The sequence below is a fragment of the Pinus tabuliformis genome, chromosome 9 (assembly GCF_031772625.1).
Source record: "Pinus tabuliformis cultivar Carrire ecotype Pingquan chromosome 9, CPIR1, whole genome shotgun sequence".
In the NCBI taxonomy this organism is placed as follows: domain Eukaryota; kingdom Viridiplantae; phylum Streptophyta; class Pinopsida; order Pinales; family Pinaceae; genus Pinus; species Pinus tabuliformis.
In genome coordinates this window covers 828,368,207-828,440,295 of record NC_142307.1, presented here as the reverse complement: position 1 = coordinate 828,440,295, position 72,089 = coordinate 828,368,207, and the positions used below count along the sequence as shown (strand labels likewise).

The window sequence follows — 72,089 nt, the reverse complement described above, 5'->3', positions numbered from 1 at the left end:
ATAAATACATCATTAATCATATAACAAAAATTATTAATACACAATGTACCTTTCACTGAGGAGTGGAGTTTCGGTTCTTAGATTGGCTGCTGTTTGCGCTCCCTTGCCATCATCCACGTATATGTGTTAATGTTGATGTGTTATGACCAAATGTTAATGACTCATCAGTTTACCTCCTAGCCTAATCCTTGGGCACTCTTCTTCCTCGTGGACCCCAGAGATGCAATGGGGCTATAAGATAGTGGAGAAGTTATAGCCAGTGGAGGAGAGCAATCTTTGCACAAGAGTCCCCCTCTCAAAAGAAATCCTCCACTATATCAAACTGACTATAATCATAATCACTGTCAACATATATATAAAATGACAGAGAAGGTTTAATAATAGAATAGATGGGATTGATAAAATGATACCATGCTTGGCATATACAACATGTATTGGAAATGGAGAAAGTATCATTTTATCGACCTCATAATTAATCCTCCTTCATTATTAATCCTCCTCTCATTTTGTGTGTAACTGAAAAATCAAATGTCTCTCGCCTTCTCCCTCTCCTTCCATCGATTCGGCTCGGGGTTGATTTAGAGAGTCCTCCTTTCAATTCTCCATGGTGCTGCCAATAAGCTCTCTACATATATTTAGCCTTTTATGATTCCTACTTTATTGCTGCTGCAAACAATCGTTTATGTGTAAACCCTCGTTTACGTGGATTACTGTAGTTGTTTAACCTTTCATGAGTGGCTCGATGGGTTTCACACTTTCTTATTAATTTGGTTTCACACTTTCTTATTAATTTGGTTTCAGTCGCTATTAGAGATCGCCATGTTTTAAAATAAGTAATGTTTTAAAAGATGAGACGATGTATTTATTTAACATAACTTTTGTTACAATTATCATTTACTTAATTTATTTTTTAACGTGCTTAAATTGTTTTGGTTAGATTATTTATTTTTGCATAGATTCTCAACTTTGTTTTTAATCTCGATTTTCAAATAAATTTCTCATATATATATATATAATTTTTTTAATGTTAGTAATTATTTTATTTTATTTATAAAAAAATTAAAGGTTTAGTTGGTTTTTTTTTTTTTTTTTAATTATAATTTATTGTTATTTTAATTTAATATGTATCTGATATTGTAAGTGTTTTATTATTAATTTAAATAAATTGATTTTAATTGACAACCAATTAAATGTTTATATATATATATATTTGAATAACCATGAATGGTAGTTTTTAATATATGTCTATATTTATATTGTTTCTCTTATATCTGTGTTTGTTTTATTGATAAAAATAAAATTTAACATGTAAAGGGAGGGGGTAAGGATAGAGAAGGAGAGAGGGGGGAGAGTGGGAAGGAGACGAGAGAGAGAGCGAGGGTGTAGAGAGGCATATAAAGGAGGGATGGGATAAAAAGAGATAGATAGGGAGATAAAGGGAGGGAGTAGGGAGCGGGAGAGAGGGAGAGGGAAGAATGGTGGGTGGGACAGAGGGAGGAGGAGGGAGAGACAAAGAGATAGGAGAAGAGAGAAAAAGAGGAAGGGAGGGAGAGGTGGTGGCTAGAGAGAGAGAGGTGGAGGAGGGAGGGAGAGAGATAGTATAGGGAGGGGAGAGAGAGGGTCGGAGGGAGAGAGATAGAGAGAGTGTGGAAAAGAGGGAGGGAGGCGGAGAGAGAGTAGTGGGAGGTAGGAGGAAGGGTAGGAGGGAGAGAGATAGAGAGAGTGTGGAAAAGAGGGAGGGAGTGGAAGAGAGAGTGAGAGAAAGAGGGAGAGGGAGGGAGAGCGGAAGAGAGGGTGGGAAAGGGAGAAAGGAGGAGAGGGAGGGAGAGAGAGAAAGTTAAGTGGGGGAGAGAGAGAGAGAGATAGAGTTAAGTGGAGAGAGAGAGAGATAGAGTTAAGTGGAGAGAGAGAGAGAACAAGAGAGAGAGAGAGGGAGAGGGAAAGTGTAAGGGAGAGAAAGGTGGGGGGTGAGAGAAAAAGAGAGAGGGAGAGGGGAAGAGGGCAAAGAGTGAGAGGGGGAGAGAGAGGGAGGGTGAGAGTGAGAAGGGGAGAGAGAAAGTGAGTATAAGGTTTGTGGGAGAGAGATAGAGAATACGAGGGAAAGAGAGATAAGGATAGCGAGAGGGAGATAAGTTGGGGGAGAGAGAGTGAGAGAGAGTGAGAGAGAGGGAGGGCGTGAGAGAGAGAGGATATGGGGGGCTGAGATCGAGAGAGTGAGGGAGGGAGGGCACGTGAGAGAGAGACAAGATAAGGGGGGTTGAGAGTGAGAGAGAGAGGGAGGGAGAGGGTGAGAGTTAGAGTGGAGAGAGAGAAAAGAGGAGAGGGAGAGAGAGAAAGAGAGGGAGGGAGAGAGGTAGGGAGGTTAAGGGAGGAAGGGAGATAGGGAGGGTGAGGGAGGGAGGAAGGCAAACAATGAGAGAGAGAGAGAGAGAGGCAGGGGTAGAAAGAGAGGGGGGAAATAAGGAAGGTTTGAGGGAGAGCGCAAGGGAGGGAGGGAGAGAATGGGGGGAGAGAGAGGGAGCATGACGGTGGAGAGAAAAGAAGGGAGCATGAGAGAGATAGGGAGGGGAGAGAGAGATGAGGGAAGAGCATGATAGTGTGTGAGACAGAGATGGACATGGAGAAGTGGGAGAGAGGGAGAGGGAAAGAGAGAGAGGGAGTGGAGAGAAAAGAAGGGAGCATGAGAGAGATAGGGAGGGGAGAGAGAGATGAGGGAAGAGCATGATAGTATGTGAGACAGAGATGGACATGGAGAAGTGGGAGAGAGGGAGAGGGAAAGAGAGAGAGGGAGTGATGGGAAAATAGGGAGGGCTTGAGAGAGAGGGAGAGAGATATATGGGAGAAATAGGGATGGTTTGAGAGAGAGGGCATGGGAGATAGAGAGAGATAATAAGAAGGGAAGCTGAGAGAAAGGGTGTGGAGAGAAAGATATCAAGAACATGTAGAAGAGAGGGATGGAAGGATTGAGAGAAAAGGATAGAGTGAGGGAGGGAGGAGAGAGAGGTATGGGAGATAGAGAGAGATAATAAGAAGGGGAAGCTGAGAGAAAGGGTGTGGAGAGAAAGGTATCAAGAACATGTAGAAGAGAGGGGGGAGAGAGGGATGGAAGGATTGAGAGAAAAGGATAGAGTGAGGGAGGGAGGAGAGAGAGGTATAGGTGGGGTGATAAAGAGAGAAGGAGAGGGAGCAGATGGGGAGATAAATTGAAGGGGAAGTATCGTGAGATAGAGATGAGTTGGAAGAGAGTGGGGAGGGAAGGTGAGAGAGAGATCATGCAAGAGAGAGAGAGAGAGAGAGAGAGAGAGAGAGATGGATGGTAAAAACATATTTTCAACAATTCATAATAAAAATCAAAACAATTACTTCATATGCATCTCATGTTCCTAGAAGTAAAAAATAATAAAAACTAAACAAATTATCATTATTTTAAGTATTATTATTATTTATAGAAATAATTAATATATAAGTTAAACATACATATATTTAAAAAAAACATGGAACAAGATTCTTAATCATGGAGATTTACCTCCACTTTACATTGGAGAATCTCCATCTATAAATAGGATTTCTTACAATCCCATTGGACAATACCATTCCTTATCGATACCACATGTCCCAAAAATCACAACTCACTTCATATGACATTTTTTTAATTAATCAATTTAATTAAAATGGTTAAAAGAGCATAACTACTTTTGAGATAAATCTCAACCATTGATTTGTGTATACTATTATCAACATTCTAGAATATTCCATGGAAGTTAAGTCCCTACTATTGATCTTACTAACAAAAACAAATAATACATGATATTTAAATGATGGGTAAAAATAAAAATCAAAAGCCATGTGAAGGACACTTTTAAAAGGAAACCCATGATCAAGAATTTACTTGACAGGTGGGAGTGCCCATCAAATTTACACCCTAGTAATTGATGCATTCAAAAACATATTTTAAATAACAAAAACTTACCAAAAATTATTTCCTCAAATTCAAACCAAAAACTCCAAACATAAAATAATTAAACAATGCTGAAAAAGATACAAAAATAAAATAAAATACATTAATAAAAATATATTAATAAAATATAATATATAGATGAAAATATATTAATAAAATATAGTATATAGATAAAAATATATTAATAAAATATATGAATCAAAGTATATTACATTGAAAATTGAAATGATCATGAAAGTTTTGCAAATTACACTTAGTAAGTCCATGGAATAAGATTTTAATATTATGATTTATTTATAAATGTTACATTCTAGGAAAAAAAATTGTTAATATAACAAAATTTACAATAAAATATATTAAAAAATTACCACTCATTTATTTTTTTCATATAAAATATTTATATTTTAAATGATAAATTAAAAAGTTGAAATAAACTAAAATAAATATTTTAAATAATAAAATTGTATATATTATAAGTGTTATAATTGTTAATGGATAAATAAACTAAGAAAAAAACTAATGTTGAATAAAAAAGTGATATATCTCTTCACTTCAGTTAACTTGCTTCGAAAATACAAATCCTCTCATATATATTAAGGAATGACTTACACTTTTTGAAGAGATAATCCCTGTCTTTGATACTCAGACGAAGTTGAGAGAAATATTCTTGATTTTAGGAACCTATCATAAATTTTTCCTTAATAAAATAGATTTTCTCGATTACATATTTTTTTAACATAATCTAGAAATTCTAGAGACTTCCTAGAGTTAGAAAATTACATTTTGAAGATAACAATGAGTTGCTCTTGCATCAAACTACCTAGGTACAAAAATCTTATGGAATCCTATCCATGGGCCTTTTTCCTTGTCACACTTTACTTGGATCCCATATTTTGTGTTGCCATTGTCCACATGCTTTTCTTACATAAGCCCTTTCAACCAACTATATTTATTGTTGATTGTCGTCTTTACCTCATTGTACCTCTACCAAAGGAGCTTTATCATAATATTCCATAACTCATCCAACTCATTATCAAGTTTTGTTTTTTGTTGTCTCATACTTCTATCCTACAATTTTTGCTTCATTCCTATATAAAAACACATCATGGTTGTTTCCATGGATTCATCCTTTGCATCCTTTGTCAATTGCTTCATTCTATCATCATATTCATCTACTACATGTGCCCTTGTGGTTAAATTATCATCCATCTTGTGTATTTTATCCAATACCCCACAATGCTTTAATTCCTCATCATAATCAATTGGCAGTCATCTGAGTGTTGTCCTTCAGCTTCAACATCTTCATTCTCCTTCACAAAGTTGCTACCTTTCATCCCATATGCTAATATTTTCTTGTCTCTATCCTTTTCACTTTTTCCTAATTGAGACAATTCTACATTTTTATCTTCCTTTATGATAGCCTTTAGTGGTTGTCCATATTCCTAACCTACATATACACACAAAGCCTTAGTTTCAAAATCATGACACCTTGGTTTTTGTTGATGTCTCTAGTATCTCTTCCTTGTGTTGGTCTAAATCCTCCCAACACTCGGTAAGATATTCATCAAGTCTCTCATCTTCTTCATCATATTTTCTAAACATTATTCCTTGCACTAGCTCACACATTAAAACTCCTTGACTTTACATAAATATTTGCCTCTATGTTGGACATTCAACCTATGTACAATTTTCTTGCATACAATTTTACAATAAGCCACCTAACTCTTTTTCTAAGCTCCAGGCTCTCTTCTAGCAATTCCATCAAAATACTCAATAAGACATTTCACTTTTTTTCTAAGCTTCTAACCATAATTCAAACTCTCTCCTAACAATTCTATTAAAATATTGAATCTTTTTTTTAACTCTATTATCTCTTTCTCATTATTCCTATTATTTAATTTGATTGAGCTCTTAATTTTTCTATCCATTTCTTTCATAATATTTTTGTGCCTTCTACAATGTGCTCACCATGCCTCCATTGCACTTCTCAGGTACCAAAATGACACAAGGATATCCATCTCTTAACGTTATATCAAAATATTTTCACCATATAAATCAACTGCTCATCCTATTTTCATAGATAAACCCTAACTTCAAATTATAGCATCCATCGCTTCGATAAATATATTATAATTAGTTGAGATTCTTTTCATAACCCTTTTTTAATAATTATTAACTAAAATTATTTTTAAACTCGATGACATTCAAAATCATATTTTATTTGTTTGAAGTTAAAAGCTTGAATCTATTAGCTCAACATACCACTAATGAATTAATTTCAAACCCTCCTTTCTGTCATATATAATTTTCTCAATGAAAACTTTTAATATTATTTTTACCTCCATCCATGCATATCAGAAAGACGTACTCTTTTATAGACATTAACCCTTTTATTCCTTATGTGTTTAAAAGTGAACTTCGCATATCCAGGAAAGATTTCTTGCACAGAGTTCCACTTCCGCTTAGATTCATATAGTTCTGCGATCTCAGCTAGCTTCTAGCGGCTAAGATCTCACTCAGGTTTGTGTTTTAATGTTTATTTCCAATTCTCTTCCCCACACATGACTCTTTCACATGCACCACGCCTTCAACAGTATTTGCGATGGCTTGTAATTATTCTACAAAGCATGAGTGGGATTTCCACTTGAGCTCTGAGTACCAAAGCAATTTAACTAATATGATAATGACGTTCTGTACCACAAAGCGATCTCCAGTTTGCAGTGATTGTTACCACTACGTTTCACCTATTCTCCACAAGAATCTCCACACACTGCACTCCACTTTAGCTAATGTTACTCAATACTTTATAGAAGTTGTTGGTTTCCATGCTGAAAAAAAGAGAGCAATCTGATGACGTACTGATATGCAATCTTCCCCACTAGCATACCACAACTCGGACTTACTCCATGCACAGGCTGTTACACAAAAGATATGGATTACTCCACGCACAGATACAATTCACACACACATTCATTGGTCATTCTAGCATCGACACATAATGTCTCAATGCAGGATCCAATCTATACTCTTCTTAAACTCCAATGCATTAATACAATGACTTTGAACATTCAATGCAAAAACTATTTGTATATCTCGCGGCAAGAGAATGGTTTTTTTCATGAAGAAAAAACAAGAGTCTTTTATTATGTAAAACAAAATAGGTTACATGGTCTAAGATCTATAGACCAGCCTACCAAGGAAACGATCTGCACAATAGATTACATCATTCATAGGTCCAACAAGTCTTGCGTTTAGCAGCATACACAAGAAAATCGGACAACATATATTACAACTAGTTAAAAAAAGGGATAAAAAATGACAGGCATGTTTAGTAGCATCAATCGCTAGAACAATAAAGGAAATCACTAGCCTAATAAGTAGCATGATCCTACTACATATAAACAAGTTAGAAACAAAAAAATGAAAAAGCACCGACACCTATAATGCAAAGGCACGAGTCTCACAAATAGAGCCATCAACAATATCTGAAAAGTTCATCACCCTTGGAAAAATAGTACTACCTATTTTTGACAAAGAATCAGGTAGAAAATTTTGTTCACGATAAAAGTGAGAGAAAGAGATGTGCTGGAAGGACCCTAACAATGCTTGAATTGGTCCCATCCAATGGGAAAAGGAAGGGACCCCACCCTATGCCCAATCAACGATAGATATGGAGTCACCTACGATCATAATTTCCTCAATATCTAACTAGGACACACATTTCATAACCCCCACAACACAATCATCTCAACTCTATTGTTAGTACCAAGGCCCGTATTTTAGTAGAAACAACACTCTATGTATAAATTCATCGCAATGGAATTCCCACCTATGTAAACACGCTCTAGAGAGGCACCATCAAACAAGTTGATAAAGGAAACCCATGTAATCTCCTTATAAACATACAACCTACAAAGCGATTTTCATTGTCATAGACCTGTTTCTTGGAAATAACCACCACTTTTCATGCATGTCTCACGCACTACTGGCTCAGAATGATTAAAGATAGAGGAATCCTTGTATCTCTAGATACCATAAAATATATATGGTGAGTGTTCTATAGTGTTTACTTACTACTATCCAGCTAGAATTGCATGAGCCGATGTAGGATCTGTCGATGACTAGACTTAGCTGAAAGGTTTCAAACACATCAACCCAAATGGAGATGAAAAAGGAGCATTCAAGGAAAATGTACCCAATATCTTCGCTCGATTGTCCACATAGAGTGAAAATGCTCGGCCCGTGGAATGCCCTTTTAATGAGGTTCTCCCATGTCAATAACTTATTGTGGTAGACAAGCCATGTGAAGCATATTAATTTGAGAGGACCATTCCACTTCCAAATATTTTCTAGTCATTCATCATTGGATTCTATTTTGGAGATCTAAGAGATGTAAGTATATGTATCATTCACTGAGATGTTTCCCTAGGGAATGTGTTTTTCCCAAACTAAATTATCTTCCTTTGTTGTCAGAACTATCCCCATAGAACAAAGTTGGTTCCAGTATCGCAAGAAGAGAATGATTAAGGAAGGCTTCCACACACAATTATTCAAACATTGAAGATGTCACCCATTAATGAAATTGCATGATCCAAATTTATGCTAGGTCCCTATAATACTAGTGATTCCCCCATTACTATTCTCATTATATCCCTTATTGTTATTATTGTGCCCCATAGAATCCCACTATTGTTATTTTTGTGCCTTTATATTATTATTGTTAGGTCGGCTTGGTTATATGGTGACCCCTTAGACTCCTATATATAGAAATGAGGTTTTGTCATTTGTATCATCCAAGAATTGTTCATTTGTGTAATGTAAAGGAGATTTCCCTCTCAAAGAGGCTGAAATTTAAGGCATTGATCTATCTTTTCTATCTTTTTGTGAGTTGGTTTCGTAACATTTGGTATCAGAGCTTTGGATTCTAGGGTTTCACTGCTCCAAATAGGTCATCATGGAATGTTTGCTATATTTTTTTTTTGCGACATTTTAGAAAAAAAAAAGAAAAAAAAGAAAAAAAGAAAAAAAGAAAAGCCATTTGAGACGAAATCTTGCTGAACCTTGGGTCTAAATTTCATATCTTGTATCACTATATTTTCGGAGATATGATCTGAGGAAGTTAGGGTTTTTGCAAGCTCCAAAATTTCATCTAAAATAGGTCATCGTGGAATGTTCGCTTTAACGCTTTCTCTACGAAGTTTCAGAAGCTAAAAAAACACCATTTGAGAAGAAATCGATGGCTTCAAATTTCAGATCCTGTCCTGCTATATTTTCACAGATATAATCTGAGGAAGTTAGGGTTTTTGCAAACCCTCGAATTACATTCCAAACAGGTCAACTTGGGAAAATCGTCATAACTTTCCCTCTAAGCATCATATTGAACTTTCGTAAGAAGTTGCAGAAAGAGGATTGTAGTTTTGTAGGTACCATTTTCAGAACCTAAGGTTGAAATAGTGACCAGCAGTGTGTCGTACAAGTTCGTTTTACTGAACAAGTCTATACTCAGGTCATCGTGGGAGATTTGGAATAACTCTTCATTGGAGAATTCAATCTTGATCAGACTTGTGGAGTTAGAAATATTACTCAGAGGGTTACCGCAGGAAGAAATTTCAAACCTTGGAGATCCAAAATTATAGAAACACATCAGATTTAATATCAAGCTCCTACAAAGTGAAAAAAAAAATGTGTAGTTTTTTTTTTAAATTTTTGCATAAGCTTGGTTTGAAAAATTAGTTTGAAGGAATTCAAAGGGCATAGTGAAGCATTATTATTGGTAATTGATACTTCAAAGAAATAAAATGGAAACACCTAGTAAGCAAACTGAAAGCTCTAGCATGACTCATGAAGAAGAGAAAGAAATGCAACATGATATATCAAAATTATGAGACCAAGTGCAACAAGTGTCACTCACACAAAAAGTAACAGAATCTAAGATGGATGGTTTAAAGAAAGATGTAGAAGCTAAGATGGAGGGTTTAAAGAAAGGCATGGAAGCTAAGATGGATGGTTTAAAGAAAGGCGTAGAAGCTAAGATGAATGATGTGGAAGCTAATATGGATGGCATGGAAGCTAAGATGGATGATGTGGAAGCTAAGATGGATGATTTGAAGACAGATTTGAAGACAGGCATGGAAGATTTGAAGATAGATTTGAAGACAGATTTGACAAATTTTCTACAAGAAATGCTTACTAATGGCAAAAGGACAGTAAAGGAAACTCATGATGAGAACAAAATAAATGTTAATCATGATTTCATAGACTCTAATGTTGGATCAAAGAATCACCATGTTCCAAAGATCAATATGAGGAAGTTTTATGGCAAGCATCCCAGAACATTGATACTGCAGATGGAGTAATTTTTTGATCTCCATAATGTGCAAAACACACAAAAGGTATGCATTTCAACTTTATATTTGGAACCAAATCAGTTTGTATGGTATCGATGGATTTTCTCTCGTAAACAAATTGTTACTCGGGCTATTTTTACAGATGAAATGATAGCACATTATGAGAATACAAAAAGCAACATTTTTTTTAGCCAATTGATAAATTTCAAACAAAAAGGTTCAATGAGGGAGCACATTGAGGACTTCCAAAAATTGAATATAAGGGTAAAAGATATTCCAGAGGAGCATAGGATTGATGTGCTCATAGGGACTTTAAAAGATAACATCCAACATGAGGTTCACCTTTGGGAACCATATTCATTGGAGAAGGAATTCAGGTTGGCAAGAAAAATGGAAAGCAAAATTATGGCAACAAGGAAGCCTACCACTCATAATCATAAAGATGGAAGTGTTGCTACCCCTAGCCATCCACAACCTACAAGTTTGACACCACAACAATTGGAAGAAAAAAGAGCGAAAGAGCTTTGTTATATTTGTGATATCAAATACACTAAAGGACATAAGTGTGCCGAGAAGAAATTATTTTACATAGATTGTGAAGAGGAGGAAGAAAAGGAATAAGAAACGTCAAAATAAGAGGATATACACAAGGAACAAACTCTAGAAAAAGAAGAAATGAATCTGGCCATATCTTGTAATGCATTGGCTAGAATTACCACTCCTCAAACTATCAAGATAGAATGGCATATAAAGAAGAAAAAGGTAATAGTGTTGATTGATTCGGGAAGTACCCATAATTTTATTCATTGTAAGATAACCAAGGAATTGAATTGCTTCCTATATCCAACACTAGAGTGTCAAGTGATGGTTGCAAGTGGAGGAACCATAAATTGCTCAGGAAAGTGCCATAATATCCAGCTATCCATGGGAGAATATGTATTGAATAGCACAATGCTTTCCATTCCAATGGGTGGTGTTGATGTTGTACTAGGAGTCCAATGGCTACAATCCTTGGGTACAATAGCTTTTAATTTTCAAGAACTTTTCATGAAATCCTTTGCAAAAGAAAAGGAAGTTGAATTAAGGGGTATCGCAGGGAAATTGGGAATGATAATCAGCTCTAACAGAATGAAAAAGCTTCTAAAGAAAGAACAATGAGGCATAATTACACAATTATGTTTACTAGAGGTTCCCACATCGAAATCATCCATTTCTTCAGATCTCCAAAAAGTCTTGGACAATCATTCCAAGGTATTTGAGACTCCTAAAGGCCTCCCACCTATTCGTGATCATGATCATGCTGTCAATTTGATTCCAGGAAGTATTCCTCCAAACATCAGGCCTTACAGATATCCCTATGTCCAAAACAGTGAAATTGAACGTATGGTTGCAGAAATGCTAGAGGTTGGTATAATTCAACCTAGTTAAAGTTCTTTCTCTACTCCAATAGTATTGGTTCACAAGAAGGATGGATCATGGTGGATGTGTCCAGATTATAGGGAACTCAACAAGCTCACTATTAAAGATAAATTTCCCATTCCTGTCATTAAGGAATTATTGGATGAATTGCATGGATCAATTTACTTCACCAAGTTGGATCTTTGTTCAGGATATCATCAAATTAGAATGAAAACTGAAGACATTCCAAAAACAACATTTAGAACTCATGAGGGTCATTATGAATTTTTGGTCATGCCTTTTGGCCTTATTAATGCACCTTCTACATTTCAAGGTTTGATGAATTCCATTTTCAAACCCTTCCTTAGAAAATTTGTGTTAGTATTTTTTGATGATATATAATCTACAAGTAGTCTTGGAAGGATCATGTCCAACATGTTGACATGGTGCTCAAACTATTGGAGGAGAAACAATTATATGCAAAAATCTCCAAATGTTTCTTTGGAGTACAAGAGGTGGAATATCTGGGTCATATTCTATCTCATGAAGGTGTTAAGGTATACCCTAGAAAAATTAAAACCATTAATGAATGGAAAATCCCCACATCCATAAAGCATCTACGAGGATTTGTTGGGTTAATGGGATATTATCGCAAGTTTGTTAAGAATTATGGGAGAATAGCAGCACCACTAACAACATTATTGAAGAAAGATGCATTCTCATGGACTCCAGAAGCAACAAAGGCCTTTGAACATCTTAAAGAGGCAATGTGCCAAGCACCAGTCTTAGGATGTATTGGTGCCACATTTGTGTCAAACAAACATTTCATGTCAATACTTTTTCACCCATAAACAGAATCATTGCATAAATTTCAAAAGCCAAGAAATTTTTTTTGGTACTTTAATCGATCCTTTTACCTGTGGCCCCCACTAAGTGTCAGGTGGAAATATCAGTTCTGGATCCCTTGTATAATCCATGATTGCATAATAATAATCATCAATCATCAGGATCTGGCCACTGAGCCACTCAAAGAAGTGTCTAATTGCCCCCCCCTCTAGTACGAGGTGCTAGGGAAGCCCATCGCTCCTGTCTCGGCTCCATGGGATAGGCTATGCCTAGACTCATGCATGGCCTCATCATGGGTGCTCTCTCAAGAAGAGAGGGAACGATCAAGGTATCATATCCAAACTCCCTTTGGGCCTAAGTCTTACAATTTGTTAGCTCTACTTTCACCTGACGGAGGATTCCCTCAGACTAGTTGAATACATGTGGCTGTAAGAAGCCTATTGCTAGTAGAAATTGGGCCTTTTTAGCTACATGCTAGCTCTTGGAACCCACCAAGTAGATGATCATCGATAAAATGGCCCTAATTATCCTAGTTATGATCTGCTCAATGGGAACCTTGTTTCTCACTAGCCCACTGCCTAGTCTATAGTGTGTCTGAACCAATTCCATGGTGGTTCTTGGATCTGCTCTCCCTCTTGTCACATTTAGTCATGCACATTAGCATGATAAACCAGTGAGGCAGTAAATGTTGTCTCTTTCGATCGATAGCTCATGATGCCCGATCCGGAACACACCTTTCCATTCATCCCATTATTTGATAATCAAGCTAAGTAGATCCTCCTGGCCCTTCATCAGTTCTAGTCTGGCATATTTCAATAGCCCACACCTTTTCAAAGTTGTTAAGAAAGTTGGATCATTTAGCATTTGTAGTTTCTCATTATCATGGGTTCTTTCCCTCCATATAATCATTTTGCACGCTTAATTCCTACACAAAACACCCTTGACTTAGTCTTTTGCTGGCTAAAAGCCCTGGGAATGAAATAAACATTGTTTTACCTTATGCTTGGCCAGCTAACGTGGCTCTCTAGAGCCCATAGGGCATGCTAATTCCCCTTCCTTTCACGGGCAGGGCATTTAATGTGACCCCTAACCTCAACGACCGCATTAGTTGGCCAAGCCACCTAGGGCTTGCCCAAACCTTAAAAATTATCTCGGAAATTAGCTGAAATAGGTATTAAAATGCAATCTAAGGATTAGGAAATATACCTGGAACTAATGGCGCGTCGAATGTTAGCCTAGATTTCTCATAATCACTTTGGAAAGTTTTACTTCTTTTTCTCTCTAGGGCGCTCTCACAGAACTCAAAACAGTGAAAATGAGGGCCTCTAACCCTTCTTATGGTCACTCTGGAGGAATGACTCACTCTAGCTAGTCATCGAAATCGATTTTTTCATTCCTATATTTTAAACATGTGCCATATTGATATGCTATCAAAATTACTTATGCTCTGATGATATTTTAGTTTCTCTGTGTAGAATTGACCAAGTTTCACTCTGGATGAGCACTTTCTCTTTTGGGACCTTTTATCACTCTTGAAACTAAAAATCCCCAACTAAACTTCTTCGGGCTCGTAAAACTCCTATGAAGAAGATATGAGTATTTTATTTTTTGGGACATTTTCTTGCTCTTGAATTGAAAAAATCCTTGAGATATCTTCTTCAAGCTCATAAAACTCCTATGAAAAATATTTGAGTAGTTCTTTTATCTCTTTTTCCTCGCTCTTTAAACTAAAAAAGACATATCGAGTTTTCTTCATCTGTCTCGTTAAATTTTTATGAAAATCTATTGATTTTTTCTTTGTTTGACTCATTAAAATTCCACAAAGAATATCAAGTTTACTCTATCCCCTCGTACTTGTAACAAAATGAGGCAGATGTCTATTGAGCATAGTTTTATCACTTTATCTGGACTTGGTAGACTAACTTACAAAAAATGAACTATGACAAGTATACTATTAAACCTTTGTCACATCTGGTTATCAACCATGACAAAGGGACCCCCTGGAGTTTCTCTTTAAGATCTTTTTAGACTCTCTAAATATGAAAAGACCACCAAGTTTACCCTTTTGGACTCGTTAAACTTAATCAAATGGGGAAAAATTGGACAAACCAATGACTCAATATATATATTCGAAAGGATTTTTTGGCAGCAATCTATCCCTTGAACATGGCACTCCCTTAGTAAACCCCTTTTTGTCAGCCTCTCACTAAACCTTACCATCATATGAGTTTAGCCTTCATACTTTGATGTTCCTACATCCTTGTATCGTAACACTCTTTGGTGTTCATGAGTATAAATCTACTTGGTAAACCTTTGTTTCATGCCTTATATTGTTCAAGGGACCCATTTATCATCTTCTTCCTGTATCGACCATTCATCATATACTTCAAAAATTCCCTCCATATTTTTGACCCATGGATCAAAATTTATCTCCAAAACAAATCATTCTTGTCCCGTATCATGTCAACTTATGTAGGATACCTTACTACCTACCTTTTGACAGATCTCTTCATATCAACTTCAACACTCTATCTAGGAAGTAGATCTAGAAACATATCAGTATCCTGGAAGTTGCAGTCATCAATTGTAGGTTACCTTGTGTGTGATTGGGGGTTTTCATCATTGGCCCCCATTCGAATGATTCAACAACTGTTCGTCGACAACATTCGTCTCACACTCTCTAGATTGTATTGGGAATCTTGGAGACCATCATCCTTATCGGTGGCCATCCTTGCATTTGTTAACATTTTCCATAATTGACTCGTAATCAGAGGATTTCTCATATGTTCAACTTCAACTCCTTTATTCACATGTGCAAAAATATGTTGTTTAGATAAACAACAACGAAGACCTTGGGTAGAGGCTTACATCACTTACCTTTGTTTCCTCTTCCAAGTTGCATATACTGTTTTCGGAGACAACTTGTCAAGTTGATCATATTATGACATAGTTTCACATTGTTCTTGTCGGTGGACATGATCGTAAGATCTCTTTTTGGGAAATCACTCAAACACAATTACTTAGCATGGGAATTCCTGACTCAAGACCGAATCTTATATTTTTTGACATATTTAGTTTGTTTAAGGTCTCTTACAGTCCCAAAGATCCGATCCTCTCTCTCTTTCCTACATTATTTATAAAATAGTTCATTCATCATCTTCATCTTTGACCTCACACTTTAGGGGGCATCCATTATACATGAAAATGACCTCCTTTTCAGCTCATAGGAGAAAGACACATTGGCTGAAGACTAGACCAAAATCACAGGCCTATTTTCCAAGGTAACACACCCCAAAATATACAAGAAGACTTATAGTTCTCTCCATCTATCAGCCATGGGCGTTAGTCCCTAGGTTAACATTCTTTTTTTCCTAAAGGGCATCGTTAGTGAATATTTGTGAGATTCTGGAGGTCAAAGTGTGAGTTGACTGACTGGCACTCTGCTTTTCACTCAAATGTCAACTTGAAAAGAAGGAAACATTTACCCCTGACCTAATTAAGGACATTGTTATTTCTAACAAAGTCTCATTAAAAGGGAAAGAGAAATAAAGTGAGGAAACATCCTACATTTTTCCTCAATGGAACTCACGAAATAGTTAGCAAGGATAAGCCTCTCATCATCTATATATTGGAGGCTTGGTAATTGTGAAAGGGGTCCAATGGTTGTTGAAACTTTGCTAGATATTTAGTATTGTTATACTTCCAAGAAGTTGAGAGGGACAGAGAGAAGATTTTCAGGACTAGAGGAGGCTTGATCTAGCCAAGATGGTTGTAATCATTCTTCTTCTATCTAATAATATATATATGTTTCTATGTTTTCTACTTGATGGTGTCGATGTCGTGCTTATTTACATGTTGATTAGATTCCATCATTAATAAGTAGCTTAGATGCATGGTTGCTTATATATTCATTTATATTAATGTTTTGATTATAAAGGTTTATATGTTGTAGGATTACACTTTGTCTTGTATATGTGCAGATTTTGATCTAGATATGAGATGATATTTCATCCACAACCACCCCTTCATTAATACCTATAGAAACATTTGCCCAAAACTTTCTACATCCTTTAGAATCCATCAAAGACATGAAGATTTTGATAAATAAAAATAAGCCTTAAGACTAGGCCTGAGCATCCCCAAGCGGGACTAACATCCTGTCAAACACTTGGCAACAATGCAACCTAAAGGTCTAGGATACAATAAAGAGAATAAATGAATGAAAGGACTTATGAAACATAACTAGAAGTATCACCTCCTTCTCCATTGAACTATCATACCATCAATTAGGTCTTTCATCTATCCATTTAACAATTACAAGTAGATACATGAAATAACCATGACATGAACTAGGCACATAACCATGCCTATAACAAACATTAAACCATATAAATATCAAATATATGACAGCCATTAAATCCACATATAAACAAGTAAAAAATTAAGAGAACTTAGCTTTTATTAATCATGGGAAAATTTGACCAAGTTCGAGAGTTCCATGTACCACCCAACCATAAACATGGATGAACCAAATCTCTCTTTCAGCCAGTCACCCCCGTGCCATATTCAAATCATGAATATGGGATCTCATAGAAAAACTAATCCAAGAACAGCTAAGGAAATCTAGAGGTTAGAGCACCTCCACCCATACCAAACCATGATCACACCAAAACCAGTGCTCCGATCACAACCAAACCAAACTTGGAATGCCATCTTGAATCCATCACTATCCTTGAGGAATTTTCCATCTCCTTGTCTCTTTGGCTTTACCGCTATCCAATCTTAGATCACTAGGCCCTAAATCGAGACTACTCTCTTAGACTTTAGTGCAATCCAAAGCTAGATCACTAGGCCCTAAACCATGACTTCTTCCTCAGTCTTTACCATGTATCCCACCAAAACCAGTCAAGGGATTCCTAAGCCTTTGTGAATAAACCTTGAGACCACCTCCACCCTAGATTTCAAAATCCATCTGGCAACCAAAGCTCAAAACCAAGATAAACATCCTAACATACCATGGCATCTGTAAAAAGGCAAGGCTAGGTTAAAAACCACTGTCATAACCTGGCAAAACCATGCCACCAATAGAAAGAGAACCATACACAAACATGAAAGGACATGCATGTCCAAACCATCTAGGAAATTACACATGAAAAAGGTTACCTACAAGTATTCCTGCTGAAGTTGCTTGATCCTACTCTTCTTCCTCCGTCCTTTCTTTCCTTTCCTTTCCTTTCCTTACTTTTCCTTCCTTGACCCAAAGCTAGATTTGTCCAAGAAAACTCTAAGTGACCAAGAGTGTGAGAGATAGAGAGAGAGAGAAGAATGAGAGAGCTCCAAACTTGAACTAACAAAAGGTTAGAAAAATATTTCCCACTGATCCTAAGTATATTTTTATTAATGAGGCCTCTAATTTCTTCATTTTTCATTATTTTCCTTCATTTTCCTCCTCACATGCAACCTGTGACCTTTCACCTTCATTTTCTCCTATTTTCCTTTATTTTCATTAATAAATCTACCAAAATGCCTTTTTCTTTTCAATTCCTTTACCTTAGCCTTTGCCAATTATCCTTGAAAAAGCACACATCTAGTGATGCCTATTAGGATATCTTTTCCCAACATTTAGCTTGGAATAAATGTCCCTTAAACGTGGTCTTATTTTTCCTTTATTAACTTTTATTACATGAAATTTTCACTACTCGGTGTTATTTTTACATTTAATTAGATGTTTTCACAATCTTTAGATGATATGTTTCATTTCATTTCATTGAAGTTAAAAGTTTAAAGAAAAGAGATTCAGAAAGTGCTCCCTATTCGAAAAACATACATGAATAAAACAATAAGGAATCAAATAGTTAAAAAAGGTATTGATGTTATTAGTGCAGGAAAAATAGACCACACAACATGAAATTATAAAGTTCCAACTCAATTATGTTTTAAAAAGAAAGGTTAAAAGATAATAGAATATAACTCTGGCAATAGAAAAGTTTACAATTGAAGAATCATTCAACACTCATTATGAAGTTGAAAGTGAGTGGTGATAATGAAATAAAGTACAATTACATGTTTTTGGTGGTTTAATATTTGATATAGAAGGGAATTATCGAAGGCTTAACTCATAATTAATATTTTGGAAGATCACCTCCACAAGAATAGAGTGAAAAGTAAGCTCATAATTAAATTTTAGAATTCAAAATCACTTACATAATTTCAAAAAAAACTTTTAATAACACAAATAATCATAGTTTTCTATTTATAAAATACAAATAACTAAATAAATTTAATTAATTACATTCAACACGATGATGACAAACAAATATTCATTTTTACTAAAACTTTACATGCACACAAATTTTGTAATAAAAAATACTCTAAATCTTACACCCTGTTTAATTTTAAATATAGAATTTTAAAATAATAATTAATATTTTCACATTTTTACATGCTAACATGACACCCTATTTAATTTTACATGGTGTGAAGGCATACTACAACTTTTGTTTGAAACGAATGTGCTCGTCACATAAAGTCCTTAAGATATGCATATATACACCATTAGTGTTATATTTCAAGCATTGGAAAAACCACTTCCATCTCTGCCATTACATTATGGAAAAACATTTACAATAGGTAAGCATTTCCATCACATTTCCGTTTTGAGAAATTGTGTTTGTGATTGGTCAATGATATATTTATTATTATAATTCTTTTTTTGTTTGTGAAATATGCGTGTGAGTGACATCTTTCTTTCCCCTAGTGTAGAGTCCCTTAATTTTTTTTCTATTAACATCTAGTCATCTGTTAGTAGATGTTCATGTCTCATTTGGGAACGTAGGATTGATAGAAGTGATCATGAATCATCTCAATTGTTGCCATGTCCTTCCTTGGGACCAAATATAGTGAGCCCAATTTCTCAAATATCCATATAATGATTTTTAACACTCTTAGCACAACCAAAGCCTTGAGATTTAGAGATCGTTTCTTTAATTGTAATACATCATGTAGATGACAACCACAATTGGGTGTTGGCCAATAAGGCATGACCGTGATATTCTTATCAATATACCTAAATAAACAAAGATGACATTACATCAATTTTAGCAATTACAACATCTAGATGAGTAAAGCTTTTGGTGTAGAGAATGTGTTGTGACCACCCTTTGTCTTTAGACTAAATTTGGAAAAATCTAATAATTCTCACATTTCACTCCAATAAAACCACTATCAAAAAAATTATATTCAAAGGGTCAAAACATTGGAGAGACTTGTTCACCCATACATGTCCCATGACCATAGGGGCTTCACTTTGGGAGCAATACCATAGCATGTGGGTTCATATTGGGGGATATTTATTGAGGAAAAAATGACATAATATATTGGGGGATATATAGGGGGAGAGGGCTTTTATATTATTAGGTGTAGAAAATGGAGTCCAAAGTTAATGAAAAAATATAAAGGGGTATAAAAAATGTTAATGAAAAAATGGATACCTACAATATCTAGTGAAAGTAGGGGTTTTTAAATTGTGAAGGTGTATTGAGTTTGTATTGGTAGGGGGTTAAATAATGTTATTTTTAGAGGTATTTTCCAATATGCAGTCAAATTAAGGGTATTGTTTAATATGCCATGAACACACGTGATATGTCAGAGGTTCATTGAGTGAAGCCCTTGTGGCCATGACATTGGTCTTATTTTGCCTTTACTAACTTTATTATATGGATTTTTGACCTGGGTTGTTACATTGGGAGACTACTTATAAATTATGTGGTATTTTAGCTATTTACCTACATAGTTTTCCATTAGTCATCTTCCTCTGGGCATAACCACATGTTGCAATGACAACTTTCTATCAGCAAGTAAGCAAACACTGAAGTAGAAGGTGGCTCTTCGTAATAGAGTTTTCTCATATTTTTCAAATAATCTTTATCTAATATTTATTCTATTAGAAATAAGAAATTTTATATTTAGTGATTTAGTTTTTCAACATGATCTTCCTACATCTACTATTCCTTCGGTGTAGCTTTGCATCTTTAGGGGCAATTTCTAGTTAGTATTACTTAAAGTATGAATTGAAATTTCATCGTATTTTCAAGAAATTTAATTATATTTGTTTCCTTATAAATTTGATTTAAAGACATTTTAATATAGGATTATATTATAGTGCTTAAGTGTGTATATGATCTCATTATATTTCAACATAGGATTTCAATATCGTCATTGTATTTTCTATAATATAATGTGCGTTTTTTATTTAATTATATTTTAATATTAAATTATACTAGCATTTGCACCAGATGTTGCAAAGGAAACGCCGTAAGGCATAAATTGAAGAACGCAAATACAACAAAAAAATACTTTCATGAAGAATAAAAATACTTATAATGAATTTATTATTAGATATTCATATATATTGCACTATATATTAGCCCCACTAATTTTTTCCCTTTATTAATGTAACCTTTCACCACTATGGTCACTATAATATCAAATACAATGTGTCTTAACCAAAAACCATTATGAAAGTCAAAATACTTGTATGTCCCATATCCCATATAAACCATAATATACTTTGATCACTCTTGGAGAATTGCAAACCCTTCCAAAATGCAACTTCTAACCACTATTACCATTAAGAAAAAATGGCATTTATTACCTTATAATCCTTAAGGGAATAACTCTATTATTAAGTAAACCATAGTGCAATATGATTTTTAACACAACGAATTCTAAAAATTATGACTCCTAGTACACTCTCATCATAAACACATTGTAACTCCTAAAATGTTACAAGACATAAACTTTAATACCTAACACATTAACTATAACATTAAAACTATAACCTATATGTACTTAAATTATCTTAACATAGTGAAGGTAGAGAAGAATCAAGTGTGGCTCTTCAAATTCAATCCCATGAGAAGCGGATATAAAAAATGTTGATTATTATGTAGATGATATTTTCACTATTGACATTGACCCCAAAACCATTTTATGGGAGAAACCTATGGTAATGATGTTGATGGGTACTCATTATTCTCCCATTAAATGGTATAATGGTGGCCTACATTTTGTAAATAATTTAAGGTCTTAATGTTTGTATGCCTCTGGCTCTTTCGAGGCCATGTTGGATTGAAAGTCTGAGTTCAGGATTTGGGTAATTGCTAAAGATGGTGTCAACTGGACTTGCTGAATCAGAGAGGTGAACAAGAGCATGGAAGCCATTGACAGAGTTTTCTTACCCACATCCTTGAGAATGTTGTTTTTGTGCTGTGCATATATCAACTGAGAAATACCTAGGTTTTTGAAGGTGATCTAAAAGGGGTTGAAGTTGTGGGTTATTGAATCGGGTGTACATTGACTGACAGAGTATGAATGTTTTATGCGATTGAAGGTGGGCTTGTAATTGAAAATGGAGAGGAAAGAGAATGAATTAAAAGAGCTAACGCAGCAAGAACTGAGTGGAATTTTAACTGGGGTGGAGAAAGACTCAGAATGCTCTTGATGGTTGCTTGCTGAGGCTTGAGCTTGAGTTGCCATGAGATACTGGAGATGGGTCTAATCACAAAACCGCTTAGATAGCCTAAAATTCTAATCTTTTCACATTTAAACCTACTCTCAACCATAAAAAAACCACTAGTCTAGCCTAAATTACAACACAAAATACCACCGACCTATCTACTATTAGGCAACTAATTGGCCAAGTGAATGCATTTAGTGCTCAAACAGTAGAACCAACCCAACGTTACAGAAGTATCGATTCAAAACAGAACATGCAGAAACCCATTACACAACATTAATGACAAGTATGGCAGTCACAGAACAGACCCGATGATACAGAGACTTGACATAAAAACCCAACCCCCTTATGCAGGGGACCATTACAAAATAGTTGAACCAAAAAAAAGTGTCTATGTGACATCAGAAACCAAAACTATTTCGTGAAACGTGTCATTTTTAAAAACACTTACGGAAGAAACCATAACGATGAGATAGTAAAACCGTATAGTGCATATTCAAATTGCAATTAAAGAGATCAACAGAGAGCTAATCGAGAGCAACAGAGATCCAAATCAAAAAGCAGACTAGTTTACAGAACATCGAATACCAAGCCCAAAAAGCAGACTAGTTTACAGAACATCAAATACCAAGCCCAGGGACAGTTACCAGCATATAGCTCTACCATCAACAGGATTATTACATGGTCTTTGAAGAAATCCAAAGAAGCAAATAAACAAAAATAAAATCCACCGAAACCCCTCAAAAACCCTAACAAAACCACTGATATAGCCTAAAATTCCGAACTTTGGACATTATGGGGATGACCCAGACCTTGTAAGGATTCTCATTTTCCACTCTGACTTGTCTTCCAAAGCCTACATCTCTAGTGAAATCTTCACTGCTTGGGCTAACTTGTGCACCGCTACAGCCATGCATAGCACATTCAGAAAATCGAAAATGATGCCAATTGGCTCTTGCCGTGAATTTGAACAACATAACCAGAATTTATAATTCTTCTTTTAAATTCTTTTGCTATTTATTAAACGTAATTCATCCTCTCTTTCGATTCTGAAAATTAAAAGAAAGAGTAAAAAATAGTAGTAAAACTGTATAGTGTATATTGAAAACTTTAACATGGGGATGTCTTTTCAATTCATTTGCATAGATCTGCATGCACGCACTTAAATGTTCACTCTTCTTTTGCCCATCATCTGATATCCTATTTCTGGTGTGCGAATCGAAGCTTAGTTTTGCACTGCAATAGGTAGGTGCCACTGCCAATTTTACAGCACTCGAGAAAGAAATATGCCGTCTACAATGGAAGATGTCCTGACCCAGGATGTGAATGTTGTCGAAAAGCTGCTATCCAATGGAATAAATCATCTTCAAGTTCAAGATAAATATATCCTGCCTCCCAGTGAACGCCCCCACCTGTCTGAGGTGTCTTACTCTGAGAGCATTCCGGTGGTGGATCTCCAGGACCTGGATGGACCTAACAGAACAAGGGTAGTTGAAGAAATTGACCATGCGTCGCCTTCATTGCCCCTACAGCGTCCTTGGTTGATGAAAAACATCCGGCTCGGTACAAAGGATATAAGTTTGGAGAATTCATGAGAATTTTCTGGAGCCATGAATTAAAGAATAAGACAGTGTTGGACCATTTCAAAATCGAATATGCAGAGAACAACGGTGAATGAAATTTGTTGTTGAATTTGATTTGAGGGAGCCATTATCAACATTATCACTATCACTGGACCATCCAATAAAACTGTTGCCCTCTGGATGAATAAAAGATGATTACATAGTTTTAACTATTGAACATAATTTTATTTTCAATTCCAATCTTTGCACATTTAAACCTACTCTCAACCATCAAAAAACCACTGGTCTAGCCTAAATTACAACACAAAACAACACCGACCTATCTACCGTTAGGCAACTAATTGGCCAATTGTGTGTACGAGAGCATTGACATGCTTTGACATGTGCCTTATGTGAACGTATTTAGTGCTCAAATAGTAGAACCAGCCCAATGTTACAGAAGTATCGATTCGAAATAGAACATGCAGAAACCCATTACACAACATTAATGACAAGTATGGCAGTGGCAGAACAAACACAATGATACACAGACCTGACATAAAAACCCAACCCCCTTATGCAGGGGACCATTACAGAATAGTTGAACCAAAAAAAAGTGTCTATGTCACATCGGAAACCAAAACCATTTCGTGAAACGTGTCATTTTAAAAACACTTACAAAAGAAACCATAATGATGAGATAGTAAAACCGTATAGTGCATATTTAGATTGCAATTAAAGAGATCAACAGAGAGCTCATCGAGAGCAACAGAGATCCAGATCAAAAAGTAGACTAGTTTACAAAACATCAAAAACCAAGCCCAGGGACAGTTACCAGCATATAGCTCTACCATCAATAGGATTATTACATGGTCTTTGAAGAAATACGAAGAAGCAAATAAACAAAAATAAAACCCACCGAAACCCCTCAAAAACCCTAACAAAACCACTGATATAGCCTAAAATTCCGAACTTTGGACATTATGGGGATGCCCCAGACCTTGTAAGGATTCTCATTTTCCACTCTGACTTGTCTTCCAAAGCCTACATCTCTAGTGAAATCTTCACTGCTTGGGCTAACTTGTGCACCGCTACAGCCATGCATAGCACATTCAGAAAATCGAAAATGATGCCAATTGGCTCTTGCTGTGAATTTGAACAACATAACCAGAATTTATAATTCTTCTTTTAAATTCTTTTTCTATTCATTAAACGTAATTCATCCTCTCTTTCGATTCTGAAAATTAAAAGGAAGAGAGTAAAAAATAGTAGTAAAACTGTATAGTGTATATTGAAAACTTTAACATGGGGATGTCTTTTCAATTCATTTGTAGAGATCTACATGCACGCACTTAAATGTTCACTCTTCTTTTGCCCATCATCCGATATCCTATTTCTGGTGTGCGAATCGAAGCTTAGTTTTTCACAGCAATAGGTAGGTGCCATTGCCAATTTTACAGCACTCGAGAACGAAATATGCCGTCTACAATGGAAGATGTCCTGACCCAGGATGTGAGTGCTATCGAAAAGTTGTTTTCCAATGGAATAAATCATCTTCAAGTTCAAGATAAATATATCCTACCTCCCAGTGAATGCCCCCAACTGTCTGAGGTGTCTTACTCTGAGAGAATTCCGGTGGTGGATCTCCAGGACCTGGATGGCCCCAACAAAACAAGGGTAGTTGAAGAAATCTGCCATGCGTGCGTGGAAGATGGCTTTTTCTAGGTACATCATACTTTAATCCCCCTTCTCTTTCCAGTGCTTTTCTTTTAATATCTCTGGATTCTCCTGAACCTCCTCTTCAAAAAACAGTGGAAACCTCGAAGAAATTAAAAAGCCTCTTCAGTTGAAGAAACAGTAGCATAAATGTTTGATGGAGTTTGATTTAGCCATAGTAGTTCCTAAAATAAAGGAACCCATGTTGTTGCAGTTGGGGTATTGATTGTTACTGTAGACTGTTGGAGTAATATCGATAATGTTTGTGCTTCTGGGAAATACTCTTGACGCTGAGGCTTTTGAGTGTTTACTAAACTTCCTTGTAGTGATCTGATGATGCACAGTTTTTCTTAGGTACACTCTATAAACAACAATCATATAAAGTGAGCGATTTTTTTCCATTTAAATGGATTAGTAGGAAATCGAAAGAGGGATTTTATGTGACATCAATGCCAACTGCTGGAAATCAATGGGGTGTGGTTATGTGAAGGAATGCAGGGTTTTCAAATCAGGTGATCTTTTTGTTCTGAAAAATTAGATAGCATTATTTTTATTCTTCACAGAAGTTCAGGTTGCATTTGCCATGCAAGCTGAAAAGTTCAGTGACAAAAAGATGAAGAGTCCGAGGACAGGGGATAGTGGAATATGTTTCAAGATATTTTTTAAAGATCACCAAAGCACCAAGGCATAAAAAGTAGCCGACTCTTCCATATATGCCTCAATAAAATGGGGTGCCTAAATGAAATAATAGAACCATGATGGTAATTGCTAGGAACATGTTGAAGATAAAGGCCTGCCTAACAGGTTCATGGTGGAAGCAACCAACACTTCTGTTTCCTAATTGAATTGAAATCCAAGTAAAGCTGTTGAGCTTGATTTTCTCTATCCAAGTGAAGGTATTCACAGACGTTGGGACATGGGTATCGAATAACTTCTATTGCTGCAACTCCTGATCAAGCTGCATTCATCTTGAGCAAGCCGAAAAAGAATTTGTCAAGTGAAGTACAGGAAACGCTTCGAACATCTGCTTTTCCCAGCACTCATGTAAGGGTTTGATTTACACTACTAAATTTGATTCATCAAAGTCTTTTAGGTTACTATAACTGCTGGAAACTAATCTGCTATTTTTTTATTCTTTATTTTTAGGAAAAGTGGTTTAGGAATCTTTACATTTCTTTGGTGTGGGACTGTATTCATGGTCTCAGCAATCGGTTTTTAATTTTAAACAACCATTCTTCGATAGAACCTGGGAAGGGATGTTTTTAGCTATGTTTGTCATTGTTGTGACCATCAAGGGTGGTGTCACAGTGTTATGGCGTTATAGCAATGGTCACATTATGTAAATTGTTTACGTAATACATTAGCATGTGTCAAAGAGAGAACATGGAATGAAATGTTATTAGGCAAGTAAATGGTAATAGGAATTGGAAGTTAAGTGTGAAAGTCTTAGTTATATCTTCATATACTTCCATATCCAATTTGCTTTTGCATCATCCTCTTAATAATATTGTTTCTCTTCGTCTCATTTCATGATCCTCAGTGATGTGATTGCCCTCTCTCTTAACCTTCCTCGAGCAGTTCTACATTTGAAGAGTGCAGGACAGGGCAACACTGACCATGTGCTGTATTGGGCAAACAGATATTCAAATGGACTTAAAATGAATATGATAATAAGCATAATCTAATGTAAAGTTACAGTTTAGCTAGGCTAACCTCAACTGCAGTCGTGGTTATCTTTTAAGATTCCTTACAACTCAGCAGAATGATTAGTGGAAATAAACCGCACTACATGATGTGAAGAACGAAAAACTAACCAGGGAATAGGTGTTAACAAGGAAACGTGGACAGAAGGTGGGCAGGCTACTTCTACAACTCAACTGTGGCAATTCTAGAAGGACATACCATCAATGAGATCTGTCACAATCCACTGGCATTTTTTAAGCTCATTAAACGGGAGTCTGGTTTGGTATAGATGTATATCCAGTGCTTATAATTGTCATAGGGGGATAAAGAATGTGCTCAGATGAGCCATACGCCGAGGGAAGCGATTGTAGGGCCGGTATGCTAGTTATCTAGGGACTTTTCTTTGTATCAAAGATTAGAGATAATGGAATAAAGACAACTTTTCTAGCTTTTCGGCAATCTAAAGATTGGTGTTGTCCCCTGTAGATTATTCATCCCCAACCTGAATATTTTAGTGGTTTGCATTCATAAATACCGCAATTGTTTGCAGGAACAGAGCATCACGTAATTCTTCACTAAATCTCTTCTGCTGTAAACTTGTTTGCAGGTTTTGAGATTGGAAATCTTCATTTGATCCCTCTGCTAAAGCTTGCACAGCCTATTCTCTATTATAGTTACTAACCCCTTTTCAGATCACGGGAAGCGTTCTTTGACATTTATGTTAAGTTTAAATGGGTGGTGTAAGTCTACCCCTGTGGAAACCTGAGGACCAGAGTGCTGTGCAGATTGGAGGTGTCTGCATCAAAACATAAAGGCATACTTTTCTCGTAGAAGAACACTGTTAAAAATTCCATATGTGAGCATAATGCATACTTCGCACATGCAAAATATGAATATATCTTGTTGTGATATGCTTTGTACACACTAGCTTGAGCACTCTAGTATTGTTCACAACAAATGAGAAGATCCACTAATCTCCATTGTCCTTCACAAAATACACTACTTATTGAATAACAGTGAACTTAAAAATGCTTATGAAGGTTATAAATTTTCAACATAAACACATCAAAATTGGCTTGATGACAATGATATTGGACCCATTCCCTACACCTGGAATTTCCTTGTTGGTCACAATGAGATTGATGACAAGGAACTTCCCAAAGCTATACATTATACAATGGGAGGCCCTTGGTTCGAGGCCTGGAAAGATTGCCAATTCGTAGATCTGTGGCTTCAGGAAGTGGATGAGTATAAGAGGTCCCAGATGATACAGAAGGTGATTCAAGATGAGCTCATAAGGCTGTTGGATATAAGAATGAATGAAAGAGCAGGAGAGCTTGAAACCAGAGTAGGTGAGTTGGAAGGCAAGGTTAGAGAGATCTCTGCTCTGCAGTAATTGCTGTTGTTTTATCTGCAAGAGAGGTTTCTAACAGAGGGAGGGAATGGTGTGAAAGAACCTCCTTTTGATGCCTAGTTGAACAAGGGATTGCGGAGCAGAAAGAAATTGCTTTGGAATACCCTGCCGGATCTTGTGAGAGTGCAAAATAGGAATATGTTTTGGAGGTACTAGTGCAGGATATAGCCTAATTATTTTTATTCGATTCTATTTTTATCTCTAAATATTAGAGAGAAATTGTAGTTTTCTGCATAAATTTTGAAATCTCTAAATATTAGAGAGAAATTGTAGTTTTCTGCATAAATTTTGAACTGGAAGTTAACTTATTTCTTAATATACTATTCGCCCATGGTATAGTCAAATCACCTTTACTTTATAGCAGCTAAGAAATAGCTACATTCTTCATTCTCATCCTTTTTCCTGAAATAATGGTATGAAGGGTTTGTACCCTATCTCGACAATAATGTCATTGTGACAATTTTTTTTCTCCAATGTAGTTATCTCAGACATTGCAATTTCATGGAATATGCTTCATCATATCAATTGGTGTAATTGTATATGGATGGTTATTTTGGGTTATTCACCTATGGTATGGTCATATATGCCTTTAATTTAGCTACATTCTTCAATATCATCCTTTTTCCTGAAAGAATTGTGCGAAGGGTTTGTACTCTATCTGGACAAAAATATTATTGTGGCATTTTTTTCTATCTTAAATGCAGTTATCTCAAACATTGCGATTTCATGGAATATACTTCATCACATCGATTGGTATAATTGTATTAATTCTATTTATTAGCTATCTTGATTGCAATGTATGGATGGTTGTTTTTGGCCAGGGTCAAACATCTCTGTGTTGTTGGGGTTGCCATTGTGGTGTATTTAGTGACTATTTTGATGTGTTTATGTTGAAAATTTATAACCTTCATAAGCATTTTTAAGTTCACTGTTATTCAATAAGTAGTGTATTTTGTGAAGGACAATGGAGATCAGTGGATCTTCTCATTTGCTGTGAACAATACTAGAGTGCTCAAGCTAGTGTGTACAAAGCATATCACAACAAGATATATTCATATTTTGCATTTGCGAAGTATGCATTATGCTCACATATGGAATTTTTAACAGTGTTCTCAAGAACTACGAGAAAAGTATGCCTTTATGTTTTGATGCAGACACCTCCAATCTGCACAGCACTCTGGTCCTCAGGTTTCCAAAGGGGTAGACTTACACCACCCATTTAAACCTAACATAAATGTCAAAGAATGCTTCCCGTGATCTGAAAAGGGGTTAGTAACTATAATAGAGAATAGGCTGTGCAAGCTTTAGTAGAGGGATCAAATGAAGATTTCCAATCTCAAAACCTGCAAACAAGTTTACAGCAGAAGAGATTTAGTGAAGAATTACGTGATGCTCTGTTCCTTAATGCTTTTCAACTATTCCGATATAATAATCACTTCTTACATCTGGCCTCTTACTCTTACATGCTAAACAGAACAAATATCAATGTTTATGAAAATCAAACCTTCATCTTCTCAAATTCAAAAAATGTCTCCCAGCAGCTGAATGATTCCTTGCCTTCTAGAGTTGAACATTGCTCTGCAGAGAAAATTTAAGTTACCTTAACTGGACTTGGATATATCAACCATAAAAAGAAATCAAGAATATGCTCATCTCAGCAATTGTAGAAGATTCAAGTACAAGAAATTTGCACAATCTCGAAGTAATAATTCAGTCCTAGGCAAAGTAGTCCAATAGGTCTTCATCAATCTCAAATTTGAATTTTAGAAGTATCCATTTACTAACGAAGTTCCATTCAGGATAAATCCATCTTAACTCTTTATTTGGAAAAGAAACCATTACACTAGCAGCTCAACGTAACTTATATAAAAACTTGTGCTCTTTTGTTGTGAGGTCCAACAGAGATATCAATGTCAAATCTTAATTTTGAAATAAGTACTCATTCACTTACCAATTTAAGATGTTCCAAGTACCATAAATCTAACTTAAACCTGAATACAGGGATCAAAAGGCAATTAAACAACAATTAATAGATCCAGGGTTTATATATATCCTATTTGTTTTTGTACGGATAGGACCATTATGAACACAAAGACATGAAGAAATGACATCTTCCCCATCAGGGCATTAAAGCACCTCATTTCTCTTTGGTCTTAATCATAGTTCAAGGCAAGGAAGTAGGTACGCAATAGCGATATATAGAGACAGCAGAACATAGACACTATCTTAGCCACTGTAATTCATATAGTTGCAAAATCTAGGTAAATTCCCCCCACAAATTATAAATAGCCTAAGATTTTAAATACCTCTTTTAGAAAGGTTGGTCTTGAGAGGTTAATCCACCCACATCTTCCTACAATCAAATTTTGAATTTTAGATCCCAAATATTGGTCTCTTAAGTTCTGAACATCGTTTCTGAAAGAAATTCATTGATTTCCCATAGATGTAAACTGAACCATGTGGTTCAATCATATCAGAAATGCATAGGTCTCAGAACACAGTTCTATCTAGCCCATTCATTCATTCAAGAGACAGAAGATACCAACTAATCCGTAATCACATTTTCTGCTTTCTTCAAGGAGGAATTTTTTGAGTGCAGCCCATTGAATTTAAAGGCCTTAGAATATAGTTGATCTAAAGCATGCATTCATTGAACATACAAAACAAATCAACTGCAGGTATTTAACAAGAGCAAGAGCAGATCCAATACTTTATTTCCTCCTAAAAATTTGACAATGTTATTGCTAATGCTAATAATTTATTAGGTTGTGAGCAATGGGAATTTGAAAATGTTATTATTAATGCTAATAATTTGTCAGGTTGTGAGCAATGGTAGATTTAGAAGTGTGGAACATCGAGCAGTAACAAATGCATCTGCTGCACGTATATCAATTCCTACGTTTTATGGCCCCTCGGAGGATGCCTTCATTGCCCCTGCAGCATCCCTGGTTGATGAATAGCATCCAGCTTGGTACAAAGGATATAAGTTTGGAGAATTCATGAGAATTTTCTAGAGCCAGGAATTAAAGAATAAGACAGTGTTGGACCATTTCAAAATCGAATATGCAGAGAACAACGGTGAATGAAATTTGTTGTTGAATTTGATTTAAGGGAGCCATTATCAACATTATCACTATCACTGGACCATCCAATAACCCCGTTGCCCTCTGGATGAATAAAAGATGATTACATAGTTTTAACTATTGAACATAATTTTATTTTCAATTCCAATCTTTGCACATTTAAACCTACTCTCAACTATCAAAAAACCACTGGTCTAGCCTAAATTAGAACACAAAACAGCACCGACCTATCTACCGTTAGGTAACTATGGCCAATTGCGTGTACGAGAGCATTGACATGCTTTGACATGTGCCTTATGTGAATGCATTTAGTGCTCAAACAGCAGAACCTGCCCAATGTTACAAAAGTATCGATTCGAAACAGAACATGCAGAAACCCATTACACAACATTAATGACAAGTATGGCAGTTGCAGAACAAACCCTATAATACAAAGACCTGACATAAAAACCCAACCCCCTTATGCAGGGTACCATTACAGAATAGTTGAACCAAAAAAAGTTGTCTATGTGACATCAGAAACCAAAACTATTTCGTGAAACTGCTATCGATCTAACAGAAGTTATGCTTGCGTTGATTCTAGTGGTTATGCTGCTGGATCTCTAACTGCTCGTGCTATATGCTGTGTATGAAAAAAACAATTATATGGTTATTGCAAAGATTAGTTCGCCCTCAAATCTTCAGACAACAGTAGCAAATATTATACCATGAACTGACCTTATAAATCTCAAACACAAGAAGCAAATATTATAGCAGGATAAACCCCAGAATGTTGCTCAAGAAACCACTTACTGTAGTCCCAGTTGTTATTTCTGTAGCGAAATAGTTAAAACATATTGAATTTTGAAGGCAAGGTTCTACACAAGCCTTCTGAAATAAACCGTAAGAGATACAAACGAAAACAGACCCTGATGAGTATGTCTCAGATTCTTATAAATTCTTTTGTAAGAAAGAGAAACAGAGAATTAAGGGAAAACCAAAACAAACCCTGATGAGGAATTGATCACCTGTTGAATATTTTAAAAAAGAGAAGGATAACCCGAAAAGGCTAGGGTATCTCGTAGAATCTGATCGCCCTAGACTCCGCTTCACACAGTTAACCAAGGTCCAAGCATACCTGAACCTCCTCTTCAAAAAACAGTGGAAACCTCGAAGAAATTAAAAAGCCCCTTCAGTTGAAGAAACAGTAGAAACCTCGAAGAAATTAAAAAGCCAGAGGAGCTGGTTGCAAGCACGGCTGAATCGCCTGTTGAAGTCGGTGGTGATCTAACGAAGGAGCTGGTTTGGTTGAATTTATTGGTGAAGAAAAAGAACTCGGACGGTTGAAGAAGAAGTTGAAAAGTAAAGGAATACCGAGTCGGTTTACGATTAAGTAGGAGGAGTCGGTGGTGATCTAACGCCCAATATTGTTTTAATCGTCTAACATTTCATCGAACGTTGCAAAACTGTACACGGTGGCAGTTAGGTGAGTTCGTTTCAAAGAGGAACGCCTTACGGCGTAAATATATTAACCAATTTTATTTAGTTGGGTTCTTTCGCTAAATTGGAAATAAATTCCAAAACAAATTGGAATTCAAACTGGATCACAATGATTTAAATCTATACTATAAATTCAGTAAGATCGTTACTAACATGAAAAAAACAAAATTAAAACTCCTCTGAGCATGAGGTTTACCCGATGTGGCTATGGAACATTGTTCATTATCGTGCTACAGCTAAACGAAAGAGATCTGAAACATCCACCACTCATCGGGGACAGCGTTCACTACTCGAGCAAAGCAAGATTCAGCCCGCGCTGCAACGTTATGTATTTTCCATGTGAACTTGGCTTAGAGTGACAATATCTCTGCATCTTCCGGGCTTGGCAACATTGCCCTTCGGTAGTATTCCTCTGTTTCCACAATATCATGTTGCACCTAGTCCATATAATATATGAAACCCCATAATTAAATCAAACTCGATATCCCAAAATCCACTGGAGAATCAATATGCGGAAATCATAAAATTACAATTTCATTTCTAAAGCAGAGAACCGGTGAAATTACCTCATGCAGAAACCTGACATGGTTGAGTAGTTGATTGGCAGGATTTGCTTCCAACATACTTTGATCATACATATCTGTGCTGTTCTTGAAATCTGAACTTCTGCTGCTTCACATTTTTCCTCCTTTTCATCCAATACCAGAGCCTCAACTTATATGCTCAGTCTCGGACACATGGGCAACTCTGCATCCTCTTGCAGTTCAGATTAATGGCACTCCATTTGGGCAATCTTCTAGAGTCCAATATTTATAATCTTTTTTCCTGGACACGAATGGAGAGTTCTTACGAAGGGTTTGTACATATGAATCTACAAGTTAACTCGTATTTCTGCTGGTGACCTGCACATTGTCTCCATCCGATTCTTTAGCCTTCGTACTCATCAGGCTAAAGGGTGCGAGATCGATGTCGAAGTCCAGTCGCTCTCTCATTGAATTTGAATTTGTTGAGCAGAGATTGAATTCTCTACTGAGTTTTCGAAGACCCAATTCTTTAGCCTTCGTACTCATCAGGCTAAAGGGTGCGAGATCGATGTCGAAGTCCAGTCGCTCTCTCATTGAATTTGAATGTGTTGAGCAGAGATTGAATTCTCTACTGAGTGAAACCTCGAAGAAATTAAAAAGCCCCTTCAGTTGAAGAAACAGTAGAAACCTCGAAGAAATTAAAAAGCCAGAGGAGCTGGTTGCAAGCACGGCTGAATCGCCTGTTGAAGTCGGTGGTGATCTAACGAAGGAGCTGGTTTGGTTGAATTTATTGGTGAAGAAAAAGAACTCGGACGGTTGAAGAAGAAGTTGAAAAGTAAAGGAATACCGAGTCGGTTTACGATTAAGTAGGAGGAGTCGGTGGTGATCTAACGCCCAATATTGTTTTAATCGTCTAACATTTCATCGAACGTTGCAAAACTGTACACGGTGGCAGTTAGGTGAGTTCGTTTCAAAGAGGAACGCCTTACGGCGTAATTATCATGTTTTATTAATGCGTATGTTAATTGTTTAATTCAATTGTATTATAATATACAGTGGTAACATTATATATTTTTTTGTTAATATAATGTAAATTATTATATTAATTTTGAATAATTACATATATATGTAGGTGCATATTTTTACGAGTTTGTGTTTTTATTTTGAATGTTCATGAATAGTGTCTTGAGGGAGAGAAATAGGTATCAAGAGGGAGGGAGGGAGCAAATGTGAGGGAGAAAGAGTGGTGGGATTAGAGGGGGGGGTTGGTGGGGAAGAGGGAGAGAGGGTAAGGGTGTGGGAGGTTAGAGAGTAAAATGGAGAAAGAGGGAGGGATGGAGAAGGAATGAGGGGTTAGAGAAGAGAGGAAGCCAAAGAAAGGGAGGGAGAGGGGGTTGGAGAAGGAGGGAGAGAGAGGGGGTTAGAGAAGAGAGGAAGCCAAAGAAAGGGAGGGAGAGGGGGTTGGAGAAGGAGGGAGAGAGAGGGGGTTAGAGAAGAGAGGATTCCAAAGAAAGGGAGGGAGAGGGGGTTAGAGAAGAGAGGAAGCCAAAGAAAGGGAGGGATATAGAGTGCAAGTTAAAGAGAGGGTGGATATAGAGGGGCAAGTGGTTAAATATATATATAGAGAGAGAGTGGCAGGGAGATGGAGAGACTATGGGGAGGGGTTTTAGACAGAGAAGAAGGGAGAAAAATGGAAATAGGAGGGAGACTGGGGTAGAGGTTAGGGAAGTGAGAGAAGGGGCATAGAGAGGGGTTTATAGTTGGGAAAATAGAGAATGGGGTTTGGTTGAAGAGAGAATTGGGGGAAGTGGGAGATAGAAAGGGAGTGGGCTAAGAGAGAGAGAGAATGAGAGGAGGCATGAATAGATAGGGAGAGAGGGGGAGAGAGAGGGGTAGAGAAGGGAGAGAAAGTGAAGCGGGAGTGAAAGAGTGAGAGAGCAAGATAGAAAGAGGGATAAAGAAAGAGAGAGGGGGGGAGGAAACAGTGGGGAGGGAGAGATAGCGAGAGGAAGAGTACGAGGGAGAGAAATGGGGAGAGAGGAGAAGATATGGGAAGGAGAGAGAGAGTGGGGGGGTGAATATGAGTGCGAGAGGGTAGGAAAGAAAGAGGGGGAGATGGGAGAGTGACATAGAGGGAGAGTATGAGAGAGGATAAGAGAAAGTATAGGGGGAGTGAGAGATGTATAGAATGAGAGAGTGCACAAGGGGAGAGAAAGAGGTGGGAGAAAGAGATAGAAGGAGAGAAAGAGGTGGGAGAAAAAGATAAAAGGAGATAAAGAGAGTGGGGGGAAAGATAGAGGGGGTTGGGGAGAGAGAGAGGGGTGAGAGAATGATAGGGAGTTAGAAAGAGGGAGAGCAAAGGGTTACAAAGAAAGTGATGGGGGCTTGAGAGAGAGTGGGGGGTTCGAGAGAGAGTGAGGGGGAGAGAGATAGGAGAGAGGGAGAGATGGGTGGGGGTTAAGGTGGGAGTGTGGGGAAGAATGAAGGTGGGGAAGAGAGAGAAGTAGGGACAAAAGGGTAGATTTGAGAGAGAGTGGGAGGATTTGAGAGAGGGTGTTGTGTGACATTAGGAGTGTGTGTGTGTGTGAGCGGATAGAAAGAGAGAAGAGGGGTACATAGAGTAGGGGTTTGATGGAGAGAGTCGGCGGTGACATAGGGTTTTTTTGGGGTTAGTGAGAGAGAGTGGGGAGTTAGAGAGAGAAAAGAATATAGGGCTAGAGAGACAAAATGAACGCAAGAAGGGGAAGGGAGAGGGAGGTTGGAGAAGGGATGGGGGAAGAAAGAGAAGTATACCAAGAAAACATAGAAAGGAGATAGAGATAATGAGGGGGGAGAGAGTAGGGACATAAATGGGGAAGAGATAGAAAGAGAGAGAGAGACAAAGTAGGGAGATATAGCATGGAGAGAGAGTAGGGTTAGAAAGAGAGAGAGAGGGTTGGTATGGTGAGGGAGAGGGAGATGGGGTTGGGGATAAGAGTGAGCTAAAGAGAGAGAAGGGGGCCTAGGGGAAGAAAGATGGGAGAGATATAGATGGGGGAGAGAGAGGGGATGTTACAAAGAGTTAAAGAGAGAATGATGGGTTAGAGAGAGAGTGGGGGAATTACAAAGATAATGGGGGGAGGTTAGAGAGAAATAGTGAGGGGGAGAGAGGGGGAGGGTGGGGTTCATGATGAAGAGAGAGAATGATAATGGAGAGATGGAGGGAGGGAGAGAGGGGGGGGGTTGAGGCTAGAGAGTGTGTTGGGTTTAAACAAAGTGTTGGGGTTAGAGAGAGTGTGTGTAGTTGGGAAAATGGGGAGAGAGAAAGAGAGTCAGGGAGGTTAGTGAGTAAGGGTTAGAGAGATAGTGGGGCGTTAGAAAGAGGGGCTTAGAGAGAGAGTGGGGTTGTATATAGAGGAGAAAAGGGGATAGAGATATGGGGGAGGGAGAGGGATGAGTGGTTGAGGAGGGAGGGGGGAGGGAAAGGGGGATTTGGGTTAGAGGAAGTGAGAGAATAGGAGAAGGAGAGATGTGTGGAATTTTAGAGAGAGGGGTTAGAGGGAGAGATGGGGAAGGAGAGAGTGTGGGGATAAATTATAGAGTGAGAGAGTGAGAAGTAGAGAGAGAAAAAGGGAGGGGAGAGAGAGTGGCGAGTAAAAGAAAGGGAAGAGAGAGAGAGGGGGGAAGAGAGAGATTGAGAGATATAGAGATAGGAGAGAGTGAGTACCAAAGAGAATGAGAGGGAGTGAGAGGGTAGAGAGAGAGAGATTGTAGAGATATAGAGAAATAAAGAGAATGAGAGGCACGGAAAGGGGGAAAGAGAGAATAATGTTAAGGGAGGGTGAGAGAGAAACGGAGGAAGAGAGGTGGAAATATTTGTGTTGAGATAGAGAGAGATAGAGAGAGATAGGGATGGAGGAAGAGAGAGAGTGTGTAACAAAAGCCCTTACCACCCCTATACCACACTAGATATGTAAGGATATGGTTAATTTTTTGAGTCGGCCTCAAGTGTCCTATCATAGAAATGGGGTTAATATTTTTCAATCACTTTCACTCTTCCAAAACTCAAAATGAATGAAACCATTTTATTCATATAATCAAGACATTTTTGTAAACATATAGTTTTTCCTTAATTGAAACTCTAGAGATAAAAGTTATATGCCCTCAAGGTTTTATTAATGCAATATTCCATCCTAACGAATACTTCCACATGGCACCCACGTGGTTGTCCATGTTGTTGCACTATGGGAGTTTCCAACACACTCACACTAACATTATGTTATATATGTGTGTGTGTGTGTGTGTGTGTTCCCTTTTTCATAGCTTACTAAATGTATGCACACACACACACACACAGAGATATATATATATATATATATTCCCTTTTTCTTATCTTAATAAATGTATGCACACACATACACATGGAAAAATTACCATATAAGGGTGAAACTATCCCCTTCCAAACATATAGGTTTTTTGGTCTCCTTACATGCCACCTCATCCCTAGACAAAAATTGTTTTCTGTCGAGTCACAACTATGCCCTCTATCCGATGTTTGAACCTCCTTCTACCTAGTATACGGTCTTCATGCTAGTTCCTTTTGGTTAACATGGCTTGAAACCTTCCTTCCCAAGGTCCCTTACTCTTGTATTTAAGGATTCAATCCCCCCCTCACTTCGTTAAATGTCAATGTATATATATGTGTTTTGTGTGTGTGCATGTGGGCCTTTACCAGGGCTCCAAGAAAGTGGCTGTATTCATATGTGTATCTAGCATATACATTGTTATCACCCGAAAAATGGTCACCTAGTCATTTCCTACTAGGTTGATCGAAAAAAACCATGTAGGATTAAATTTACGATTGTAAAATCCACTTTCACTATAGGAAATAATTTATGAAAACATTTTTCTACATTATTTCTCATTAAAATTGAAAAATACCTATGTGAATAATTAAATAAATCATTATTTATTTAATATTCTCTAGAAATAGTTATTAAATCATCATCTGATAGTTATTTCTCACCAATTTTGACTTAATCACCTTGAGATAATTATTAAAACATTATTTAATAATCACTTCTTTATTAATTCTCACAAAGTGATTAATAAATCATTTTTGTTTGTTAATTACTTCAACTACTTTCTAAATAAAGATATTTAACTAGTTTGAATATGTTTTCCCTTATATAATAAAATATTTCTACTGGGCACCCAATCTATCGATAAATGATGATCGTCTTGATGAACATATGTTCGCAAAAACTCAGATGATCCTTGGTATGGTGATATCCTCACCTATTTGAAAACCTAGAAATTCATCCCCCATCTAAATCGTGATGATCGATGATGTATTTAACACCAAGCCCATCATTCTCTTCTGATTGGTGATGATCTCTATTGTCATGGTGTTGAACTTGTCCTTCGTTGTTGTCTCATCGGTGCTAAAGTTGAGGAAGTGATCCATTCCTATCATGGTGGCACTTGTGGTGGTCATCTCTCTAGAATGACCACTACAAAAAAAATCATGCATACCAAATACATTTGGCCTTCTCTCTTTAGTGATTGCATTGAGGAAGTTAAACATTGTCCCAAATGTCATTTATACACCTCAAAGGCTCGAGCTCCACTTGCTCCAATCCATCCTGCCATCGTAGTCGATCCTTTCTATAAGTGGGCCATTGAATTTATGGAGTTCCATCCTCCATCAGCTAATAACCATAAGTATATTATTGTGGCAGTTAACTATTTCACCAAATGGGTTAAGTCATTCCCACATTCAATAACACTGCAGCTACTACAACCTTGTTATTCATTAACCATGTTATCGATCGTTTTTGGTTCCAAAAAAATTGGTTTCTAACCATGGCCAACACTTTGAATATGAGATATGGCGTGAGCTATCCTCACTGTTGGGTTTTGAACACCAATATTCATCATCTTATTACCCTCAAGATAATGGAAAAATTGAAGTTGTCAATAAAATCCTTAAAATATGCTTCAATGGACGATGAATAAGCACAAGACCAACTAACATCTTATACTCTTCCCATTTTTGTGGCCATATAACACTTCTACCAAAACTACCATTTGGTTCACTCCTTTCCACCTTGTCTATGCATAGGAGGTAGTCTTACTGATTGAGTGTGAAATCCCCTCCTTTTGACCTTACTGTCGAACTCCTCCTGGACACCTGAACATTAGAACAAAGACTCATCATTATTGAGTGCACCAGTGAAAATCATTGTGTTGCCTTCTAAACCATCAGAGTGACAAAAATCACACCAAAGCTTAGTATGACTGTAAAGTCCACCCTCGTACCTTTCATGAAGGTGACCTTGTTCTTGTTTATGGCTATACTCACAATGTCCCGGGGCATGGGAAATTTTGACCATTATCAAACGATCCTTATATCATTCATAAGTGTTTGGAAATGGGGGCATACCTTTTATAGTTTCCAAAAGGAGAAATTCTTCCTAACCCTCGCAATGCACTCTACCTGAAGAAATTCTACCCATAGCATTTCCCATTGAAATGAATGCTCTTTTTCCTTTTTTATGTTTATGTAGCTTGTATCCCCCATCATTACATTCATTTTCTTCTTGTACCTTTCAGATGGACCTATCATCCACACCATCCATCAGTTACACTGATGGTGCAAGTCACTTCTCTCGGAATCTAGCCTCAACAACTTGGACCATTCTCACCCCTTTGCATCATATATGCCACTAATAATCATGCTGAATATGATGTTGTGATAGTTTTGTGAGCTTATGCCCTTGATCATCGAATGCTTTGCCTTCATGTTTTTCTTGATTCCTTGCTACTCGTCATGCAATTGAATGGCATTTATCATACGCATAATCCCGACCTATTTAGAAAATATCTAGGAGTTAATATTTCGATGTGTGAATTTGAATCCATTTCATTTAATCATGTTCCTAGAGCATAAACAATTATGTATATACCATTGCAAATAACATTCTATATTGGCATTTATCACATGCATATACAAGACGACATCCATAACATAAAAAAATGGCCAACTAGATCATCACAAAAATATGCATAACCATATTATGTATCATCATATCCATCAAATAATGTTTGAATTCCACTACTATAACTACATATGATATGCCCATCACATTCTATATACAAAAATGGGTGCGCACACGCCCCTAAAACTAATCAATATCCTCTGGTGAGACTTGTGCTAGTGGGGCTACTCCCTCAGCTCATAAGTCTGAGACTACCTGACTAACCATTGCTATGTGCCTCATGATAGCTCGCCACTCAAAGGGAAGACTATTACAAGCATCAATCTACTAGTCTTCCTACTCATGCCAACCACGCTCTGTCACCCTAGTCCATAGGAAGTTAAACCTACGATAGATAACCTCCAGTAATGCATCACTATATGGCCTCTATTGTGATGTCAATCCTCTCTGATTTGTATCCCCAGGCATTGCAACTCACAACACATGTCATGTCGATTTCACTGGTGCTATATCTACATGCCACAATTTTGAAAAATCAGTACCACATACATATATTTTCTAAATTATACATGAAACCAAAATATAGCAACTATCTTTTACCTTTTGGTCCACATGCTTGTCCTTGTGGAAGCGGTATATCAGGATCCTCCTCGAAGTTCATTCTATTTTATGGATAGTCATCTATGAATAATGGCATTTGATCCCAATGACCAAAGAACTTAGGTCTAAACACCCATCCGACTCCCCCCCCTCTAGATCGTCATAGTAGCTGCCACCAATGGCACATCCTGGGCTCTTGTTGGCCCCCATCACAAATTTGTACATGTGGTGAGATGGAATGGATCTTCTTAAAGAATAATGAGCACAAAATTGTCCCAAATGAATAGTTATCATTGGATCGCTGCCAACATAGACCCAACTGACGTTTCAAATGCATCAAAAACATCTGGTCCCACCCATAGTAGGTCTCTCCCAGTACACTCTCCACTAGCATCATATTCCCTCTAAAAATGTGGTGGAAGCCATGACTACCCAAGATCCTCACCACTACTATGGTTGTAGCTCATGTCTCAAGCCTCTCTAAGTCATGTATTTGAATGGTTGTGTCCTTTACCTGAGTACTAGGTCCCATGAGGTAGAACTAGACGAATCTCTCCCACCACCCCAAGGGTGGAAACCTTGTCAAAAAGTATATGTCCTGGATTGCGATCTCAATCCTTTGCCCATGTATCATAAAGACCTCCTAATTTGGGTCTCATTATCTCACAATTCGGGATAAAAGTGGCTCACCCACCCTTATCAATGGGTTCTCCAAGAACTTGAGAAACCCATATCGTGCAAGAGCCCCTCTGTCAACCTAATTCCTCTGAATCTCAGTGTGCAGATCATCAAAGTTATGTTCTCAACATATAATCTTTAGCTCTGCCAAACACCATCATATTTTATCAGATCTGAGTCATCAAATGAATTTTCAGACCTTAGCTTCAGCTTCTTGGAAACCCCCAGTATTGTCTTTCCCTCAAGAATAGTGCGTAATTTTTTCTCACAAAACTGTGTTGGGCACACTTTTTAGCCTCTTTCCTACACCCCAAAGAATAGAAAAATTCCCAACAAGTGTGTTGCGGCCATGAGGAAGTTCCAAGGTTTCCCTAAGCGCTATGAAGCCATAATCTAAGAACTTAATTGACTGGAAATAATGAGTAAGGTTAGGCCACCTACCTAAAATTCCAAGATCTGAATTCTAATCATTAGTTTATTTGTTATAGACTCAGAAAGGTTTATGGCCTCGTCATCCTCTCTAAATTCTCTAACAACTCAATGTGCAAAGGAATTGGATTTAGGGGGCAAGAAAACCTTTTATAGGAAAAACCCTAGTTTTTTCCTTGACCATTATCAATGAACCATATTTTGGTTTGATGAACTGTCAACACCATTGGAAATCTCTCATTGAGCTCTATAATGGATCTCTCTTTGTTTTTGGTAATTTCAAACTTCACTAGGAAGCCATTTTTTCCATGAAGTGTCACTTTGTCCCCAATTCTAATTAAATCTCTTCATTTGAGTCACTTACACTCTCGCACCATTTTTCTAATGAAATTGTTTCCTTCAGTGTCGAGTTTCATCGTGAGTAATCATTATTTACTCATTTTTGTTTTATCCCCTTTGGGCCTCCCCTGTGTGGCAACATCATCAAGCCACCCTTGTTCAGAGCATCAGAGATGCATCACCCTTGCATCTATGAAGTTTGTTCAAATCCCCATTGAGTCCTGTTACATTACATCATCCATTCTTGTGTCACATTCATCCCATTTAACCATTACAAGATAGAATTTAGAAATATGTCAATAGTATAACATTAAATGGAATAAATATCTCTAAAGTTAAAACCTAGAATTATGTATAAAAATAGATAAAATTTACTTTTCACATTTATGATTAAAGTCTCTAATATTTACAACAAGATAAAATTTAGAATTATGTCGATAGTAAAACATTGAATGGAATAAATATATGTAAAGTTAAAACCTAGAGATATGTATAAAAATAGATAAAATTCAGAAGATTGAATTGGTGTATAAATTTATAATTGTCAAAATAAATAAATCATAAATTTTAAATTCCTTAAATGTTTGTATTTAATAATATACTTGACTTCAAAATTAATGGCTATTTTATTAAGTTCATATTAATATAATTCTCTTCATTGTATGAATAAATGATAACATCATTTGTTCAAATAAATTTTCTTTTTGAACATTAATAATCCGAATTTGAGTAAAAATGTTGCGTTATCTTTATCTAAGGAACCTTCGTCACATTTGTTTATTAAAATATTTTCTCCCAAAATATATAACAAATCTTCGAATTGGTACCACCATTATAAGAATTAAATAATCCATTCGGTTTTCACTTAGTTTTTTACTTTTCTCTTGAATAAAATTAAGCAAATTATATATATATATATTTTAATTAATTAATTAATTAATTAATGTTTCATTTTAAAATTTTTAAAAGGAATGTCATGATTTTTTTTTATAATATCTTATGTATTTTCCTATTTCAATTTTTTTAATAAAATAAAATTAAATAAATAAAAATTTTATTTTTCACTAACTATAATATTTATATTTAAAAAAAAAATCAAATTATCACATAATAAACCAGTAAATAAACTTATAAAAAATTCTCATTCTTTATACACTTTTAAATATATTAAAAAAAATCTAATTTATTATCTAAATCCACTTTTTTTAATTTTTACTTTTCCTCATTCACTTTTCAACTAACTTGAAACCTCTTTTAGGTATCCAAGCAAGCGCTAAAATATTCTAAATATATATAATAGAGATCTGCTTGATTTGTTTTTTTTAATCCCATTATCCAATATTTGGATAATGGAAATATTATTAGGCGAGAACTTTAATTTTTAAATGCCCTTTTAAATATATTTGGAATTTTATTGTATGTATTAAAATTATTTGAAAACTTATATAAAATAGTCTTTAAATTTTATAAATGATTTATATTTTTTATTATTTACATTTCATAAATAAAAATTAATATATATAATATTTACACTAAAAATATAATATATATAATTATAAATTAATAGAAAAAATTATACAAAACATTTAAATAATATCAACTCATAAAAGAATTTAGATTCATATTTAAGATATATCTATAATAATATATTCAACTTAAATATATTACTTTTTTTAATAATATATTCAAACGGACATTCGCGATAGCAGCGAGAGATGGCTGTCCTCACTGTTGGTTTGACACCTGAGTTTGATAGGTTTTGCCACCTTCTGAACCTTAAATATATTACATATGTAGTAGAGAGAGAGCTTGTCAAGCCTCCAACAAGGTGAATGAGAATTCTGAAGTGAGTAGCGTCAAATAGCTAAGTTATAGGTTTAGTACTGGGAAGGTTCTGCTCGGATCAGAGCAATGATTTGGAATTTGTTACCAACATTCATCCTGCCAGATCCAAAACATAGGTTTAGTACATGGAACCTTATGCTCCAATCAGAACATACTTCACAAGAGTAATAGTGTATTCTTACACTCCGTTCCATTGCATGTTGTTGTCATGAGAAAGAGAAAGATGTGGGTATTGGGTAGTCGATGTGCAGCGTCTGGGAGCAATCAATTCATCCGTAATCTCCGACCTGTAAAATGACATTCAAGCGGAGCAGGATTTATATTGAAGTTCACAAGTGTAATAGTGTATTCTGACACTATTACAGTGTAATAGTGTATATAATTTTTCTCATGATTTGATTAGTTATTTTGATGACAGCGAGTGTGGTTACGATTACTTGGACTACTCTTTGTTTCTCAATGTATGTGGACTGAGGACATACTCTTTCAATCCTCGACTATTTCCATTCGGTGTGCGCAGGAAATATATAAATTTTCCAGAGCATTGATTATGTGGATTTTGGGGTGCGCTGTTTTCTATGGTTGGATTATTTTTTATTTAATTTTGCAACACCGAATAGGGTTACCATATGATAACTATGGCTATGCCCTAACATTCTGAAACTCATATGCATGTGTTGTACGCCGAACGTAAGATCTTTTCGATTGTCATATCGCCGTTTTAACACGCCTGGATAAGAATACACTATTACTCTTGTGAACTTCAATATGTCTCAAATATCCTCCTCCTCCTCCTGATTGGAGCACAAGGTTCCATGTACTGATCCTATAATTTGGATCTCGCAGGATGAATGTTGGTAACAAATCCCTAATCGTTGTTCTGATTCGAGCAGAAGCTTCCACCTTCTAAATTCTCATTCATCTTGTTGGATGCTTGACAACCTCTCTCTCTACTCTATATGTAATATATTGGGTAGGGTATGAGAGCCGTTCATCAGTTCATATTTAATTACAATAATGATAAGAACATGGTGTGTCATTACTATGTCTAGTATGCATATGTTTATATTGAAGGTATTAGAACATAATAAATTATTATTATTTAAAATAGATATTTGAAAATGATGGTTTTATAAATTAAATTATTTAATTATCACATGGTTATATATGTGTTTATTTATTTATTTATGAAATGTCAAATTATCAAATTATTACTAGTTAAAGTTGTCATTATCTATTAAATTTAAAGACTTTTACATAAGTATAAAGATAATTTTAACACATTAAAATTTAAAAAATCCAAATATATTTAAAAGCGTATTTCAAAATTAAATCTCTAAATCCAAATATATTTAAAAGTGTATTTAAAAATTAAAGCTCTCACATAAAGAGAATAGACAATATTCTCAATAATATTTGAAGATGGATTAAAAAAAAATAAAATCAAACAAATGTGTTTTATAGCCTATTAAGAATATCATAGTGTATTATGTATATTAAAAATATCTTAGTAATTGCTCCATTAATAAGTAAAAGAGGTTTCAATTATAGCCTATTAAGAATATCATAGTGTATTATGTATATTAAAAATATCCTAGTGATTGCTCCATTAATAAGTAAAAGAGGTTTCAATTATGGTTGAAAAGTGAATGAGGAAACTTAAAATTTTAATAGGTGGATTTAGATAATAAAATGTAAAACTTTCTAATATATTTAAAAATGTATATAGAACCAAACTTTTTATAGATTTATTGATAAGTTTATGAGGTGATCATTTGGTGGAAGAAAGTTCATGGACTTGGCCTGAATTATTGTAACCGATGAAAGGCATTTTAGCCACAATTCTAATATAAACCCATACCCGTTCTTGTAAAAAAAACCTATTTTAATATGTTCAAATTCAAAACTAATATATATACTTTCTTAATTTTTATTATTCAAATCTTTATTTCATAGATAAATAAATATTAAAATAAATTATTATTATTATTTTAAAAAATTTAAATATATAAAAAATTATAAAAAAATATTTATGATAAAATTAAAATTATTAATACTATAAACCATAATTAATTCTTAACCCAATAAAAACTTCAAAATAACATCCCAAAAATCTCTCTCATACCCTTAGTTTCCTATATAGGAATTCCCACTCAAACTCACAGCAAAGACTAAGGACACTCATGTTAGAAATCTACAGTTTCTAAATCATAATGTGACCCGATTAATTAAGTCATGAATAAATCATTCTATAATTGAAGCATTAAAGCGTTAAAAACATTAAAGCATTAAAGCATGCATTAAAGCATTAAAGCGTTGAATTGGTATATGATGGACGTACCAGATTAAGAGTTAAATGATATATATAAAGGATTGGGTCCTCTCTCTCCCCACAAGGGTTGTATTCTTCTCCATCAAGAAACACATAAGGAAGTGAGGGCAAGAGGAGAGAAACCGAATTCTGAAGACAGAAGACAGAAGACAGAAGATGGCAGCCATTACTTCTTCCGCTGTTAATCAAGGTATGTCATCTTAAACAAAGATCATATTAAGTTTGTCAGTGAAATATTTGGTATTGATAATCTTGGCCTGTTAATGGAAATTTTTACATTTGGTATCAGAGCCCTTCAATAACTGGATATTTCCTATAATTGCAATTGATCTGTTCTGTGCTTTACTCATGTGATTGAGCCTTCGAGAAACTGTGGGGTTTTCATGAAATGATCACGCATTCTCATGAGTCCTTTGACTATGCACCGTCGGGTCCTTGTTATTTGCTAGGGTGTTTGAGAAATCCGCTGACGGGTTTAGATGTCTCACTTATATTTGGGTTTGAAGCCATGAATTTTTTGATTTGCAATTTGCATCTCTGGTTTTCAGTGGTTTCCTGTGCCTTTTATGTTTTATGTATGTGTAAGGTTGCGCGTTTGTTTTCATTATAGAGGTATGTAGAGCTTATGAGCTACACACCGTCAAGGCATTGTGGGCTCATTGAATGAGAGGCCTAATAGGCTCAAGGGATGAGGCCCGTCAGGTTTACGTGGATCATGTGTCCAAGGCCCATAAGTTGAGCCCGTTAAGTATGAAAGACGGGTCCATACAAAGGCATGTATATACAAAGAGTGATATGCGCTATAGGTGGGCGTATGTCAGGTATCAGTCCTCTATAATATTTGATATATGTAATCAATACATGTGTGAGGTTGTTCATTCTGTTCTCACCTTTACATCCGTTGTGCTCAATCGTTATAAGGAACGATGAAAACAGTTTTACGGTTCTTTTTACCCAACTGCTCTTGCCTTCTTAATGTATATGTCAAATGCGGAAGCATAGACGACGTAGGCAATGTCTTTTGTCAAACACATTGCCTGCGTCGTCTATGCTTCCGCATTTGACATATACATTAAGAAGGCAAGAGCAGTTGGGCAAAAAGAACCGTAAAACCGTTTTCATCGTTCCTTATAACGATTGAGCACAACGGATGTAAAGGTGAGAACAGAATGAACAACCTCACACATGTATTGATTACATATATCAAATATTATAGAGGACTGATACCTGACATACGCCCACCTATAGCGCATATCACTCTTTGTATATACATGCCTTTGTATATACATGCCTTTGTAATTTCCTATTAAATGTGTCATTTGGTCCTTCCAATACCATGAGCTATACGTTGTCCTTTGGATGCCATGAACTGATTGGGCTCCGGCTGTTACATGATGATATTGAATATTTTGTATATGCCCTGTTTTTTGCATCTCTGGTTTTCAGTGGTTTCCTGTGCCTTTTATGTTTTATGGCACATTAAAAAAAAAAATATGCTGCGTTTGTGGTATTGAAGTCAAGGGTTTGATTTGCTGTCATGTGTAATTTCCTATTAAATGTGTCATTTTGGTCCTTCCAATACCATGAGCTATACGTTGTCCTTTGGATGCCATGAACTGATTGGGCTCCGGCTGTTACATGATGATATTGAATATTTTGTATATGCCCTGTTTTTTGCATCTCTGGTTTTCAGTGGTTTCCTGTGCCTTTTATGTTTTATGTATGTGTAAGGTTGCGCGTTTGTTTTCATTATAGAGGTATGTAGAGCTTATGAGCTACACACCGTCAAGGCATTGTGGGCTCATTGAATGAGAGGCCTAATAGGCTCAAGGGCTGAGGCCCGTCAGGTTTACGTGGATCATGTGTCCAAGGCCCATAAGTTGAGCCCGTTAAGTATGAAAGACGGGTCCATACAAAGGCATGTATATACAAAGAGTGATATGCGCTATAGGTGGGCGTATGTCAGGTATCGGTCCTCTATAATATTTGATATATGTAATCAATACATGTGTGAGGTTGTTCATTCTGTTCTCACCTTTGCATCCGTTGTGCTCAATCGTTATAAGGAACGATGAAAACAGTTTTACGGTTCTTTTTGCCCAACTGCTCTTGCCTTCTTAATGTATATGTCAAATGCGGAAGCATAGACGACGCAGGCAATGTGTTTGACAAAAGACGTCACATTCAAGTCCGGTTTTGATGATGAAAGTCTGAAGGCAGACGCCTTCTCGCAGTGCTCTCTTGAATGTAGTAATTGAAATCCAGCGATGAAAATCCCGAAGGAATTTGCGATTCCCAACCATTCCTTCAATTCGTGATGCTTAATGCCACAGCAGAATCCATGCTGTTTTCAAGTTATTTCAATAACAATACCATTTGAGTTCGATACACGATCTGAGTAAACAATTTGGCGGATAGGGGTTTGCGATCCCTAATACATGTTTAAAAGGATGTTTAGGACAGGGATATCTGGTTTGAATTCCTTGTTACTATTCATATAGGCGTCTTCCCTTCAATCCAGATTGAAATTATTGACACATTTATTTTGATCATGAAGGATTAAATATTTGAAGAGTTTTGATGATGAAACGTTGACTTTACACGAAAGTGTATGCTTGCATTATAGTTTTGCAGTGTTTACAAATTAATGAAGGGAAAAATAATGTGACGCGTAGCAGGGACAAATATTTGAAAGTGTGCATTCTTTAATTGTCTGTGCATGCATGGTTTCAATGCCAAAAAGAATTAATGGTAAGCGTAAGTTTTTTTTTTTTGAAATTTGGGCATAAAAGTAATTGCTCTATGACTGATTGTTTTGCATAAGGTATGTGTTATAAATTATTTATGCACATGAGATTTATGATTTTGCTAATCACCAAAGTGGTCAAAATCAGAATGTTGTTTTGCTTTATGCACATGAGATTTATGATTTTGCTAATCACCAAAGTGGTCAAAATCAGAATGTTGTTTTGCTTTATGCACATGAGATTTATGATTTTGTTAATCACCAAAGTGGTCAAAATCAGAATAATCATTTAGTGCATAAGTGACATAATGATTATTGATAGAAATTGCCAGTTATAATAATACCAATTAAGAACTGGCGTCACTAATGATAGAACCTGAGAACTTACCCAAAGGAAAGTCTTGTTCTATAACTAGTTGACATGATGAGGTTTGATAGATATTTTGATTAAATAAATATTGATCATCCAAAGATGTCAGTTCTATTTAATTGAATATATTTATTACCTACTTATGTTTTGGTATTTAATTATGTTAAGTATAAGATAGTATCTACCCAAAGGAGTGCTATATTATACTATTATGTCTACATCTGAATCACGTTAGTTATGAGCTTATAGTTATTTCATTTATAATTTGCAGGAGTTACCATGAATACACATGCTTCATCTGTTACATTGTTCACTGGTGTTAATTTTTCTGAATGGAAAGAACAAGTCGATTTCCATTTAGGTATTCAGGATCTTGACTTGGCACTCCTTGTGGATAAGCCTGCTGCTCTTACAAGAGATAGTACTGAGGCAGAAAAATCACACCATAAAGCATGGGAACGCAGTAACAGATTGAGCCTTATGTTTATTAAGATGACTGTTGCTAACAACATCAAGTCAACAATTCCACAAACAGAAAGTGCTAAGGAATATATGAAGTCTGTGGAAGAGCGTTTTCGTTCAGCTGATAAGTCACTCGCTGGTACTCTTATGGCAGAACTCACGACCATGAAGTTTGATGGGTCGCGAACTATGCAAGAGCACATTATAGAGATGACTAATATTGCAGCAAGGTTAAACTCCCTGGGACTTACAGTAGAGGATTCTTTTCTTGTCCAGTTCATCCTGAACTCGCTACCTTCTGAATATGGACCTTTTCAGATTAACTATAACACTATAAAGGATAAGTGGAATGTTAATGAATTGGCCAGTAGACTTGTTCAGGAAGAAGGACGGTTGAAAAATCAAGTAAATCACTCAGTAAGTTTTGCGAGTAATAAAGCTGGTAAAGAAAAGAAAGGAAAATCAAGTCATTTCAAGAAGAAAAAGGCACCTGCTAAGAATGGGCAGGATAAGGAAAAGAAGGAACTAAAGGATATTCAATGTCATTTCTGTAAAAAGAAAGGACATTATCAAAGTGACTGTCCGAAAAGGAAAGCTTGGTTCGAAAGGAGAGGGATTTCGTATGATCCGAACCATAAATCCAAATGGGAAACGGAATGAAATCTTCAATTGAAGGCATTGGGACTTATTGTCTAATTCTAGAAAGTGGATATGTATTAGACTTATACAGTACCCTTTATGTACCTTCATTATCTAGAAACCTTATTTCCGCAAGTAAATTGGATATTTCTGGTTTTAGATGTATGTTTGGATCTGGTTGTTTTGATTTATATAAGAATACTGATAATGTTGATTCTGGTATTCTAATTGATGGTTTATATAAATTGAAACTGAATGACACTTATGCGAATTCCTTGTTGAATGTAGCAAATAATGTTAATGATCTAGAATTATGTGTGGATTGTATGCCAGCTTCTTGAAATAATAGAAACTGGTAATGCAAGATTCATTGAGAATGGTGAAGTCAGTGGGAGTAATAGAAAAGAAATAGTAGAAGTAAAGGAAACAAGGGTAAGTGTTACATTGCCTAGAATAGTTCCGCCATCTACTATTACTCCAAATGTTGTTCCAGCTGTTGTAGAACAGCATGATGATAATGAACAACATATAAATGAAGAAGTACTTCCTGAAGGAAATGACTTACATAATACTGATATGCATGAACCACAACAAGTAGCATTAAGAAGACCTCAGAGAAATTGTAGGTCAGCTATTTCTGATGATTATGTGGTTTATATGCAAGAATCAGATTATGATATTGGAATCAATAAGGATCCACAATTCATGCATTATGGTTGCAGAACTTTATTTCAGGACTTGCGGTTGTCGACACCATTAGCAAGCCGCTGAAAATTTATTGTGATAACTCTGCAGCAGTATTTTTTCAAAGAACGACAAGTACTCTAAAGGTGCCAAGCATATAGATCTGAAGTATCTTGTTGTGAAAGATGAGGTTTAGAAACAAAGAGTGTCAATCATGCACATCAGGACAGAACTTATGATGGCAGACCCTTTGACGAAAGGGTTACAACCAAAACAATTTAAGGAACATGTTCAAAGAATGGGTCTTGGTTGTATTAATGATAATTGATGTGTGACATTCTGAGCTCTTTTATGTGTCTCTGATATACAATTATGTGTCTCTTGTTTTAATGTAGTAGTACGTACTTTATGTAATTTTAAACAAGAAAGAGTCTTATAAAAATATTATGTTTAATCATTATGATATAAGACATTATGTGGACCATTATGCTGTTTTATATAAATTATGAATATGAATTGATGGATTGCTGGTATTGTAGTATATGGAAGGGAATGCATTGAATTAATAGTGCACAACCGCCATAACTCTCAGCAATTTATCATAGTATGATGTTCAACGCTTAATATTATGAATAGTCGGGTCAAGTGGGAGAATGTTAGAAATCTGCAGTTTCTAAATCATAATGTGACCCGATTAATTAAGTCATGAATAAATCATTCTATAATTGAAGCATTAAAGCGTTAAAAGCATTAAAGCATTAAAGCATGCATTAAAGCATTAAAGCGTTGAATTGGTATATGATGGACGTACCAGATTAAGAGTTAAATGATATATATAAAGGATTGGGTCCTCTCTCTCCCCACAAGGGTTGTATTCTTCTCCATCAAGAAACACATAAGGAAGTGAGGGCAAGAGGAGAGAAACCGAATTCTGAAGACAGAAGACAGAAGACAGAAGATGGCAGCCATTACTTCTTCCGCTGTTAATCAAGGTATGTCATCTTAAACAAAGATCATATTAAGTTTGTCAGTGAAATATTTGGTATTGATAATCTTGGCCTGTTAATGGAAATTTTTACAACTCAAGCCATCCTGTTTCTTTTAAATTAGATATTTTCATTATTATTAATGGAAATTTTGAATTGCAATTTTAAGGTACGTGGCTTGTTAACTATATGAATTCCCTAAAATCGTTTTAATAAACTATAATTAAGAAATGACATATGTTAATGGTGTGTGAACAATGTGAATTCACTCAAATCGTTTGAAATAGACCATCCTTTACAATATAACACGCTTTGTGTAAGTGGTCAAATTCCAATGCCATAATTTTATCACATAGTTTTTTAAGAAGAGAGGGGTTAGTTTCTTTTAGAAGCATTATGGATCTTTTTTTATTACATATATATTGGTACATATGAGTGTCACAGCACTGACAGCCGTCACATTGAAACTTTAATCGCCATTACGGGGTCTCCATGGATCAACATGCGCTGTAGCATAAGCGCAGCTCCGCAAGAATCAAAACCGACCAGAGAGCGTGCAAACCAACCCGCCTGACCGTCACATTATACACTTGTGTGCATAATTTCATCACATAATTGTTTCAAGAAACAATTCAATTATTATTTGTACACAGCAATTTATTCAGATAAATAATTAAACATAGATATTCAATATTCCGATCTATATAAAATAATTCAAATTTTCATATCAGAGTTTGCTTATATTGTTGAAATGTAACATATAATTCCTAACATTAACCATGGCTAGTTTTACCAACTCTCTGTGCCGGTTAATACTGCGTAAATAGAGATTGTACTCGTTGTGAAATAAAGTTTGATTGCGCGCTTAAATGTCTTAACGATGTGATTGATTGATTTTTCCTATAAAGCTGAACGAAAATCCTTTAGCATACTAAGGAGGTTGATGTACTTCAACATGTGAATTGTGCTGTTGCACAAGTTCATGCATAACATTAACATTTGTATGTTCGTAGCACCGGTTTATGTTTAATATTATCATTTAAATATGCTTTATGTTATGGGAGGTGAATGTATTATATTTTATTTAAATTCAATATTTATAAACAAAATGGCGGAGGGTAACGAGAAATTAAGATAATTAATCAATAACTATATTGATTGATTTTAGAAGCTCATCTTATAATTCAGTATGAGAGAGGTGTATGTCAGTGTTCATCTAGACAAAAAGCTTATTCTACAATTCAATATAAGAGAGGTGTGTGTATATTCAACTTGAAGTTGACAAGTGCTTTTATATATATTCAAAAAATTAATATACTTGTTTGGTTGTTTAATTAAAAGTATTATAAAACATAAATAATCTCACTTACTCAAGAGAAGTGGTAAAAACATTTTACTCACTCTCAACTATAAATAAAATATTTCACATGATATATAATAAAAAAACAAAAATGAATATACATGTTTGGTTTGTTTAATTAAAATTATAATAAAACATCAATAATCTCACTCCGTGTCAAATTTTTCACTCTAAAAGAAGTTTTTACCTCAAGAGATTTGATCCCTCTCCGCTCTTCCTAAATTTGTGGTTAAGATGGATTTATACTAGTTTATAAATCACATATTTATACATATAGTTTCTTCTAAAAAATATATAGATAAACCTTTTGAAATATCTCGAGAGGGATTACCAAGATCTAGATTCAAGATTGGTGTGGGATGGAGTATTTGATTGTAGGTTTATATGAGAATATGTCATAATATTCATATTCCTGAATATTGTTTGGAATCATAAATTAGATTCATCTTTAGAACCAAAATTAAAAAAGAAAAAGAAAAAAAAAGGAAGATATTATTATTAATAGATGTGGAACAAAGATATATATATATATATATAGTAAAATTAGTGATGTGAATTCCATCTATTGATATAGAGGTAATTATCTCTATATATAATTTATGAAGAGCAGCTCAATTGATGATTAATATAATGTGAAATCTAAAAATATATTGAGAAACCCAAGATTCAAATCCAAGACCTCAAACTAGAAATATGTTGAAGTATTTGATCATTTAAATGTGAATGGATCCGAAAGTCATTTTGATCCCAATACAATGCAGTCAAAATAAATAGAAACTGATATTTTAATCCTTCTCATGGATCATTTTAAAACATAACACGTACGTAAAACATTCAAATTAATCATTTTGAAATATAGCACAAGACAGCATCAAAGACCCCTCTGCACCAGGCAGGAAGGCGTTAAGTTCTGTATCTTTATTACAGTTTCCTGCAACTTTGAAATAGCGGAGACATAACTGCAGATTCCCAGAAATATGGTCTGCACAGTTCACAAACCTATCCCACATTAACCAACTTGACATGAGACTGAACTATCAACACTCGACCTGCAACTTCGAAATAGTTGAGGTATATAGTTGAAATCGTTGAAAGCCCTGAACCATTCTCAGAGCTTACTTCTGGGCAATAAAACTTGAGTGATGCCAATAATATAAAGGTAATAGAGGAAATGCAAACCCATTTAGTCCATGAATTTGAATGCTTCCTGAGCATCCAAGAACATGGATGATCTCACCTGCTGACCATGGTATGCCACTGGGAAAGGGCACTCCATAGTGTGTGCAGTGAGATCAGTGATGGAATCATCATGAGCGTCTGGGGAAGGGTACTGCATAATGTTTGCAGTGAGATCAGCGATGAAATCATCATGTGCATCCTGCTGCATAATTCTCAGGCGCGTGATCTCTGCTTGTGCCAATGCCAATTGGGACTGGAGCTCTAACATTTGCTTCTGCAACGAACATATTGCACCCACACAGCCATATACCGGGTCTCTGATCCTGGCATGCGCTTCGTAAACCATGCTGCTCACTGCATCGCTTCTTTGATTTATAGGAATATCCTGTTTCAGATATACATTCAAAATAGTAAAATCAGTTTTATATCATCAAATTCGCTATATATTAAACAAAATCTTATCACAGTAGAGAATTTTTTTGGTTGACCAATTTTAAACTAAGAAGTGTGGTTCATCATTTGGTCGAGAATTTTTTGGTTAACCAATTTTGAACTAAGAAGTGTAGTTCATCATCTGGTCTTGATGATAAACCACACTGATTGGTTCTATAAGCGGTCGCCAAAAAATTCTCTCATGTGATTTCTTAAAAAAAAAATTTGTTTAATTCATTATAGATCACCCAAACTTAATACAAAAAATAACTGTATACTTATTTTCCGATCGGATCAAAAGGCATTTTGATTTAAATTTTGAATGTCATGATGTTTATAACAAAGCATCTCATGGTTTACACAAAGTATAATAAAAGGATCTTCAATTGAGCTACTCAGCTCACCATAAAATTCCCTAACAACTTATTCATAATACATGAGATTTAGATTTTACCTGCAACATTTTTTGAACGTTACTTGCTCCAAATATTCTGTGAACGATTGCAAACTTTTGGGGATCATCTCGAGGGAAGTAAGGAGCGAAATTGCATTCTTTTGAACACCTCCGCCTCAATAATCTGCAGGCTGCGCATGGCGACATAACTTCAGTCAACTTTCTGCAGTCTGCAGACAATTTCCCTACTTCATCCATCTCTGCATATATTAATGGGGCTCAGGGTCGTGAGAGATTTGGGATGTTAGACACCATGGGCTGCATGCATTTATAATGAAATAATGGCATAGAGTGAATTTGAGTCTGGATTTGTCTCGATGGTTGGAGCTCCGATAACATACAAATTGTTTTCACGTGAGGCTCACCGACAGCAGCCGCAATACCGAGTGGACAGAAACTATACTGGATCACTGTTAATGCAAATCAGATCGTGGTTATCTTCGCTCATTCCAGAACGATCCAAACGGTGCCTTCCAGATGAGGATTTTCAGTGAGGCAAATCATTTATTCAGAAGCTCGTACATGGGGCCGCACCTCCCTACTTGATAGCATTGATTAATTATTCATGAGTTGGTACAGTCTAATGTCTAAATTTCTACTCCAATGGGAATAATGTCTAGGTAATCCATGTGTGTGTAAAGTGGCTAGTTTTGTGCTTAAAATACTCAGTTCTGTTTTTTTGGTAAGTGTGGTGGGATGATATCTCTATCACGTATAATATATTATTTTAATTTTTTAATGATTTCACATCAAGAAGTGTTTTTATAGAGCATTTTATATCTATAATTTCGTGGACTATTTTCTTTTTTATATAGTGGAAAAACTATTATAATTTAGTGGTTTGACCATGCTGATTATAGCAATCATTTGCTGCGATTACCAAATGTAGGTTGAATCATTATTGTCATCCAAGGAAAATCATGCCACTTGTAATTACCTATGGTGCAAGGTTTTTACTTCTACCAAATGCTTAGTCTTGAGCCGTTAACCCAGTTATACAATTCTTAACTAAGTAAATAAAACGTTAAACATACTCCAAACCCAATATAATAACTAATTATACTCCTAGACTGGTTTATTTTTATTTTTATTTAAAATTTGGGTTTTCAAAATTTTAATTTAATTAATGTAATCCATGAATAACATTTTATTTTTTATTTTTATTTAAAATTTTGATTTTCAAAATTTAATTTAATTAATGTAATCAATGAATAACATTTAAGTAAAATATCCATTTTATATTATTAAGATTAATATTTAAAAACAAATTATATAAATTAATTATATTATAATTTATTTTAAATTATTATTAAAAAATAGTATATGAGTTATATATTTTAAAAATTATAAAAATTAATTAGATTATAATTTATTTTAAATTATGATTAAAAAAAATAATATATGAGTTATGTATTTAAAAAATGTAAGTAAATACTTTACTACGAAAGGTTCAACCTCATTTTATTATAAAGATTTTTATAATTTGAATAGATTTTGTTATAGTATCATTGGTATGACTCACTAATATAATATGTCCCAAATATACAGTGACTTATATTTACATGACTTTAGGTTCATATAATATTTTTTTAATTAATCTATTTAATTAAAAGCCAACAAAGATGATAATTAATTTTGAAATATTATTTTGAATATCTATGTTTAATTAATATTATTTTTTTAATTTTTCATTAATAATAATAATAATTTGAAGAAAGAGTTTTTGTCACTGCATGGTTTCCATATTTCGATGCCAATACAATGGTGGTAACAAGAATGTGAGTATGGTTTTGTTTGCACAATGTCCCTTTACATTTCTGGCACCATAAAGTGCTAGAGTGCATTGGAGATGTGCTAGAGGGCATTGGAGATCTATTAGGGTGTTACATAAAGATAGGTTCACAAAGAATTGAAGAACAAATCTACACTATCTATTAGGGCATTACCTAAAGATGGATTCATAAAGAATTGAAGAACAAATCTACACTTTAGCTAGAATATGTGTGGAGGTGGACCTTAGCAAATGATTTTTGGATCGTATTCTCTTGACACATTACAAAGAGTGTTGGACTCAGTTTTTAGATTTTGAGAACATGATGCGGAATATGCCGAGAAATAGGACATCTACAAAATACATGTTCTGATGCAACCCAAGGGATGGAAATTCTCTCAACAACAACATGAAGAAGAGAAGGATGAAGAAATGGACTCCCAATACCAATGAAGAAGCCCAAAACCCACAAGAAAATGTAGAAAAGGGGGGAGATAACCATGAAGTTCCAAAGGGGTTTTAAGTGTCATCATGTATGTGAAAATGAATGAAGATAAGTCCACTTCATCCCAAGGAGAATGACAAAAGGTAGTAAAAAAGAAATGGAGAAAAAAGTAACCAGATTATTCCATTTCGGAATAGTATTCTAGTCTCTGTAAACACCAATTTCAACTGACATGATTGAATGCATGATAAACTTTTACAACATGTAATTTTGTTTTAATTAATAAAATTACAATTTTTCACTACAACTAATAATAATAATTTAAAATAAATTTACTATTTAAATAATATTTATCATATTTTAAATTTTGTTGATTTAGATGTATTATAAGATAGCTCTTTGGATCACTATCAGAGATTTCATAGATATTATTTTCAGACTCCATTCGATTCGCCCGCAGCTTGTTATGTATCACAAAGATATTTCGGGGTGTCTGCAACTTGCCATTGTCTTTTTCAAGGACAAGAGTGGTTCATAGTGTCTAAATCAACGACTTTCGCATGCAATATATTATTTATTTATCTGACGAAAGTGACTCTAGTGACTCTACGTCAAGCTCGAACCCTATTTTTAGAAACTGTAACCTGATAGACAAGGTTGTTACCAAAATTTTAATAAAATATGGGTGCGCTTTACGTACATATACATGTATTGTGACCGTGTCGGCGTTTTCGAAGATTTTGCTTTTGAATTTTTTATTTTATCTTGAAGAATACTTATAAAAAATAATAATAATATTTTTATATTTTATAAAATTAAATTTTGTTATATTTAATTGAATATAGAATAAATAAATAAATTATATTTTAGTAAGTATGTGTTTTGGATTAATCACATTAATATTGTTTTTTATATTTATATTTTTATTATTGGAAAATGTTTTTTAATATAAATATAAAATGTATATAAAAATTTTCTATAAATATATATTTTTGAGTCAAGTGGTTTCCGTTCATCAAAAATTACATCAAGCGGTTTGAGAAACCACGACCTAATTTTTGCCCACTGAATTTATCATCTATTCTACACCCTGTAGGCATAAATATATATATTTTTAATAATAATTAAAATTGATATTTTTGTATTTTTATATATTATATTATATTATTTTAAATTTTAAGAGCAAGTCACAAGTAATAGAAATTTATTTTAAATGACAAAATAATTTACAAATAGAAAAAATCAATTTACCTAAATAATAATAGATATAGATGGTTATTATTATTATTAATCAAAATAGTAACATATTTATTATATTAAAAAATTAAGACAATTATTTAAAAAATTGAATTCATTTAAATAATAATTCATTGACATGATTATTATTATTATTTTTTATTAAAATAATAAATCATTTATCATATTAAAGAGTGTAACTATTATTATAGTAGTATACAAAAGCATAAATTCAAAAGTTTATTACATAGCATAACTCTTTGTAATAAACTATAACAAATACATTCTAGAGATTTTTCTATATGTAACTTGTTTTACAAAATTTCATAAAACCTTGACCAATTAAAAGAACATTTAGTTAATGAAAACTATAAAGGTAGGGGAGTGTTGCTTTTCCATATTGAGTGGATGAATGATTGTTTTTTCTTGAATTTAAATTAATAGAAATTGTGTTGTTCAACATTTTAGATAAAGAGTCCTAATGAAGATTAAGCACAAGGTTTATCAACATATTACATTTGGCTTTGGCTTCTAGAATATCCATCATTTGTTTTTGTTAGATTAGGGTATGTGTTTAGAGAATACCATTATGGTCGTTTTCATGCCTCTTGGTAGTGATTAAAAATGTGAAGGTTCTATTAGATTGGATATACTCTACATGTTTTCTTAGAGCCTTGTTGAGGTTCGGGATTTTCTCTTTCTCAATAATTGCACACACAACATTGGACTAGATTGTCCACCATCCCAAAGGTAAAATGTTGAGATTAAGCCATTAGTGTGTCATTGTACTATGTTGATTAGATCAAAACCATAATATAATTGAGTTCCCTTCCAAAATATTTTAAACTTTGCTAATTGGACAAGGTCTCTGCACTAAAAAAACTAGATGATCTACACCATAAAATATTAAGAGAGGTAAGCCTAGAATTGAAGTCTAACTAAGTTAAGGATGGATGATGTCTTAATAAAAAACTATTGAGCAAACAATGAACTTGTGATAAGAGACTAGGCACAATTGAAACACACTTAGAAATATAACCTAGATCAACAAAAGTTATAAAATATTCTCATAAAAGCTACCCATAATGTCAGAAGTGCCACAAAACCAATACCAAACTATAAATACCACCTTTCATCAAAACAATTTCAAACTGTTCAAATCCCAAACAAACTACCGAGTGCTCAACAAACTACTTCCTTGAGTATTGATGCCTAAGAATAATGATCATTCTTGTCACCAGTTCCATTTCTTTCACATTATAAAATATCATAATGATGCATCTTTCCATGTTGATGTAGTGAATAACAATGATCCAGATAGTGTTAAGTTTAACATGCAATATAAGTTGGTGGTCATCCTTGATGCTCTTGTCCCAAAACAATGATGATAATTTGCTAGATACACTTGACATGAGACCATGTTAACAATCAATTCAGTGAAAAGCACCAGGTTGATAATAAATTAACACTAATTGAACTATTCTTTTATACAAAAGAAGAAGATATTCTCTGTCGTTGTTGCCTCAAATGTAATACTTTGAGATTCATAAAAATTCCCATACCTACAAAGAAAACTTAACTTATCTAAATACTTAATATTCTTTGATTAAATTATATTTATTTTAATTTCTTTTACTTAATTAAATTAGGGAAAAGATATAATATAAAAAACAAAACACTTCTTTAAGATGGAGGTGTTGGTCGCTTGACCGGATTCTAAAAGGAGGAAAAAACATAAAAACAATGATCGTGAGATGAATCAATTGTCTCCGCCAGCGATAAGAGAAGTATGACATATAATTGGGAAATGAGGTGAAGGATCTAGTTGGTGTCCAACTGGGAGCACGTGTGAGGTTGACAGAGTGGTGTGGCTGACGTGTCCTCGTCCAAACTATCAACTTCACATATTATTAAAGAGAAATCACGAGGTGCTCATAATTTCATTATATAAATGTAATAGGTATATTATTGAACATTCACATTGAAATTTCAATATTTCTAATTTGATATAAGTGTAAATTGGAATTCATATATAAATAAGAATCATGATATATGTCGATTGTCATACTACTTTCAAAATTTGTCTTAAGGCATCTCTAAACAAGAACTAGGAAATTTTAAAATACTAAAATAAAAATAGCTAATAGTGAACAATGGCTTCTTCAAGCCATGTCATCAACATCCATGTCATCAATGTCACTCAGATCTTCAGTTAGCATGCTCTCCAGGTAGGAATCACTCTCATCCTGAGGCTCCTGCTCATTCATAGCAACTAGAGGTAGCTCAATAAGGTCATCTGATTGTATCTCCTCGTCCACACACATAGCATCATCTATGTATTGGTCTCATCTCTTGCAAGGACCCTCCTTGTACCTAGGGTCTTTTCGAGATATGAGATGAAGTGTGTTATGAATGTACACTAAGTTCTCTATCTTTTTTGTGCCCAACCTATTTCTCTTTAGTGAATTGATAAAGACATAAGCACTACAATTCCTCTCGCAAGATGAAAAACTAGCTACCTAGAATATTAGGGGAAGCCCATTAAATTAATTAAAAATTTAAAAATAAAAACTAAAATGAACCCCAAAAAACCTGATTTTAGGGCTCTAGATACCCATCATCAAAATTCTCCGTACCTATCAAGACAAAAACCCAAATTTTTTAATAAAAAACCTAGTTCTTCATAGAAAAATTAGGTTCTTATGATTTTTTCTCAAAAACGCCCATACCCCAATCCAATACTTAGGAACTAAAACCCCCAATAACTAAAACCCATGACAAATTCGAGAACCCCAACCCGGGTTCGCAAACTCGTACAACATACAGAATTATACACTTAAAATGTTTCTATTGAACGTAGAAATGGCATATACAACTGGAGTTGGAATGGGATTTGAACCCTCATGGCCTCCAACAAAGTAGTAATTAGTGGTTGTAAATGAATTATATCGCCTCCTGCAAAGTAGTACTTGGTGCTTGTAAAATTAATTACTTCGAATATATTTCCATTATGGTGGTAGGTCGTTTTCACCGTTAATATTTCTATAGATTTATGAAAGGTGGGTAATGTTCTACAATAATGAATATAATGATTCTCTTGGCATGTGTTATTTAAAAATTTTAGTTTTGTTTCCAAAATGTGTTTATTTTAATTTAAGATTTATTAAGTTTTAAGAGATTAAATTTTTTAAGGTGTAAATTTTTTTCTTGATGTAAAATTTAAGAAAAAACTTGCATTCAAGAGATTTGATCCTTCTCTATACTTGATACATCCCAAATTAAGATAGGTCTATGTTAATTTAATTATTAATATGATAATTAATACTTACAATTTCTAATTTAATTATTTTATTTTATTTTTATTTTTATGTAATTTTTCCCAATCAGAATGTTTAGATAATATAAGGTAACACAACATGAAATTACAATTTTTTTCCATATTGAGTTAGAGAGGGCCTCTTGGAGCAATAAATGTAATTATAGTTATATAATATTATTTTATATTAATTTTAAAAGTTAATTTAATAAGATGAATCATCAAGAAATGTTTTTCATAAAAGTTATAAGTTCAAATTTAATCGAATTTTTTGAGGTTGCCAACTACTACTACAGTTCAAGGTTGAGCTATGCTCACTTGATATTTTGCGGAAGAAATTGAATCTAAGAGTTTTTTTTCCTTTAAAAGACACTATTCCTTTTCCTTGGAGAAGTAGACGAGGCAATGAATTGTTTTACTAATATCAAAACACCTAAATATTATTTTATATAATTCCATAAAAGGTGTGAGATCTTACCTATGACCAATGACTCGTTGAATATATATATATATATATATATATATATATATGCGCCAAGTTAAAAAAAATGAAGTACAAGTAAAGAATAAGGAAATGATAGAAATCAATGTTAAGTGTTAACATCATTAGAGAAAAACTAAGATACCTACACTGGGGAATTTTCAATCTCAAGCAAAAAGAAAAAGAAAGATATTCATGTTTTTCATGTACATTATGCACATTCAATACTTGGGCATAAAATGTGCTTCAATTTGGAAGGATATAAGGAGGTGAGGTTGTGCCATGTGATTGTGAAGTTGCCATAAATGGCCTCAAAATATAAAGCATTAAACCATATACATCATCTTGAAGAGGAAAAAATTAGATCAAGGAACATTAAAGGAAATGTGGAATTAGAGAAGGTTAAGGTAGTAAGTGGAACTTGAAAAGTCAATTTTTTTTAGATACCGTAATTTTGTAGTAACTGATAAAAGCAAATTGATAATCTAAGTGAATATATGAAATGGTAAGCATATGGAATAGAGACCTTAAGGATTTGCATAGGTGATATCAACAATTTATCCATGGATAAAGTAGATGCTTTACAAACTTTTTTCAATAATTGTGTTGTTTTCATTTTTCAAAAAACTTCGAGGTGCGAAGATAGGGAAATCCTTGACACACTTCAGTTTTATAGGTAGTGTTTATGTAATCCCCGAGATTATGAAAAGAGAACATACATCATCTAAATTGAGACTAATGTGAAATTTTATGGCTTAAATAATTCGAAGAGGAGAAATATTTTCATAATTGTTTTACATTTTACTCCTGTTTAGTGTCTAATGTTTTATAAATGCTCAAATACATATCAACATTACCCTTAATTATACTTGGTAAGGATAATTAAATTTTAAGTTAAAGTCATATAAATTTTAATTGGACATTTTAATACCACATTAGGTTGTATGCAAGCAAATATGCTTATAAAGGGTAGATATCCCAAATTGATGGAAAGCTAAATCTAATGAAATTAAGAGGGAAGTATTAATTTAGGATTCCACATATAAGAGACCTCACAATGATGGGTAAATATTTATTATCTTTATGCAGAAACTTTGATATATTTATAATGATACCAAATAAGACATAGAGTGAGTGTAGTGGATTATTTGATAGAAAAAGAGAGAACAACTTACCAAATGGGGAATTTTGGATTTGGGATTAGACTTTTAAAATCACCTCATATATCCATTTTATGTTCTTTTAGCATAGAGGTGGTGCAAGCTAATGATTCTTTGTTATGACATGTTAGTGGTAATGCCAATTTGGAAAAATAACAATCTATTAATTTGGAGGAATGATTAGAAGACTTAATGAATTTTAGGATGGTGTAAAAATATAGAATGTAGAATATGAAATAGCTTTTCAAATATGTAATTTTTATTTATAAAAATTGTGTCTAAGTAGGAAAATTTTCAACCTTCCTATCATTGGTATGCTATTTTTCATGAAAAATATAATGCATACATTTATGTTAGCGCAACCTTTGATTACATAAATGATGGAATATTGTTGTAAAAATCATAGAGTTTTAGAGATCATAGTGTTCTTGTGCACAACTATATTTTCAACAATTATGATCTTAATTTTATATTTATTTTTTAAATTATGAAATTCATCATAACCTTGAAAAAACAATGCATTCGATTAGTGCAACCTAAAAGGGTCTTAAAATCAACAAATAGTCCTTTTTTTTATATTTTACAGGGGGAGAGAGAGATTTGAAAGGGGTTTGTTGTGAAGGAGGGATTGAGTAAATGATGAAGGGGTAGAGAAAGATAGGATGGAAGATGTGGGGGGAGGGAGAGAGAGAGAGAGGGGTGAGGGAGGGAGGGGAAGAGAGAGAGGGAGAGATAGGGGTGAGGATGGAAGATGTAGGGGGAGAGAGAGAGAGAGAGAGAGAGAGAGAGAGACGGGGGGAAGTGGGAGAGAAATAGGGTGATGAGGAAAGAGACTGGAGAGAGGGAAGAAGAGAGAGAAAGAGAGAGAGAGAGGAAGAGAACACATAGAGATGAGGGAGAAAGGGAGAGAGTTAGTAAGGGAGAGATAGAGAAGGATAGAGGGAGGGAGATATATACAAATAAAAATATGTAAATGGATGGAGAGAGAGAGAGAGAGAGAGAGAGAGATGGGGAGAGACAACGAGAGAGGGGGGGGGGGGGAGGATATTGAGAGAGAAGAGTGTAGAGCTATAAAAAGGGTCTCTTTCACCTCTAATTACCTCACATTAATATGTCAATCCGGGAGCGTTTTGTTATTTCAAAGAGTGTCTCAGTTTGAGGCTATCATTTGTCAGAGTAATGCTGGTAGAACAGTGTTCAAAAGTACAAGAGTAAACGGATGCTTGTCTACAGCTTAACTACTTCCAAAAGAGTAAATCACACACTCAAAGGACTAAGAAACTTATCAGTCAAGGGTTCAGTAGCGATAACCCATCCCTTTGGAAACTGATGGAAAAGGAAATCAGAGAACAGATCGTGGATCTGGGAGCCAGACAGTAAATGCCAAGGCTCACTACAGCCTTAGATCATCTCCCACACCAAAATAACAAATGCCTGTAAATGGAACGACAGATAAGAAAATGGAACAACAAATAAGAAATCGAACAGCAAGTCTGCAATGGAACAACAAATCCGAAATGGAACAGCAATTCTTAAATGGAACAAGAGCTAAGAAATAGAACAGCAACTAAGTCTCACAAGCAGTAACAAACTTAATCTATCAAATCAAATGCATTAATCATAATCAAACAACAATCTTTCACTCTTAAGGCAGATCGAACAGCACACCCTAATGGAACAACACTGATTACTGATAAGTTATGGAACAACGCTTGAAAACCATATATATACACAACACTCCTAAATAGTAATCTGATCTAAGTATCAATCTCAGTTAGAAGGAATACGACTACGTTTCAAAATAGAACAACATTGTTCATCAATTTAACAATCGTAAAGAACATAACTCCCAAGATGAATTTTGTGATGTAAATGTACAGCACAAAAGCTCTGAAATGGAATAGTAACAATATTCTATCAAGACCAGTGATATTAGATCAACTCTGAAATGAACAATCACATGATGCAGAGTCAATACAATAGTTCTGTCTGTGGAAACCTTAATGAATTAAACATAACAGAGCATGTGATGTAAACTTATAAAACACATCAGATTACCAAATAACGACGATAAGCAAACCACGCAGAAGACAAACGTAATAATACAGGAGCAAGTGTCCTCCAGCGTCGGGCCCTTAGCCTCCAGGGGTACACCGCTTGAGGTTAATCCAAACTCAGAGATGAGGTAATCACCAAGTTTGTATTAATGCATGAAGCAAAATTACAATAAACCAGTTCTTATCGAGACTCGATGATCAAAGTTTTGATCTTAACAGAAATTACATAAAAACGTAATCATGTCTAACTCTCTCTCGAGCTAACAATGATGTCCCTTTTATAAGGGTGACGGCGAAGATGTCTAAGTACAAAAATAGATAAAACAACGATCCATCGGGATCAAGGATCCTGAGGGATTCGCCGAACCGTTAATCCGTAATCATTTCTTTTCTCTCCTGTGCCGAGCTGGTATCTCCACCTCCTTTTCTGGGCTGATTCGCTTTGATTTTCTTTGCCTTATTTGCATTCAGTCTCCCTTCAAAGGGACAACGGTTATCTCGTCCTTGTCCTTTCCTTTGGAATGGCAACTTCTCATTTTCATTCCTTCCTGCATGAGGAAATGACAATTGTTAGTGTTTTAGTCTTGCATATTAATCTCACATGTTTTGTTATAATTCTTTATCGTTTTCCAAGTTCATGATGCAAAAAGGTTTGCAAGTTCTACTGAAAAGATACTGAAATGATCATCAAAAACATACCTCTTTTAGTACTCCACACATCCCCTTGCTTACGCTGTTTCATGCCCTCATGAAAACATTGTAGTTGACATGCAAGGTAGTGAGAGAATAGGCTGGAGATGGAATCTCATGCGGAGGCCTATAGCCATGATAAGTAACTAGGTAGTCAAAGAAATGGCCTGTCTGACCCTCGGGCATCCCATACAGGGCTTGGTATCCAGGTCCAGGGTACCAAATAATTGGACTCCGGAACCTATATCCTAACCAGGATGGCCCTGCTCTCAAAATGATTTCGCCATAAAGGTGCAAATGATTGGCAACTAATTTAAAATTTTCATACTTAAACGGTTCCCTGAGCTGGATATTCGGATTAGAGATTTGATACCGAAATTTAGCTGCATCAATGGCAAAGTCTTTGATAGAAAGAAAGTATTATAATCCCTGTCGAATGAGTGCCTCATGCATGGGTCCTAATGTTTCAATGATACCTGGAGTCTTCATGAGGTTTCTATGTGCTTTCCACAACTGTACTGGGTTCCTAGGCTCAGCCCTTACCCACAAATCTAAGCCGTTTTCTTGCCTCTGGAAAGTATTATAGGCTTTAAGCCATTTAATCTGATTAACCCCAAATGAGATGAATGCCTGCAATTGGATGTCTCCAACAAAGGGGCCAGGGTTCAGCTCAGTCTCTTGGTCTAGTACAAGGTTATGTAAATAGAACTCACACAACAGTCTCTGGACTTTTACCCCGTAGTGCTTACAGCAGTCTATAAAATCATTGACAGTGTTAATTTGTATGGGAGCACCTGCTTTAACAACTTTTATTTTTAATTTCAAATACCGTTCCAGGAGAAACAGGGCATAATTTTTTGTAGGGGCTCTACATGCTAAGACGTCATTGTATAAAGAACACAAGGTATCCATCTGCTTGATAACAATATCTAGCCTACGAGTTACCTTTGCAACTTTCTCTTTTTCCTTCCGCCAACCTTCAAAAGCCTGGCTTTCGGATTGATTGACGTTCCTAAGTTGCTGCTGTACCTCTTCATACTTCTCGCAAGGGACCGTTTGCTCTCTAAGCTTTTCTGCTTCTTGCTAAGCTTGCTTCAACCCTTTTCGCAGGGTTACTGTTTTTGGATCTCTTCTCCATGCAGTAGTGGAGGTCGGGAGTTTTACCTGAACTTTCCTATTGTGTTGCTTTGAGTTCAGAACCCTTATCACTCCTGAAAGTGGTGCCTCCATCTGAATTTCCTTATCACAGGTCATCATATCATCCATTTCTATTTTAATGTGAATATCAGTCTGTTGCTGTTCCTTTTCAAATGGAACAACAGTCTGTTCCTCAGCATCATTTGGAACAACAGCTTGGTTTTCGACAGGGTTTTGAACAACAGGACGAATTCTGATCCTCCACCCCTTTGCATTGCGGGGTTTTGCTGAAGTGGTCACCTTTTTCTTTCCTGAACTCCTTTTTACCCTCTGTCTTGCTTTCAGGATCCTAATCTGCTGGTGGAGCTGGACTATTATGTTCAATAATCTCTGCTGTTCCTTTCGCAATTCTTTGATTTCAAAAATTTCCTTAGAAGGAACAGCAGGCTGTTCACTGTGGCCTAGACTGTGACTAGTCCCCGGATCTTCCTTCTGGGGTGTTTCTTCATTGTTCTGCTCTGGTTGTTCTAGGGTAGGAACCCTAACTGGTTCTGTCAATTCTTGGGCAACTTCTTTTTCTGCCCCTGCTTCCTCCAGAATTTCTTCCGGTGTCTTCTGGTTAGGAACAGATTTTCCTGTTCAGTATCTCCTATTGTTTCTTTATCATGAACAGACAGATTTTCTTCTTCTGCCTCCTTTGCATGTGGTTTTTCAGATGCATTTTCCTCCTGGGGTTTCGTTTTGTCATGAAGGTTTGATGGGATGGAAGGTTGGTCATATTCGCCCATATTGGCCAAGACTGCAGCAATTCATCTTCTCCCACTGGGTCCTGCAATGGGCTACCTTCCTGTTGTTCCATTTCCTCCTCCTGCTCAAATTGCTCGGCTTCTGTTTCAGAATGCTCGGCTCCTTCCTCATTTTCTTCTTCGGATTTCTCGGCCTCCTCTCCAGATTGCTCGGCCTCTTCTTTTGGCTGTAAGGGTTGCTCATCTTTAATTTCTACTGGCCGGCTAGTGTTTTCCTGGAGCTTTTCCAGCCTCCCTCGTATTCGTGCTAATTGGACCGATTTCCTGCATTTTTCTGGTTGTTCGGGTGTACCGGTGGCATGCTTACGCTTTGCCGATTCCTTGCGTTTTTCTGGATACTCGGATGTACTGGTGACATGTTTCTGTTTTGCTAATTCTTTGCGTTTCTTTGGACACTCTGGTATACTAGTGGAATGCTTACGTTTTGGGGATGGTGCTGTCAACCCCCCATCTATCATTGCAATTAGCTCTTCCCAGCTGCTCTGCTGCTAGGTGAGGCTATGACTGACAATTAACCGAATCAACCCATGATGACTAACAACTGACTCTACATGCTGTGCCTTTTTTATGCTCCATGCAACGTCATGAAGTAACGAATTCAAAAGTGCAGGTAAATTTACAGAGCATTTCTGCTTTAGAACAGCTAAGAGTTTAAGATGTCGTGGTCTTACCATGTCTTTTCTGCCTTCACAGGTGATGTAGCTTTGAACGGTCCTTGCCAATTCTGCCCAGGGCTCTCCTAACATTGCTGGTAGAACTCCCTTTCCTTTAATTGCCAGGCTTTGGCCTTCGTCCTGGAAGATTTCTATAATCTTCTGTAATCTCTCCTTTTTTAACGTCCATACAAGTCCGGTGGCTGGTAGTCCTGAGACTTTTGCGATTATGTCATCGGTGACTGCTATATGTCTCCCCCTCACTGTGGAGTAATCCTCTTGCAAATTCTGCAGGAATTCAATTGCCACTATCTCGTTAGACTCCTGCAAGCGATTGAGATAAGTCAGCCACCCTGCTCTTGCCAGGATTTCCCGAGCAGCAACGGAGACTCTCAACACCTGCGGTTCCCTCCGGATCACTCTTCCTCTCATGGTTTCACTGTGAATTCTCAATGGAACGACAGTTGTTCGTGCTGTTTGAAACATAGAGAGGCTAATGGACACAAGATTTGTTAAAAAAAAACAGAGTATACCATAGAAATGGCTTATGAACAGCAATTCGTGCAAAAAAATAAAAATAGCATGCCGTTAAGCCATGCCATACCCTAGTACACAACTTTCCCGAATAGTGAGCTGACACGTAATCCAAGGAATAATGAGGTTAACCTCCCCCCCCGCAATGTGATAGGTTGTCCTGGTCGTCAAATAAAGGAGCAACGCCCGTTCTGAAACAGAGTCATAAAGGAACATCGTATAAAAATATGCCATGTTTAGAAAAATAGCAAATTACCAAAATCAAGGCGTAGAGTTAGATCGCATATTACGTAAGAGGCTGCTGTGATATGATGCGAGGCTGGGAGGATAAGACATCTATCGTACTTTCTAAATCTCCTGCGGTCATTGTCAATTGTTCTGCCATGATCGGTGATAATAAATTTACATGCGTTATATAATTCAGGGAATGATATATGATTAATTATTAAGGTATAAGAAACAGAAGGGTGTTAATAACTCACCTATTGGTGTAAATAATGTGACTTCGATACCATTAACAGTGCTCTGCTACCGACAGGTGTTCATAACCTTGGCAGAGTTGTTTATTTCACCCATGGAACCATGATCCGCTGTGTATACTTAGGGAATGTTGTGTGATGTCAAAATGTAGGCCACTATGCTGGCTTGGTGACCAGTTAACCATAATGCCATTCACGAGGAAGGAGTGAAAAGTGGGCAGGCCGGCTCGTGATGAGACCTCCTGTTCCAAGGGTTATTTTATATACCTTTTGGACCATATCCCTGGTGTGGTGGCCATAGTGGGAATGCCACTTCGCTTTCGTCCTCATGATCATGGTAGGTTGGCTCTTGATGAGACCCCCTATCCTGCATTTGACAACTTATAAGTCATGTTTACTTTTTCTTTCTTTTTCACAAAGTACCTTCCCTTATTTATACACAAGGGGTGGTTCAACACTCCTTAAGAGTAGGAATGGTGGAAGAAGTCTTAACATCTCAATAGGAAGATATAAACCCTTTGCTCTTATTCCTAAATAATAATCAAGGAGGATTAAAAAAGGGTTGCCATGATAAAGATGAACAACCATAGCAGAATTAGTAGAACAATGACAACAAAAGATGATAAATAAGTGTGTCCTTCCTTTTGTCCTCTTACCAATGCAGAGCCTTATAAAGATAACGATTTATGATTGGCTGATTTCAGTATGTTGTGATTCTGTATCCATTGCATAAGTGCATAGCTGTATCCTAAAAGACTTGAAAGAACGGGAGCAATAGGCATCCTCAATTTAGATCAGCAAAAGGAACAAGCTGTTTCATAGGGAGAGCAAAAGCATGCAAGTGATGTTCTTTTTGGAAAAAGGGCCAACAAGAGACCTCAAATAGCAAAAAATGCAAATGTCATTCCTTTGAAAAAGGAACAGCAGAACACACAGACATTGTTCCTTTAGAAAAGGAATGGCAGGACATTCCAATGCCGTTTCTTTGCAAAAGGAAAAACAGAATCAAAAAATGTTGTTCCTTTGGAAAAGGAACAACAAACATGCGGAAATGCTGTTCCTTTTGAAAAAGGAACAACAGTAACTAAAAATGTTGTTCCTTTGAAAAAGGAACAGCAAAAGACGCAAGAAATGTCGTTCCTTTGAAAAAGGATCAACAAAAAATAAAGAATGTTGTTCCTTTGGAAAAGGAATAACAGAAACACACAAATGCCATTCCTTTTGAAAAGGAACGACAAAAATAAAAAATGTTGTTCCTTTGGAAAAGGAACAGCAGAACACA

The 72,089-nt window shown here is 35.5% G+C and overlaps 2 pseudogenes; both read right to left on the bottom strand.

Annotated features, from left to right (window-relative positions):
* Nucleotides 1-33,218: 33,218 nt before the first annotated feature.
* On the bottom strand, nucleotides 33,219-49,227 carry LOC149151346 (uncharacterized; annotated as a pseudogene).
* A 5,589-nt stretch (nucleotides 49,228-54,816) lies between these two features.
* LOC149151345 (LOB domain-containing protein 4 pseudogene) lies at nucleotides 54,817-56,189 on the bottom strand (annotated as a pseudogene).
* Nucleotides 56,190-72,089: the final 15,900 nt, after the last annotated feature.